Genomic DNA, 72089 nt, shown 5'->3' with positions numbered 1-72089 from the left:
TTTATTAGAGGACTACTTCAAACTTTCCATGCATTTTTTCCTGAATTTATGTAAATGTAGAAAATCTTGTATATTACCTCCCTTACACAAGCATCCCTCAACAAAATCTGATTAAGGTAGAGATGTAAAATCCCCATTCCTTGCCCCTAATCGGGATTGGAGATACGACGTACACTTTCTTCAGAGCTCACCTCCAGGTGCCAATGTTGTCCACTATGGAATTTAGTGTGATGCCGCATGCCTTCTTGACCTCCTTCTCTTCTTCATTCTGTTTTAATACTTTCTTGTCAGGTTTTCCTGTGAACACTTTTTTTTTTTTATTTTAAGATTTTATTTACTTATTTATTTGAGGGAAAGAGACAGAGAGAACACTAGCAGGGGGAGGAGCAGAAGGACAGGGACAAGCACTGAGTGCAGAGACTGATGCAGGGCTCGATCCCATAACCTGAGATCATGGCCTGAGCTGAAATCAAGAGTCAGATGCTTAACACACTGAGACACCCAGGCGCCCCTCCTGTAACACTTCTGTAGGCTCACAGAACTGGCAGCTACAGAAGATCAGTAGCTTCCCATAGACTTCCCCATGAGGTTCCCCTCTTCCACTCTGGTAGCTGAAAGAGCCTGGATTCTCTGATTGACTTGAAAAAGATCCAACAGTTATTTTTCCAGATCTTCACTTACACAGATCTTTCACAATTGTGCAAGATCTAATTTGTACACTAAGTTCTTTATCAATAACATTCATTGTGACTTACATATACAGTGACTCACACATCACGGACGTTACATAATTATTGGATGAATACGTAGATGGTGATTTCACTGGGAGAGGTAATTTACTAAGTGGCTGGGAAGTTATATCCCCCAAATATTAAGTACTTTCCTTTTCACTTATAGAATTAAGTTCAGTCATAAGCAATGAAGATATTCCACTAAACTTATACATCCTTATGATGTTTAGAATTCAGAGAAATTATTTTTTTTAATTTAGAAATGAAACAAAAGAAAGACACAGGAGTACAACATTCACATCCCCAGTTGATAATTCAAATTGATCAAGTGCTCAATGTACAAATCATTGCCTGTCTAATTGGAACATAAATAAATGTGTCCAAAGAAAACATGATCCAGTGTCTCTGCAAATGAATTGGGCCATATTGAACTTTCTTTATCCTACTAAACAAAAGAAGGACATTTATTGCTAAGCATCCAGGAAGCATGAAGTAATTTGTAGTTAAATATATGAAATTTTATAAAAAGCAACTCAAAATTAAGCCTTGAAAAACAGCAGTGTTTAGGTGCTGCATTTATGCAAAAGGACTCAAAATATCACTTGTTTTATTCAACTTTACAGTGAAGCAATCCAATAGGAGTCACTATGAATTATGTCTTGCCTCATGTAGCCATGATGTTTACCCATGGAAAAGGGAAAATAAAGAATGAGAGATGGGTCCCAAGATTTATTGTATATGTGAGAAACCTTTAAATACAATAAAAACTCATGAAAATTAATGTTTTTCCAAGCTAAATTATTACAGAAATTACTTATATGTCAATTATTAACACTGCTTTCATTCATTTTCAAGGTGCTTAATAAATCCTAGTGGAAGCGGGGTGCCTGGGTGGCTTGGTTGTTTAGGCATCTGCCTTTGGTCATGATCCCAAGGTCCTGAGATCCAGCCCCATGTTGGGCTTCCTGCTCAGTGGGGAGTCTGCTTCTCGCTCTCCCTCTGCCTTTCCCCTTGCTCATGCTCTCTCTCTCAAATAAATAAATAAAACCTTTAAAACAAACAAATAAATAAATAAATTCCAGTGGAAACATTAATATGCTATTTTCAATTCAAGATAGGCATTATTTTGCTGTTTCAATTGGATTGCCAACTTTAACTCCTACTCCGCTTTCCCTCCCAACAATGTTATTTCTAATTATTTTTTTCAGAAAGGAAAATTAACTCTGAGGTGGTCATATAGTAAGATGTTGCCTTTAACTCTTATTGCGTTAAAACAGCTTAGAACTCCTGACTGTATATGGGAAAGTTTTCAATGTGTTTATATGTTAAAGATCTACAGGTGATTCTGATATGAAGCTAGCATTTCAAACCTCTCTTTCTTTTTTTTTATTAAAGATTTTATTTATTTATTTGACAGAGAGATAGAGAGAGAGCACAAGTAGGCAGAGCGGCAGGCAGAAGGAGAGGGAGAAGCAGGCTCTCCCCTGAGCAGGGAGCCAGATGCAGCAATTGATCCCAAGACCCTGAGATCATGACCTGAGCTAAAGGCAGCCGCTTAACTGACTGAGCCACCCAGGTGCCCTCAAACCTCTCTTTCTTTACCATATAGAGCTCTAAAGATACAGATAGGCATAGATAACTATTTGCCTCACAAGTACCCTATAGGACATAGGCATTATTTAAAAGTTAAGTAATACTTAAAAACATTTTTTGCACTAAGTAAATCGTGCAAAATACCCACTCTAGTATCTATTAGCTATGTGACCTAACTTCCTTTCTCCTCTCTGAGATGTGTTTCCATATTTTTATAAATGAGGGAAGTTATCTACAAGGCCTACCTTAGAGAGTACTCCTGAAATTCAATGGAATTAATGAATGTACTAACATGCTTTGTAAACCCTAAGAGAGTACGTGTCTAAAAAAAAGAAACACCAAAAACCCCAAACACTGAATCACTCCAAGTATGTATTTTAATTAACCTTCTTTCAATCACATCTTAAAAATCCTTTCACAGCAACATCAAGACTGGTGTTTGACCAAGTAATTGGTTACAATAGCCTGGTTGACATATAAGATTAGGCCTTCAATAAATAGAAGGTATTTGCCACAAGCATGAAAATGTATGGATATCATTAACATAAAAAATTCATTTTAAACATAAAAGCATTCACAAAGAAAAAAAGAAAAATTAAAATGGACTTTACCAGCAGGGCCTGGGTGGCTCAGTCAGTTGGGCATCTGTCTTCAGCTCAGGTCATGATCCCAGGGTCCTGGGATCAAGCCCTGGTCAGGCTCCCTGCTCAACAGGGGAGTTTGCTTCTCCCTGTTCCTCTGCCTACCACTCCTCCTGTTCATGTTCTCTCTCTCTCTCTCTCTGTCAAATAAATAAATAAAATCTTTAAAAATTAAATAAAAATTAAAATGGACTTCACCATTAAGAAACATTATTCATGTTGCTAATGTTGTAGGGGAATAAAAGCAAAAGCACAAAATCTTCATTTAAAATTAATAGATATATTTGGAAGACAATTTGGTGATTTCTTGTAAAACTAAACATATTCTTGCCATATGATCCAACAATTGTGCTCCCTAACGTTCACTCAAAGGAGTTGAAAATTTATGTCTGCACAAAAACCTAACATTGATGTTTATAGCAAGTTTATGTTAAATGTCCAAATTTGGAAGCAATCAAGATATCTTTTAGTAGGTGAATGGATAAACTGGTGTACATGCAGATAATGGGATATTCAGCACTATAAAGAACTGAGTTGTCAAGCCATGAAAAGATATGGTAGAATCTTAAATGTGCATTGTTAAGTGAAAAAAAAGCCCATCTGAAAAAGCAACATAATGTAAGATTCCAAATATACGATATTCTGGAAAGGGAAAACTGTGGAGACAGTAAAAAGAACAGTATGGAGGTTCCTCAAACAGTTGAAAATAGAGCTACCATACGATCCAGCAATTGCACTACTGGGTATTTACCCCAAAGATACAAATGTAGGGATCCGAAGGGGTACGGGCACCCCGATGTTTATAGCAGCAATGTCCACAATAACCAAACTGTGGAAAGAGCCAAGATGTCCATCGACAGATGAATGGATAAAGAAGATGTGGTATATATACACAATGGACTATTACGCAGCCATCAAAAGGAATGAGATCTTGCCATTTGCAACGACGTGGATGGAACTGGAGGGTGTTATGCTGAGTGAAATAAGTCAATCAGAGAAAGACATGTATCATATGACCTCACTGATATGAGGAATTCTTAATCTCAGGAAACAAACTGAGGGTTGCTGGAGTGGTGGGGGGTGGGAGGGATGGGGTGGCTGGGTGATAGACATTGGGGAGAGTATGTGCTATGGTGAGCGCTGTGAATTGTACAAGACTGATGAATCACGGATCTGTACTTCTGAAACAAATAATGCAATATATGTTAAGAAAAAAAAAAGAAGAAGATAGCAGGAGGGGAAGAATGAAGGGGAGTAAGTCAGAGGGGGAGACGAACCATGAGAGACGATGGACTCTGAAAAACAAACTGAGGGTTCTAGAGGGGATGCGAGTGGGGGGATGGGCTAGCGCAGTGATGGGTATTAAAGAGGGCACATTCTGCGTGGAGCACTGGGTGTTATGCACAAACAATGAATCGTGGAACCCTACATCAAAAACTAATGATGTAATGTATGGTGATTAACATAACAATAAAAAATTATTAAAAAAAAAAGATCAGTGGTTGTCAGAGGTTTATGGAGGGAAGAAATGAATGGCAGAGCACCAAGAGTTTTTAAGACAAGGTAAATACCCTGTATGATACTATAATGCGATATACATGTCATTACGTATTTGCATAAACTCAGAGAATATGCAAGACTGAAAGAAACTCTGACATAAACTTTGGACTGTGGGTGCATGTAATGTGTCAATGCAGGTTCATCAATGGTAACAAATGTTCCACTCCGGTTGGGGAGGTTGATCACGGGGAGGCCATGCGTGTGGGGGCAGGGGGCTAAGCGTCCGACTTCAGCTCAGGTGATGATCTCAGGGTCCTGTGATTGAGCCCCGCATTGAACTCCATGCTCAGTGGGGAGCCTGCTTCTTCCTCTCCTTTTGTCCCTCTCCCCATTGTGCTCTCTTTCTCTTTCTCCCTTTCTCAAATAAATAAATAAAATATTTTTTAAATAAAAATAAAATGGCAATTTGGAAATATTACTAACATATAGTTGAAAAGTTGATAGTATCTGTTGAGTGAAACACAGAATCTATAAATGGCTCAGGCTGATTGTTCAGAAGAGAAAAAGAGTGAGAAGCTATTTGTTATTTTAGGACATGTCCCAAAACATGTAATATTGTCTTCTATAGAAAGGCGTCCATATTTTCTGATAATTAGCACCCAAGTAAATATAAATATAAATTACCTTTTCCTAGGAAATTAGAAAAGAACAATTTTCTAAACTACATTACTTGTATTAATCTTCATATTTTGCATTTTAAACTCAAAATGCTAAGATGTGAGAGGAAATCTCTTACAGTGCTTCTGGGACTCTCTCAAGGAAGAAAGAGAGGAAAGGAGAAAGGGAGGTTGAGGTCAAACTTGAGACCTTTCTTATTTTTCAAGGTGAAGAATATATTTGTGAAATTTGCACAATTATTCCCAAGCTCATATATATATATATATATATATACACACATACATACATACATATATATATATATAATGATACTAGTATATATACTAGTATCATTTCTTCATCAGCATATTTGGAACATATTATTTCTACTCTTAAAGGTACAGTTTAAATGAAGATTGATGTCTTAAAGCTGTGGGTACTGTTTTGGGTGTCTGTGTGCCAGTATCAGAAAGGTTAAAATGAGTGGAAAATGTGTTTCTAGCCAGGAAACTAAAACAAAGGGAGAAGAAGAAGAAAAGTCTCAGGCTCCTAGACCCTTAAATCAGCCCTGTCGGGAATGTGGCAGACCACTCTTTTTCTGCTCGTGGCTTTGGTTTACAGAGGAACTGAGTTGCATTTGTGTCATAAGGTTTCACTTATATAAGGAAATAAATGACGTTGGAGTGCAAATCAAAACATGGGGTTTGGTTAAACAACTAGAGCATGAATGAATGAGAAGGGTTCTGGCCTATGTTTCACTAGATTCATCACTTAGTTATAATTTCTCTTTATTTGAGAATTCATGTTTAACCCTCTGAAAGTTTTCAAACTATATTCTTTAAAACATAACTAGAAAAAATCCTGTTCCGATCAAGATGAAAAAATGGATTTTTCCAGAATCTGTTTAATATGAATGAATACAATCTCTTGATAAAAGTTTCAAAATCAGTGGAATTGACACATTCTAGTGCTATCTTCCAAATTAGCTCTCCTTACCCTATCAGAAAGACATAAAAACATGTGTGTGTGTGTGTGTGTGTGTGTGTGTGTGTGTGTGTGTGTTTGGGGGAGATTCAAAATTCTTAGAACTAAGACAGCCACAAGACCTTGCCAGAAACTCAAAAAAATTCCTCTGTTTTATGACAACAGTGAAAAAAGACCACTGTTCACATAAAATGGAAGGAATTCCAGTGTCCTTCCACAGAGGGAACAGAATTCAATGCACACAAAACCACACCCCAATTATCTCACATTTAATAACTAGAAGTCAGTTTTCAAATGTTTCTCATGTAGCAGTTTAGATCTCTTGACCACAGGTTTCTCCACTCATTTATTCCAGACTTACTTCTCCTTCACTATTGCTTTTTTTTTTTTTTAAGATTTTATTTATTTATTTGACAGAGAGAGACACAGCGAGAGAGGGAACACAAGCAGGGGGAGTGGGAGAGGGAGAAGCAGGCTTCCCGCGGAGCAGGGAGCCCGATGCAGGGCTCCATCCCAGGACCCTGGGACCATGACCTGAGCCGAAGGCAGACGCTTAATGACTGATCCAGCCAGGCGCCCTCCTTCACTATTTCTAAGCCAGTTGTCCTTTTTGTTCAATTGCATTCACCGTGACATTTTTCCCTATACTCCTGACATATGTCTTGTTTTGAAGGTCTTAATTTGGTTTCTTATTTATTTTCTCCTGGGCTACACATTCTGTATTTGAAAAAAAATCAAAATGCAGTGAAATAAGGAGCAAATGCTTTTTCTTAATCCTATTTATACAGGAATCTTTTGATTTTCCTATTTTGTCATTTTTCTTTAATTTTAATGGGTCACACATTAAAGTGACATAAAGTGAAACCAAGATACTTGTTGGCTATATTTACATTAAAAATATTTATTTTTTATTTATTTGTTTGTTTGTTTCCACAAACCCCTTGAGAGGGAAAAGAACTTGAGAGGGGAAATTTAAGCAGACATAGTAAATCTTTCTCTTTGAGTTTCCCACCTAATTTAAAAAATTATCTACTTCTGGATTAGACTGTCATAAATCCTATGCTCAATTTTTTAGAAATGCAAAGCTTCATATATTTAAAAACTGCCAGCAATTTTAGCCTATGAAAATAATAAAAGATTCTATCTCTTTAGCTAGAGAAGTACTTATTCAACACTCCCCCATTTGAGAAGACCTCTGGGAAAGCTTTGTGTAAAACACAGAGGAAATATCTACATGTGTGGTGAGTGTTTCAAAAAATCAGTCTTTGCCTAGTGGCAAATTGTGTTGTGCGTTCGGGCTGCTGTAATAAATACCATAGACTGAGTGACGTACAAACAGCAGAAATCTATTGCTCACAGTTCTGGGGTTGGAAGTCCAAAACCAAGGCGCTGGTATGGCCAAGTTCTGGTGGAAGACCCTCTTCCCAGTTGCCAAGTGCCAACCTCCCTGAGACTTCTTGCTGTGTCCTCCACGGAAGAAGGATCTATGGGACACTGTGGGGCTTCTTTTATCAGAGTACTAATCCCATTCATGAAGGCTCCACCCTCACAACTCAAGCACCTGACAAAGTCCCCATCTTCTAATACTGTCACCCTGGGCATTAGGAATTTAACATGAATTTTGGGAAGACATTAATACCATAGCATTCTGCCTCTGGTCTCCCAAAATTCATGTCCTTCTCACATGTCATTCAAAAGTCTACATCCAAAATCTCATCTGAATATCATCTGAACCAGATATGGGTGAGAATCTCACTGTGAACCTGAGAAATCAAATATCTAATGTGCTTCTAAAATACAACTGTAGGGCAGGTATGGGATAGGCACCCCATTCCAAAAGGGAGGAATAACAGGCCCCGAACAATTCCAAAACCTTAAGGCCCACTAAAGTGGGGAGTCCTGTCGTCTGGACATACCAGAGCTATAATTTTACTTTCTGGATACACTGAGGAGAGGATCCTTCCTCAGAACACACGAGGGTAGCTCCTGGCTTCAAGGTTTTTCTGAACACAACCTGCTTGTGGTTCTCATGGTTTGGAGTCCATGCCTGTGGCTCTCCTGGGCTGTAATCTAACAACTGGTTGCTCTCTAGGATTGAACTTTTGAGGGCAACCTGCCCTTTTGGTTCCACCAGGCATTGCCCTAGTGAGACCTCTCTGTGATCCCCCACTTAGATCCAATACCCTAGAGCTCCAGTCAGCTGTCAGCTCCATCCTTGAAATTCTAAGTAGAGATGTAGAAGAAATATCTACACCTGTGATGAATATCTGTTTGAGCAAATCACAGTCTTCCCCTAATGGGAAATATACAAGGAATAGTCCTTCACTTCAAGACCTTTAAAATACAGTTTGAGAAACAAGATGTCAAAGTAAAAAAATTTAAATTATAACGTATATGTCACATCACTGTAACGATGGAGTAATTGTTTTAATGTCACACATAGTCAATTCAAAAGAACTGCCCAGAAAATTATTGTTGTAGAAATTCAAAAGAGAGCAAGCACCTTGGTCTGAGAACATTAGAGAACTTTTGTAGAGCAGGTAGGATCTGAGCAGAGTGACAAAGATTAGGTCAGATTAGAACAGGGTTTAAATATTCAGAGAGAACAAAGATTAGCCATAAATTTTTTCACCAGCAACTCAATTGCCTGAGATAGAATTAACAGATTTGATTTGAGGACAAAGAAGATTATCATTTTAAAAATAAATACAGGGCGCCTGGGTGGCTCAGTTGGTTAAGCGACTGCCTTCGGCTCAGGTCATGATCCTGGAGTCCCGGGATCGAGTCCCGCATCGGGCTCCCCGCTCAGTGGGGAGTCTGCTTCTCCCTCTGACCCTCTTCCCTCTCGTGCTCTCTATCTCTCATTCTCTCTCTCTCAAATAAATAAACAAAATTTAAAAAAAAAAATAAAAAAAAAAATAAAAAATAAATACAAACTAAAGTTAAATATTGCTTGCAGCATACTCATAGCATGTAAAATATTTTGCATTTTTCTGTGACTTCTGTACATCCATTTGGGTAGGATTAATTAATGGCTAATGTTTTTCTTTTATTAAGACTTAATGAAGAAAGGTTGAAAAATAATTTAAAAAAACATGTGGATAGAAGAGAATAACTTTATTTAGTGGCAGATATTGTGACCATATAAAAATGCTAGACAGTCTAATGTCAAGTTTTAATAATTCAAATAAAATTTTTTCAAACATTCTTATCTCATGATTCACATGGAAATAGTGGGTATTACTAACTAGAAAAAGTAAATTTAAAAAAAATCTTATTTCCAATAGGGCATAATGTTACTAGAAAAACACATAACAAAACTGTGCAAATTCTTTACAAAAAATTTTATAAAACGTTACTGAAGGACACAAAAAGAGATGTGAAAAAATGAAAATATATACCATGTTGATGAGTTATAAAGCTGTCATTTCTATCCAAATTAACCTATAAATTTCATACAATTACAATAAAAATAACACATTATTTTTCTTAGAACTCGCCAAGACATTCCTCAAATTCATATGAAAGAACAAAGTGCCAAAAATACTCAAGATAATGCTGAGAAAGGATAAGCAAAGATATGGGGTGTGTACTCAAAGATCTCAAGGCAGACTATATCAACAATCTAATGAAGGCAGTGTAGTTTGGCATTTAGGAGACAAGTGGAGTAATGGTGTCTGGATGAGAGTTGGAACCAGATTCTTACAGACATGCAACTTGATAAATGATAGAGGTACCATTACAAATGCATGTGAAGTTAATAAATTATTCAATACAAAGATGTTTCCCTTTCATAACAAAAATAAGTTCCAGAGTAAGACTTTTCCAGGTGGAAGATTCCAATGTGAAGCAGTTATTTTCTTTAATGCTCTAGAAAAGCATTCCATGCAAGGAGAAAAAGAAGAGAAATGCATGCACACGCACACACACACACACACACACACACACACACACACACACCTTGCATCTTTGAGAAATTTAAAAGATTAAAAAAATGTAGAAAGAGTGCCAGAAGCAATGGCTATCAGGCAAGGTCATGGAACAAAGTTAGTAGAGAACACACACAACTACAGAATTTAGAAAGGGCTAGCAAAGCATACTTCTCTAATGGTCCTGAAGGTATAGCCTGATGGACAAAAGCAAAATCCCTGTGTTTGACCTTTATAATAAAAGCATGATGCATGGGCTGGCATCTGGAGTTTTTCCAATGACTGCGATCTCCAGAAGCAACTGGAACAGTGGATTGTAGAGAGTTGCTCCAAGATATCATGCTCTATCTCAGCAATTCTTGCCCAGGTGTCACATCCCACAGATATGTCAGGCAATGTTGGAGTAAGTGACATGTCATTTATTACTAAGAATGAAAACATAAAGAATTGCAAATTATTTATCTTTTCTTAAACAAGGATGGATTTGAGATTATTTCTAGTCCTATTAATCTCTCACTGGATATCAAGTATGACTTTGCCTGATATACTGCCTATGAGTCTTGACAGTCTGGTGTATCAGAGCAGAACCAGTGGATTCAAAATCACTGCCCCCGGTTAGTGCTCCTTTTACGTTAAACTTCTTAAGGTCGGATGCCTTTCTAGTCAGCGACATGGATTTTGACAAAATTCTGCATCTGTATATACCAGAATATATAAGTGAACTTTAATCATTTTTCCTCTACAACCCCGCCGTGGAGGAGGGAACTTCTGAGAAGCTTCCCTCACAACAGTGCCTTTTAGCTCGGATGTCTGCTAGGCAGAGGCTCAGCAAGGAAGCTGGTTCTCTATGTCCCTAGTTACATTTCAACAACACCCACAAATCAAAAATTAAAGTTACTAAGGAAAGATTTTTTTTCTCCTCACCTTCCATTTCCACATTCATGGCCTCATGGCATTTCTCCTTGGGAGGAAAGAGGCAGCTGAAGAAAATCTACAAGCCAAAGAATCAGTTCTACAAAATATCTCTCTGTCATCACCTTAATTCCAGCAGAGACTGTTCCTGCCCCTCAAATCAGAACCAGAGTTTGTAAGACAAACTGAATAGTGGGACACCCAGGACTACACACCTGAAAGGAAATCTTTGTCTTCCCCTAAAAAAAAAAAAAAAAAAAAATCAGGAATTCAAGAATGTTTTTATTACATCTCACACAGTCCCTTTGATTGGTTTATTGCTCTCTTTTTCCATTGCTCCATAAAGGATGGGAGAAAATACTGAATGGTGAAGGATGGTAGAAGCATTAATCTTTCTTTTTCTTTAAAGATTTTTTTTTATTTATTCATTTGACAGAGAGACACAGTGAGAGAGCGAACACAAGCAGGGGGAGTGGGAGAGGGAGAAGCAGACTTCCTGCCAAGCAGGGAGCCCGATGCGGGGCTCGATCCCAGGACCCTGGGATCATGACCTGAGCCGAAGGCAGACACTTAACGACTGAGCCACCCAGGTGCCCAAGCATTAATCTTTCATATCCATTCTAAGTGGTTGCTTTATTTAACAAAAATGTTTCCTTCTGGGGGAGAGGATGTTTGCATTATTCCCAATCTCCCTTTTGTCCTTAATCAGAAAGGTACTACTGGATTGCAAGACGTTCTTTATCCACATGTAACTTTGTTTGCTTTTTTCCTTTCTCAGCATTTGATCTTGTTTTATGATTTGATACTGGATGGAGAGCTTTTGATTTTATGAAGTGATACCATTAGGATTCCACAGTGATGCCATACTCTTTTCTAAAAAATAGAATATACACATCTTTTTTTTAAAAAGAAGACTTCTATTAAGATTATAGATAAAGCATACTTTTTTCTAGTCTTTTCCATTTATTTATTCATCCCATTCATTATATTGATCCCTTACTATGTAATAGGTCATAAACTGCATATGTGAGAAGATATTTTTGCTACTTAAAGTGACTAATATTTGGGAATTGAGAGAAATGTAAAAATGTATATCCTTGTAATGTCAAGATGGTATGCAGAGAGTAGGTGGCAAAAATAATCAGCCCAAACAGTGGTGGAGATTTCGATTTCAGAGATTTAGATTTAGATTTCATCCGGGTGAATGTGATCAGCGGATATCATCCGGATGAGGATATACACAGACATAAGAATGATTTTTCATAAAAGAAAGGGATTAAAATCAAAATAAAGTTGATAAAAATTGGGAAACCAACTCCAAATAAAATCATAACAGAATAAGAACATTGTAAATTAAAAATACATTGTATTCGTATCTCATCTCAAAGCTTATAAAGGCACAACTGCCCTGTGCCTCACTTCCTTTTTTTCTCAGATGCGGAGAAAAATGCGATGCGGAGAAAAAATCGGAGAAAAAATCATGCGATGCCTGATGCTAAGGTAGTCATCCTAATGAGTGAGAGAAAACGCAGAAGAGTCTTAGAGCCCGACAGAAGGAAGCTGCTGAACCAATGTGAGCAGCAGGTTCCTCTTAGGTGAGCAAAATAAATCCTAATCATTTCAACGACTGTACGTTATGTTTTACTATGTTAGAGCGGTGATTCTCAACTGGTGTTTGCGTGAGAGAGGAGGATTTTGCCTGCAAAAGGGCATTTGGCCATGTCTGGAGACATTTTGGATTGTCGTGACGGAGTACAACTGGCATCTGGTGAGTAGAGCCCAGCAATGCTGCTAAACATCCTACAGCAATGAACAGGTCAACCCCCCAAAACGAAGGAATATCTGACTGCAAATTTCAATAGTGGCAAGGTTGAGAAACTTTGACTTAAAAAGTTATCCTGAAACCAGTGATGTGGTCTGTACGTTCGTGTCCCCTGCAAAAGTCACGTGGTAAAATCCTAATCTCCAAACATGATGGCATTAGGAGATGAGGCCTATGGGAAGTTTTGAAGCCCTTGGAATGGGGTTAGTGCCTCATAAGAGACCCCGCAGAGATCCCTTGCCTCTTCCACTACATGAGAACACAGCAAGAAATCCTTATCTACTAAAGAGGCAGAAGACCCTCACCCACCCCTACATGGAATCTTCCAATGCCTTCGTCTTGGATGTACCAGCCTCCAGAACTGTGAGAAATGTGTTATTATTTTTTATAACCTGCCCAGTCTGTGGTATTTTGTTACAGCAGCCTGAATGGACTAAGACAACTAGTTAGCAAAACATCCCTAATTGATAATCATACCAATTCTCCATTTTACCCACAGAGAATGACCAGTGTGTTTTCATGTTGCACCGTACTTACCACACCATGATACAATCAGTTCTTTCTATTACACTTGTTCATTGCTGTACTATTTCTAACATCTGCTGCTTGTACCACTTCAGTGTTTTAAGGTTTGTAATCCTGTGTTTGTGTTGGCTCACTGGAAGGCATGAACACCAGCAAGCTGCCCTGGGCTGTGAGCATCCTGTGTTGTGTCCAACTTGCACTGAGCAGTACTCAAAAGAAACTTACTGAATGAGGCCTTGATTCTGAATTCTTAGGAAATGAAAAATATACATATTCTGAATGTGCCTTAGTCATAAACATATATTTATTAGACTTTAATAAGAGAAATAATTGCCCTCGGTTGCATAGTTCATAGAGTGATGAGTGAATTTTTTGTTCCTTCCAAGCTTACACAAAACTGAACTTTTTCCATGGGGCACCTGGGTGGCTCAGTCAGTTAAGCATCTGCCTTCAGCTCAGGTCATGATCCCAGGATCCTGGGACTGAGTCCCGTATCTGGCTCCCTGCTCAGCAGTGATCTGCTTCTCCCTCTGATTGCAGCTCCCCCTGCTTGTGCTTTCTCTCTTTCTCTCTCTCAAATAAACAAGTAAAATCTTAAAAAAAAAAAAGAAACTAAACTTTCCCTAATTTCCCTTATTCTTCTATTGTTGAAAGTAAATAAATTGAATAAAAGAACTAGTTCTGGCCAGACTTGATACTGTTTTAAAGTGGCATAATAACTCTAAAAAAATTAATATTTTATATATGCACCACCTTTAATACACTAGGTATTTTCTTAGAATATTTTTACAAAACTGAGCGATCAGGAAATGGGTAAAGGTAGGAATTTTACATTTTAATTAATCAGGATGAAAATTAGTTAAGGGCGCCTGGGTGGCTCAGTTGGTTAAGCGACTGCCTTCAGCTCAGGTCATGATCCTGGAGTCCCGGGATCAAGTCCCACATTGGGCTCCCTGCTCAGCGGCGGTCTGCTTCTCCCTCTGACCCTCTTCCCTCTCGTACTCTCTGTCTCTCATTCTCTCTCTCTCAAATAAAATAAATAAAATCTTTAAAAAAAAAGAAAATTAGTTGAAACATGAAGATTGATATTTCACCATTTTATAATAAAAGTATAAATATATTATCTAAATACAATTCTATAAATTTAGTGACTATTTTGCTGGAGTGTAATGTAATAGTAAATATAAACAATAATAATATATATTATAATTATAAAAATTATTTGCTTTTTGGAGCACTTTGTGGCAGGCACTTTCTAAACATTCTGCATGTGTTATATTAATTATAGTATTTAATCCTCACAACACCCTTAAGATCAACATTATCAACGTCACGCTTATGCCCAATTTTCAGATAAAGAAATATACATGCAACTCACCTGACATAATACAAATAGTGATAAAGCCATTATGCATACCTTTTTTTACAACTGAAATATTATATGACATCAAAATAGATGAAACAGATAAAGCAGAAATAACTTGCTGGTGATCAGATGAAAAGAGGGGCCCCCAGAAGCATGTGGCTCCCAGCTCACTGCCTCAAGCCAAAACCATCTGCAATCTGGGTGCCATTTTTCCTGATAAAATGTGTCATTATTGTATTTCTATGTATAATAGACAACTGTTATAGTTTATGTATTACTATGTATGCAATAAATACAAGCACTTTTGCATTTACTCATGTTAGTAATCTGATGTTTTATCTTTGTCTGAAAAAAATATAAAAATGCTAAGAATTTTGAATTTGGATTCGCCATTTCTGGATGATAATTTTGACTCCATCTTTCACTGGCCAAGTGAGGCTATGACAATACTTCACCCTCCTGAGACAGCTAATCTGTAAAATATGAAATTGACTTCTTCCTCAATTATTTGTAGTATTTGTAGGTGAAGATTCTAGTTCATTTCCAGGGATATATTTGCTGATCAATAAATTGCAGCTAATTTTTATTGTCCTTTCAGTATGTTAACAAAAATTAATAAATATTATTGTTCAGTTTCAAGATGCCATTAATGCTACCATTACCATATTCTACTTATTTCACATTTTTACTATGTAATAGCTCCCACTCATCAAATTATGTGTTTAATCACATGACCCATCATTTAACCCAGCACACATGTCAGAAATATCAGTGCACTTACAAAGTATTTACCAAATTCATAGCTCATCTGCAGTTGAACATATTGACTTTAAAAGAGAAAAGGTAACCTTCTTGGGATGTTCATATTGTTAATATTTGCTATTATAGTTCTTAAGTTCACTAAGATTTTTCTTTCTCAAAAGAAATTTAGATATTTCAAGTTGTATTCTATGTAATGCAGGTTTTCTATATGTTTTGGATGAGAAAATTGCATAAAAACAAAATGCATAATAATCTTAAAAATTAATTATTTTGAGGTAGGAATATATTGCATGAAATAATCTTATAAAGTTGTTAGTACCTTATTTACCCTAAAATGTAGACTACAGGGTAATTATGTTAAATATACTAGCTTATCTAATTTAAATATGTGACTAATGAGGCAAACTCAGGTTTAATTTCCTTTAAAGGTCAATGAGCTTTGCTCTGCTCCATGGGAACAGGCTACACTCCAACCACTAGCTAGCTTCCTCGCAAATGAATGAAAATAATCATAAGGAATTGTAAGACACTGAAGCATTTAGTCAAAGTTCATTATTCAATGAATTTCATTATTCAATTATTCACTCTAATTCAAGTTCAATTAGATAGTCTTCTGAATTGTAAACTGATAATGTCATCAAAATAATACACAAAACATTTTTAAGCAAATAAATATAAATAAAAAATGTTTCAATTGGTTTTTATGAGAGTGCCCATAAAAGATTTACTTCTGAAACTAATGATGTTGACCAATTGAATTTAAATAAAAGAAAAAATTTATTTTTATGAATGATTCCATTAATATAGAGCTCCTTATTACACATGTTATAAAATGTGAACAACTCTACTTAGCATTCAAAGTCCACTCTGAACTGATGTTCTACATTTCAAAATCTTCTCTCTCATTATTTCTATTGTGTTTCATTCATGACCAGTCCTGAACGTGTCATATTGTTTGTGCTTTTATTCTTTGACCTTGTCTTATTACTCTCCTTACCCATTGCAGCTCATGGCCTTTATTTTTTTTAATGCATAGCCAATAAAAACCATTGTCAGTAAAAAATATGTATATAAATGCAATGACACTATACTTTAAAAAATACTGTTATGTAAATAAATGTAACTAGCTCCTCAGAATAACCCAATGCATTAAGAAGCATGATTAGAGCAAACCAATTTTAAGGATGAATAAATTTAAATGCAATGATACTAATTGATTTTGTCACATTCAAAGTTGATAATAGGAGGCCCAAGGTCACCATGATTCTATTTCTGTGCTTTCAAAATATCACACTTGACTACTAAATGGTCTTTACAACAGCTGGGGCTTGTTAAGTCTTTTACATGGTATAAAAACTCTGCATCTTGTCTGTCATGTTATCTGGGACCTATGTGTGATTGCTCTTGGAAATAGGAGTGAAGAGCATCCTCTTGAGGACCTTCTATTAGATTCTCTTAAATGGTACAGAACATCCAGCCAAGAAAAGATTCTTGACTTATCACTGGCTGGTTTTCTGTACTTTCAAAAATTTCCTTGTATGTCAAGTAGTTGTTCTTTCACCCATAGACCAACTCTTCTCATGCAATTGAATCTTTTTAAGTTCAGTAAGATTTTATCCTGCTATAGACACTTCACTGAATTGTGAACCTTCTCAACCAAATTATTCATGTGACAGGAGACAGCGCATCATACTTAGAGGGTGTTTTCACTGATCCTTTTCTATGAACCCTTTATTGTATGTTTCAATATAGCCTTAGAAAGAGAAAATAAGTTAGATAAATCTGGAAAGTAGCAATTCTTCCTAAGGGGGCAAAAAAATGAAGGACAGAAATGTAAAAATTAAAGTTATAACAAAATTTAAGAATGTGATGATTTTTATACTTGTTCTAAATTTAGCATGTAAGCAAAATGTTATAAAATTAAAGATGAGAACCTGAGGTTCACAAACATCAATTTTAAGAAAGACAATCTACTCCAGTTTCAGGGGAAAATATAAATACTGTTTTTGAATAGAGGATATGTGTGTGTGTATGTGTAGAGAGAGAGAGAGATAATGACTGAAGAGCCATATTACAAAACAAATAGGCATAATGTATTCTTGGGAAATAAACATTTAGAGAAAAATAAAGGAATTTTTTCTGAGTATGGTATTCAATTACTTTCATATTAAAAAAAAATTACTTTGAGGTGCCTGGGTGGCTCAGTCGTTAAGTGTCTGCCTTCAGCTAAGGTCATGATCCAGGGGTCCTGGGATCAAGCCCCCCCATCACATCGGGCTCCCTGCTCTGCAGGAAGCCTGCTTCTCCCTGTCCCACTCCCCCTGCTTGTGTTCCCTTTCTCACTGTCTCTCTCTCTGTCAAAAAAAAAATTAAAAAATTTTTAAAAATTACTTCTATTAGTAGTCACAGTGCTTTTCCTTGAAACAAAAGTCAAGGGTGTTAAGTTCCCAAGTGGGGAGTGGAAAGTAAGCACAAATATCACCTTTCCTACCAGAAATTGAAGGAAATGCTCAAGACAGATAAGAGCAAAAAATTCAAGTTTAAAATCAATTCTACTGTATCAAAAATATACTTTCATTAAAAATTATATATTAATTCTAATAAATGTAAACTTTAATCTTTTTATTTAATTGTAAATCATTTGAAAAGTCATCATCAGGCTTTGATCAATCTATAGGTATGGACAAAACAAGGCGGTGTTTCCCAGATTACAAACAGATGTGCTACAGGATAAATTAAAACATGTGTATGTGCTATGATTTTGTCTATTAGTCAACAGCACAAAAAACGACATAGATGTGAAAACTCAATACACTTAAATTGATGGTTGTTTCAATAGGATTAGGTTTTTAAATCCTAAATCATTTCACTCTACTCTCACTTTAATTAAAACTTCAAATAGCTTCTTTGAAGGTAAAGTCCAAAAAGAAGTTGCTATAGCCAATGTCAAAGAGGTTACTGCCTGTGTTCTCTAGGATTTTGAGATTCCTGTCTCACATTGAGGTCTTTCATCCATTTTGAGTTTATCTTTGTGCATGGTGTAAGAGAATGTGGTTGTCCAGTTTTCCCAGCACCATTTTTTGAAGAGACTGTCTTTTTTCCACTGGATGTTCTTTCTTGCTCTGTTGAAGAGTAGTTGATCATAGAGTTGACCCCATTTCTGGTGTCTCTATTCTGTTCCATTGATCTATGTGTCTGTTTTTGTTCTGATACCACACTCTCTTGATGACTATGGCTTTGTAATATAGTTTGCAGTCAGGCATTATGATGTCCCCAGCTTTGGTTTTCTTTTTCAACATTCCCCTGGCAATTCAGGGTCTTTTCTGGTCCCATACAAATTTTAGGATTGTTTGTTTCAGCTCTGTGAGAAATGTCAGTGGTATTTGGATAAGGATTGCATTGAAAGTGTAAATTGCTCTGGGCAGCATAGACATTTTAACAATATTTTTTCTTCCAATCCATGAGCATAGAATGTTTTTCCATCTCTTTCCTTATATGGCCAACAGGATCCATCTCCACTCTTCACAATAATTTTTCTGACTTCATCTTCTATTACATACTGTCTGCTTTATTACCCCCCAGACCCACATATACAAGATTCTTTATCATTATTATTATTATTTCAATGCACCAAGTCCTTTCCCATTTATAAACTTCACACATCTTTTTTCATACATGTGAAGTTCTCTTATCCCAGCTCCACAAAATGCTAGTTCAATCATACAGGACTTTGTTACATTATGCTAGGTGGACTCATTTTGGAAATTATATGAATGGAAAGAAAATTGTGTTTGATTGGGCGGCCAAAAATCTATGCTGTAGGCATTTATAAAATTGTTCCCATAATTAAACATTGGGTAGTCAGTTATGCAAATAGAAATATGCCCCTGTGGTTAAGGAATTTTCAATTAGACGGATATTAATGTTAGCTAAGTGATGGTCTATATCATAAACTTCTCATGAGCATACAGAACCAATATTCATATATATATCCCAATGTTGGGTACACATATATATTAGACACCGCTGGAGTAGTATTAAACTCCAGTCTGGTTTATGTTTCTACAAAGTGCCAGAGAGTTTGGTAGTACTTATTTGTTTGACATATTAACCATGGAATAATTATCTGATCGAATTTTCTGAGAAAGTAATCAGTGTCTTCCCACATCAGTCTCTGTGCTGAAGGGTATTTTTTTCGTTATCATGGCTCATGAAATTAACTTTACCTTAAGATGACACTAAATGGTTTGAGATATATATATATATATATAATCTTTTCTAAATGTGCCTAATAACTTTTGTTTATTTGACTTCTACCATAAGACAACTGCTACATGCCCTTGTAATTTAAATCTTGACAACAAGTACAGAATTACTTGAACTATCACTCACTGCATAGAATGGATAAATAAAACAGTAATTTACATGATTATGTAAAACATAGCATAGTTGATTTACAAAATAACTCTGTTGATGAACCTCTTAGTTCAGGTTAGATAATATAAACAACACAATTTTCCTCAGTGAACTCATTACAACAGATTGAATTTATAAACTACCCAGTGATGCTTATTAAGAAATCAGAAAATCTGACTGTTCAAGCCTGATCATATTCAAGCACAAGAGTGTGTTTGCTTCCTAACTGGTGAAACATAATGCGATTGCTTGAGCTCAGAAGGGAATTAGAAATAAATGTTGGTTCTTTAAAAGAAAGGCAGTATTTTATCATTCATGAAAACCAAAGAAGGAAACAATGTTACGTTTAACTCTCTGAAAATGGATTCCAAGAAGTTAAAATATTTACTATCATTCTTACTTTATTTTATATATCACTCTGTGCATCTTACATTTATTTTTTGGAGAGCAAATTAATTTAGAAAGAAAGAAAGAAAGAAAGAAAGAAAGAAAGAAAGAAAGAAAGAAAGAAAGAAAGAGAAAAAGAAAAAGAAAAGAAAAAAGAAAATTTACAGAAAACTTTTGAACAGAAGAAAGGTGCCAAGACGCAGAGGAAGAGAAACACTGGACGTGAGGAACAAAGGCCTGGTGGGAGGGGCCGGGAAGAACCGGTGGAGAGCCTGGAGTCCGGGCTGCCTTCACGACAAGGATGAAGAAGGGAAAGGTGGTAGGGGAGGCAGTGGAATCCAGGAGCAGAGCCGAGCTGCAAGCTGGGGGTAGGCACTACCCTGGGTCTGGCACCCCTCCTCCACTGTCCCCAAATCCCAGGGAACCCCCAGCTACCAGTCAAGGTTCTGATGGTCGGTAGAAGAGGTTAGAGGGGTGACCCACCAAGTCATAAGAAGGAGGTGCTTAAGTGCTTTTTGAAAAATTCAGGTTTTTACAACTCCCCCTCCTCTCTAGCACCCCTCTCCATGTCTTCTAGGAGCCCAGGGACAGGGAGGAGGGAGAGGGCCCTTTTTTCCTCTATTACCTACCACAGGAATCCCCAAAATACGTTTCCCCACCAAATACACATACGCTGACATCAACTACACAGGTGACTTTTAAAAACACAAAACTGACATTCAGGGGGAAAGGGGTCATTGGCTGAGCTGGGGTGGCCTAAAACAGCAACACTGAGGAGGCAGCAGGAGAGATTAGTAGGAATAAACGGGTTGGGGTGACTGAGGGTGTTTGGGAGTTGATTCGGTCACTAACGAGGGACTGGAGGAGACAGATTTTGCACCCTATTCTATCCCCGGAGCTCTCCCAGAACCTTAATTCCCCTCTCCTGTCACCTCTCCTCCAAAAAATGTAAAAGTTGGATTTATTTATTTATTTTTTTTAGTGGATGGAGGGAGCTCCAATGTGGCCTTCTTATATCTCTCTGCTTCCTTTAAAGGGCTTTGTTGTTTTTATTCCATCCATAAAAAATGCAGTAGTTTTGAGGGGGTGCACCTTTAAAAGTGGTTAATTAGAAGCTTGTATAAACACCTTTCCCCAGCCCTTTCTTTGAGGGCAGCATCCCCATCCTATCCTCTCTCCCAGACATTAGAAACATCTTTTAAACGGAAGTCCTTGAATAATCTGATATAAAAATGCATGCCTCTGACAGGCATGGTGGGGACTTTGGAGGGGCAGGAGGAGCTTTCTTTACGTAGTAATGAACTCTCCAGGCTGCAGAAGGGTCCCAGTGGTGGGGAAAGGGCTGTTCCTTGAACCTTGATCTCCATAGGGGGTGAGGGAGAGAGATGTCTGGCTGGCTCCTCATTGTGGAGGTGGCACAGGGGTGACTGTGCCTGGGCTAGGGGCTGTGGGGTCTGGAGGCAGGGGGGTACCTGGGTCTGGCAATGGGCTGGCACTGGGCAGGAAGTTGTCCTGAACAGCTGCCACAATGGCAGGGCTCTGGGCTGCGGCGGATCCGAGCCCTGGCCCGAGAGGCAAGGAAGATGGCATGGTGGTGGTCACCGGCAGATTAAGATGTAGAGGGTTCGCCATGGACACAGGCAGGTTAGGTGGGGGGAGAGTGCCCGGGGCAAAAGGGAGATGGTGCTGATGCCCATGCAGGTTAGGAAGAGGAGGCAGGTTAATACTGATGGAGTCGGCTAGACTACCAAATGGGATGATGGATGGAGTGGAGGAGGAGGAGGTGGCATGTGAAAAGGCAAACCCAAAGGAGCATTACCCGCCACGCCTGGGTGGCCGCTGCCTGGCACTGCCCCTGGCATCATTGCGGGAGGAGTTGGTTGGTTGGGGAACAGTGAGGGGCCATGGGGTCCGGGGGGTACCCCTGGTGGGATAAAAATTTTAGACAGGCTATGGGCATAGACTTTGTAGAAACACTATATAGGGCTTAAAACCATGGCACTGCTATATGATTTCACAAATTCTCTGGACCTCAGATTTCCTGACTGTAATATGTAGAAAACAATAATACAAATGTTGATTTTGCATTAAGTAATATATGCAAGAGCAATATTAGATCCAAAAAACACTCAACAATGTTAGATGTTCTAGTTTATTACCCTAGTCTTAGCTAATATAATCTCATGATGCCACTAAGATTTTGGTAGAATTTTTTACTTCATTTTATAAATGAATTAACTAAGCTGTAAACAGTTAACTTGCCCATGATCCTTTGACTAGTAATTTTTAGATTCAATAATTCAAACGTAGGAATTTCAGTTGTAGAATGTCCTCTTCCAATTTGGTGTGATAGTGAATAGTCTAATGGCGTAGTGTAGTAGTCCAAACAAATAATAGAACTAAATTTTAAAAAGGTTAAAATGAGGTTAATAGTGAAGGTGACACTTAAATTTGAACTCAAAGGACAGTTAAGAATTTTCAAGGAAGACCAGGTAACAACAGTTTCCTAGAAGAAAGAACTTAAGAAGATACCTATCATTCATTGAGGTAATATTGAATAATTCACAAGGACAGTGACAGAGCAAAGTCAGTGGAGTCTATGCACTGAGGATGTTGGTCCAGATAGAGGCCAAGTTATAGAAAGTCTTATAAACCATATATATTTAAATGTAGGGACTCCCCACACACACTGTTATTCATAATTAATTATCAATTTTGGCTTGTAGATTTATTTCAGATTGCTTAGATCTCATGGCTCAACTAGAATGGAAGATCTTTGAAGGTTAGACCATACGCCTTTCTATAGCTTTCATAGCACTTAGCACTGTGTCAAACTGTGATATTATTTTTTTCACTTACTGATTTTTGATTGTTTACTCTGTCAAAAAAACAAGCCAGCAGGCTCAAAATGTAATTACTTACCCTAAACCTTATGTCACCAAATTGAGACTTACTTAGAGTTTCGGCTGTCCCAAAAATGGAATCTTAAATCAATCAAGAATCACCTGATCAGCACTAGTTATGTAATCTGCCTGATAGATGCCTGCCATCCCCCTAAATGAAAGTAACCTTGTAATAACCAACCTGTTTTTTGTCTAGTGTAACTTCCTTGTTTCTGGTCTCTTCTGTCCATAAAAGTCTTTCATTTCATACAGCTCTTTGGAGCTCCTTTCTATCTCCTAGATTAGGTGCTACCGAATTTAAATCAATTCTTGTTCAAACTCTTAAAATTTGTAATATCTCTCAGTTTATCTTTAAACAATTCTGGTGTCAGAAAGGGAGACCAAAGAAGACCCAAATAGCCACCAGCCAGGAGCAATAAACAACCAGCCCGCTTGAGCTCATTGCTTTCCCCCTGCCTCTGGAGGTGGTAGGTAAGTAACCTCTCAGATCCTAGCTCCATAATTTTTGAATTAGGAGCTTTCAGACTTTATTTGAGCATTTCTTTTTCAAGATGAGATTTGGAAACACTGGAGTTAGACTGGGTCCTACTTAAAAACCAGACTTGGTCTAGGTCAGGTTTGGACCAACTTGGAAACCAGACTGATCCAACTTAAACTGGACTGGGTCTAGTGCAAGGCATCAGGTTAATAAAATTTTGTTTTGAGCCTAAACAAGCAAGTTAATTTTATTAGAGATAAGCTTGAATTACAGTGGCCATAGTGGAGAATTAACCTAGATAAGTTTATTCATTTATGAGATGCCCTAGAGAAAAAGGGATCTCAGCCAAGCCCTCACCATAAACCATAAAGGGAAAATTATTTTTCCACCTCTACAATTTCTGGTGACCAGAATGAGACCCAATAGCACAAACCCACTCACTTCAGAGCCTACAGATGGACTCCTAGGAAAGTGACAGAAGCTGGCAGTGGGTAAAAATTCTTAACAAAATCAGTGCCCTTAGATCTCTATCTGTGGTACCTGGTTGAGAAAGGAAGGTAAAATATTACATTGTCCCTTCTTTTCCTTTCCTGTCCCTGTTCCAAATTCAGATTGGCAGACAAAAAACATTTGTAACAATTAGATCTTTTAACTGTCTCATGAATTTGTGTTTTCATACCCAATGGTTGTTGAGACTTCTCTCAGGGACAGCTATTGCCTTCATATTTGTCTCATTTTGTGTCCTGAGAACTTGGCTTGGCAACTGTAGATTGGAAGCCCCCAAATTTGGCCAGAAAAAATGTGGGTTTCACACCACTTGCAGCTAGGTATGCCTGGACAGAAATGTGGGTTGCATTCCCTTTGTAGTTAGGGTCTTTCTGACTATTCTTGCAGGGGACTCGTCTTAAGTCATTCTTTCTTTTGGTTATCTTTGGGAATGGCTCTGGATCTTGGGAAAGTAGTATCTTTTTGCACTCTCTTTGGGGATGCTTCTTACATCCATGGAGTTATTCTATATTGCCAGGAATATTCTACTGTTTGTCTCAGTTGAAACCTAAAAAGATATTAACAAAAATAATAAGTATCTGTATGGTCAGAATTTAGCCAAATTGGAAGCTGATATTCAGAGCCTTATAGGAAGTTTTTTTAAGGCCTTCTCCCTAAGCTAAAATGAAACTAGAGGCAAAGGCAAAGAAAAATATTCTAAAGATTTTATGGAAGAATTTACTAAATTATTCCAAAGATACACAGCTTTAACTCTAGAACATAGAAATCTTTTGATTTCTATCTTAGTTGAAGATCTTCTTCCCAATATAAAATAAATTTAAGTTAATGTAGTTAGACGGGTTGGTCAGTCTCCAGAGATTTGTAAAACCAAAATCTTTGACGAATTGAAAACAACTTTACTTGTCTTACGAACTGAATTTTTACAAGAACAGAAATACAGGTCTAGAAATAGTTCAAAGTCTACCTAACCTTTTTACCAATCCCAAAAACTCCCCTGTCCAAAAGGCTTGTAGATACTATGAAAGATCTGGACTTGGGGGGTTTGGGGAGGGGAGTCCTTCTTGAGAGAATTTGCATTCTTTCTCTGTGCCTTTTGAGATGTCAGTATTCTCCCTGGTCTTCTCTAGGAACCAAGGTAATTCTTATCAGAAGGAGAGGGGGGTGGAAAGGAAAGATTAGTTTGAAAACTAGGCCCATGAATAATCTTAAAAGTACCTTTCACAATTATTAGTAAAAAGTTATCTGAGCAGGTAATCTTAACTCACTCCATCTGCCAGAAATATAATTTGAATCTAATTATTCTTTTACAAACTAGTGAATTTTGCATTTTTGGATATGTCTCGTGGCTAAAATTTTTTAAACAAAAGCCATAAAATCTCTTCACAACTATCTATATGTTTATACCTATGTAGGTATGTCACAGATGAGTGATTTTTTTTCCACTTCTGGGTGGTATTGCCAAAATTAATTAGTAAAGAGCTCTATCTAATTAGCTTAAAGACAAACAAGTCTACTCCCAGAAATATAGGGAAAAAAAAGGTTTTTCAATTTACATGATCTAGGAGAATCTTCAGTAAATAAAGGTAACTAAAGCTTGTTGGCTTAATTAAATCAAGCATGTCTTCAGAGTTATAAGCATTAAATATAAGACTTATATTTTACTTTGGTTTACTAAAATTCAAATACTGTTACAGTATTTGTCAGCAAGAAAAAAAACCTTATGATGATGCTTAGCTCTTTGATGGCTCATGAAATTGTCATAATTATTAAGAACAAGTAAAAAAAATAGATGTAGGTAAGATAAGTTCTCTGCAGAAGACCTAAAGATACTTGGGTCTATTAATAAACATGTTTTGCTTTTGGAAAATTGACTTTGAGGAAGTATATGCTTCTAAAAATTATGAACCATATTTGTAAATTTGCCAATCCACAGAAGACTAGTGTAACAGAGTCCACAGTTGCTTCCTTCTTAGCTTTCACAAGGAATTAGGATTCTAAGAGTTAAGGATTCTAACCAATGTCTGTAATTAACACTACTTAGAAATAATAAGGGTGAAAGGAAATAATTGTGCATGAAAAGGAAGTAATGAAAGTAAAATAAATGGTTTCAGAATGCGAAAGAGGAGAAACTTAAAAGTTTTTCATTTGGTACAGCTCCTCCGAGCTCTTCTCTGTCTGCTAGATTGGATGCTCCCCAATTCAAATTCATTCTTGCTCAAATAAACTTAAAATGTTTAATAGGCTTCAGTGTTTCTTCTAACAACTCTCTCCCTTTGATTTTTTTTCTCTTTCAAGCACGGTATGAAGACTTTTATGTGTTTTATCTGTGTTATCTTTCAATACTTCCCTCCAGAACAGGGATTATGATATTAACTCTACATATGGGGAAACCAGAGTTAAGAGAATGTTGTGTAACTTGCAAGATCTCATATGACTGGGAAGTCAATGAACAGATATTTGAATGCAGGCCTCCCTCAGGTCCAGGACCCATGGAGGTTAGTGTAAGCCTTGACAGGAATGCATGAATGCTTGTTCTGATCTTCCCTAAAGTGGCATACAGAAGGCCCCACTTTAGACAACTAGTAAAGCAGACCCATGCACAGCAGGGTCCACTTTAGGTAACTAGTAGAGATGACCAGCACACAGAATGTACCACCTCAAACATCTCAAAGAAAGTTGCATACAATGCACTTCCACCCTAAATATATTTATATATTTTTTTCTAAAATTTAATACGTTGCATTGCCTTTATATTTTTATCTATTAATTTGTAAAAAATTATTTCTAAGATTACTTCTTGTGATATGTATTGGATGTGTATATATATAAATATAGATGTAGATATAAGAATAAAAGATCTTCGAGCGCCTGGGTGGCTCAGTCATTAAGCGTCTGCCTTCGGCTCAGGTCATGATCCCAGGGCCCTGGGATCTAGCCCCACGTCGGACTCCCTGCTCCACGGGAAGCCTGCTTCTCCCTCTCCCACTCACCTTGCTTGTGTTCCCTCTCTTGCTGTGTCTCTCTCTGTCAAGTAAATAAATAAAATCTTAAAAAAAAAAGAATAAAAGATCTTATTTCTTTTGAGTTATTATTTTCTTTTAATTTACCCCCCACATTTTATCATTAATATTTTAAACATAGATAAAATTTGAAATAACTGCACCGTACATAGACATATTCCAACAACTTAAATTCCATAATTATTAGAATTTTTTCATATTTGTTTCATTTCACTCAAACCCTTCTAAGTAGCCACTATTAATATGACTTATTATGTTTCAGAAAACTGGATGCCTCACTTCAAAATGCCTCAGCATTCATATTATTAACTAGAATTTAATATTTGTTTACAGTTTTTTAAGTAATATACAGTGAAATGCATAAATTTAAAATATACAAAATTAATTTTTATACCACAATTTATTTATCCATATTTGTGTTGGTGGATACTTGGGCTATTTCTAGGTTAGAGTTATTCTAAGTAAACTATTATAAAGATTACTGTATGTATCACTTTGTGGATATCTTTATTAATTTCTCTTGCATAAGTTCCTACAAACTCATATATTTAGATCTATCTCTCTCTTTCTCCTGCAGAAGCACATGCATAAACGTATACCACACATGCACAAACAAACATACAGATACAGATTTTAAAATGAACAGCTATTAGCAGGACTCTCAAATAGAATGCTGTAATCCATCACAATTTTCCTTCTTTCCTGGAACTCGGCACCATTTCCACTCTCTGCAAAGCACTAAATTTTAGTTTAGGTCCCTTATTGCCATGTTTTATACCCTAATCCTGTCTTCCCCCACAGTAGAATAACACTGCTTTTTGAAAATAAAACTTCTTGGGCGCCTGGGTGGCTCAGTTGGTTAAGCGACTGCCTTCGGTTCAGGTCATGATCCTGGAGTCCTGGGATCGAGTCCCGCATCTGGCTCCCTGCTCAGCGGGGAGTCTGCTTCTCCCTCTGACCCTCTTCCCTCTCGTGCTCTCTATCTCTCATTCTCTCTCTCTCAAATAAATAAAATAAAATCTTTAAAAAAAAAAGAAAAGAAAACTTCTCTATTTGATATTTGTATATTTCTTAGAAATATGATGCTTTGATCTTTCATCACTTAAACATATTGATTTTTCTAATGATCTCCTGTCATCTCCCATCTTGGTTTCTAAACTACTCCTTCCTCCCCTATGACTTTCATTCTTATAGTGATTAATCTATCCATTTTCAAAGATATGGAGAAAAGAGCTCTTCTCAGTAGGTTTATTCTCCTTCAACATTGAGTGTATTATTACCGCACATTGATTGTTTCAGAGAGAGTACCACACGTGCATATGTGTGCGTGTATATATATAAATATATATAAATCTACTCCCAAAAGATTTGAGAGACCTTAGATAAATAAAGATAAAAACAGAACTTAAACAATAAAAAAAGTACATAAGTATTAAGTGTTATCAGCAGTCTGGCTCTTATTTTGCTAATAAGGGTCTGCTGGAAATTAAAGCAAAACTGGGAAATAAACAGAGAAACATAACTAGCTAACAACAACAAAGAAAGTTACTATTCATTTACCTACAAAGAGAGCCATTTGTGGTACAAATGTTTACTGTGCAGATATTTATTATTGTTGGATGGAGTGCCAGAGATCCCACTTGAGATCCTGAAGATAAGAGGATGATATTCTTATTCAGTTATCAATGGCTTTCAATCAGACTTGACTTTGCTCTAAGGAGAGTTAACTCATGTGTGGGCAACAGAGAAGTTTATATGTAGAGTTGATAGTTTTCTTATAAAATACATCAATTGTATTGTCAATTACCTGGATAAGCCCTAAATTCTCTGATATTCACCAAAGAAGAAGAATTTTAACATGAAAATATCCATGAGACATAAGCAACTGAAACCCTCCTTACCTTACAGATGTCAGTATATGTCCTCTTTTTAGTCTTAGGGCACCTTGATGGACCTGATGGGAAGTTTTAGCAGTCACAATGACTCCCACACAAGTGACTGTTTTGACATTGGGAGGGAGTACGTGAGAATGTTAAAGTAATAATAATTCTTGAAGATAAAGTTTGACATGCTCATATTGTTATGAAGTGCTGATGCTGAGAAAAACAATCAATGGATTCATCTGTGTCTTAAGATTACTCCAGGTCATAGGTAGTACATATGTTCACAAAAATAGAAAACATTTCAAATATTTCAAAATTTGAAAACTTCCACGGCCAAGAATATTGAAATAAAACATACTAAATGCTCTCTGAATTTCAGGCACAATTATTACCAGTAGAACAAGCAAAATTTTAGCTACTTTTGTTAACAGAACTTCTATGGGGGCAAAGGTGCTTCTGTAATCCTTTAGTAACATATATGTAGCTAAAGAACTTTAAATAAATCAACATTTGAAAGAAAAAAATCCACAATTCTAATGAAAACCCACCAAAGAAAAAGGGACACAATGTAGCACCTTCTTTTTCCCATTATTGGGTTCATGGAAGAATCTAATATTAGCTCCTTCTCTCCCCTCATTTATTTTCAATTCATCACAGAAAGTTTGGGTATAGACTATCTTTTTTCCCAAAATGTTGCAAAGATAAAATTCCTCTACATATTCTCTATATGTAGCATCTTTAATAGACCTATTCCAAATCTATACTGTTAAATGAGGCCTACTCTTCACTGCCCATTTCCTGCATCCCTTTAGGTAATGAATTCAGTAAATGTCTAAACAAAGACAGCATCCAGTATACGTTCAGTATTCTGCCTTAAGGTGATCTGATTTAAAACTCAGTTTGTAGGAAACCCTATCACTGCTAAAAGGGAGCACATATAGAATAAAGAAAACAATTCTTCTATTCATGTCTAGTTTTGTACTAATGGGATACTTCAACAGAAAAATAAGAGAAGTGGGGGTAATTTAGATGAGAACAGATCTTCTAAATAGTCTAAACTGATTTTCTGATGGCAATGTAATATGAATTTCTAAAATCAAGACATTTCAAAGTTATGTTCCTAAAGGTTGAATCCGAGTTCTGGTAAAATTCTAAAATAACCTAATTATTCCTTGAGAAAGTTCTGAATTGTAAATGTCAGTTTTGTAGAAGTGGGTGGAAAAATGCGCATCTATGGTTTACATGCTTGAATATTAATTTTAATGTATTCTCAAATTAATAGTATGTCTCAGAAGAGTTTATTTAAAGCTAATCTTCTTAAAAATATTCATTCATAATTGTATAAATATCAACTTAAAAATGTATTTTGATAAAATCAGAAGTAAGAAATAACAGGGGATTAATAACTAAAATGGTTGCTGTTACATATCTTTTAACAAGATAGTTTAAAATTGGAAACACCACTGTAATTGCAGGAATAAAATATCAGCTTTCTCAGCCTATCTTTGTACATAAACTTCATTGCCTATGGCTGCTAATTATTGAGTCATGAAAAAAAGAAATCAAACTGGGAAGTCAGTGATTCTGAACACATCAATTTTCCTATGTCTCTCTCTTCCTTAATTAGGTAAGAACTTTTCATGTTATTGCTTGAATTATCTAAGTATTTTCTTAAGGTTCCACTTTACTTTGTTTGAGGATATCATACTGACAACTCAACTATATAGCAGTTTAGCAGAGGAAAAAAATGCAAGAAAAAATACAATACAATAGAGCTAGGTGATAGATACAGAGATAGATATCATTATATACATCTTTGAAAAATACAGTTTAATTTTATCATTGCAAAATACAGTATATATTGAAGGAATCTTATAATTTACTATGTTCTTTCATTTGATATTGTCATTTCTATCTAATCAACCAAAACTGATTTTACTGAATCTGTAATCACTCTGAGAGCTGAAAAGTAATTTTCAGAAACTAAATGGACCTTGGATATACGTCTTCATTATTTGTGACTAAAAAGCATATTGATATTCCCGCATCTTCTATAGATTTGTTCTTGTTAGCAATTGTTGCAGACACCTTGTAATCAATGAAAATAAAACCATCATTATTTCAAATAAAACTTTGGTTTTATAATTGTGAATCTGTGTTATTTCCACAATGTCACACACACATACAAATATACATGTATTTACATTAAAATGTGAATAAAGGAACAATTATATATACATATACATATATTAACTTACACTTTTAATATACATGTGTACTGAAAAAAATAACTGATTAAACATAAGGGTACATGTGTCTTTTCAAATTAATATTTTCTTTTTCTTTGATCATATGAAATTTCTATTTTTACTTTTTTTAATTTCCTTCTAATGTCTCTTGTACATAAAGATTTTTTGTTGTTGTTGTGTTCATTAGCCACTGTATAGTATTTTTAATTTTTAAGGAACCTCCACACTGTTTTCCACTGTGCCATTAAAAAGAAAAGAACAGGATCTTGCCATTGTGACATGGTTGGACCCAGAAGGTATCATGTTATGTGAACTGTCAGACAGAGAAAGACAAATACCATATAATTTCATTAGTAGTATGTGAAATCTAAAAAACAAAAAAAATGAACGAACATAAAACAGAAACAGACTCATAAATACAGAGAACAAATTGGTGGTTGCCAAAGGGAAGGTGTTTGGGAGGATAGATAAAATAGATGAAGGGAATTAAGAGGTACAAACTTCCAGTTATAACATAAATGTCCCGGGGATGAAAAATAGAGAATAGGGAACACAGTCAATAATATTGTAATTACATTGTGTGGTGACAGATGGTTATTACGGTTAGGGTGAGAATTGTGTAGTGTATAGAATTGTTGATTCATTATGTCATACACCTGAAACGAATATAACACAGTATGTCAACTATAAATCATCAAAAATAAATAAACAAATAACTAGACAATAACTGGCTATACAAACACTTATATGACCTTATATACAAGAGTTAAACATTTTAAACCAAGTCAAATGAGGTGGCAAGAAAAAAAAGTGAGAACTACTGCTATATATAGTGATAAAGCATTTTCAACTAATGATAATTTATCAAGAAAATATTTAATCAATAAATAGTATCAACACAATATATAATGTATTTTCAATGACCTCATTATGTGGTTAGTCATGCATTCCATCAGTTTTCTAAGAATCAATCCTTTATATGTTAAAAATGTATCTATTTAGCTGAAAAATAATTGGCCATATTGAGACATATTTAATACACTCAAATATTCTCTTTGCATACAGGAATAAATGAACAGATTAGTGGACAAAGAACTGCCTTCCATAAAGATGACAAACTTCTTGAAGCAAAATTAATTTCTTTTTAAAAATTCAGGAAACTAAAAATATAATTTTTATTAACATATATTTAGAGCATGATTTACTAACATCAACATAAATCTGATTTGTTATTACTCTTGATGTGTCATAAGAGCCATCAATGCATGGCTTGGGATTTATGTTAACGCCATACTTTGAGTGAATCACCTATTGTAGTTTCAAATTTAATATGCATAATTTAATATGTATTTTTTAAGATTTTATTTATTTATTTGAGAGAGAGAGAGAGGCAGAGAACGTGTGGGGTAGAGGGGCAGAGGCAGAGGGAGAAGCAGACTTCCCAAAGACCAGAAAGCCCTACACGGTACTCCATCCCAGGACCCCAAGATCATGACCTGACCCAAGGCAACCATTTAACTGACTGAATCACCCAAGCAGACCTAATATGTATTTTCTTTTATAAATATATATATATATATATATTTTTTATTTATTTATTTGACAGAGAGATACACAGCAAGAGAGGGAACACAGCAGGGTGAATGGGAGAGGGAGTAACAGGCTTCCCGCAAGCAGGAAACCTGATGTGGGGCTCAATCCCAGGACCCTGGGATCATAACCTGAGCCAAAGGCAGATGCTTAATGACTGAGCCACCTCGGCACCCCATTTTTTTTTGGAATATGTATTTTCTGTATTACTTTTCGCAGTGAAGTGACAAACAGAATCTTTTTAAAGATTTTTTTAAATTTTATTTTATTATGTTAGTCACCCATACATCATTAGGTTTTCATGTAGTGTTTCGTGATTCACTGTTTGCATATAACACCCAGTGCTCCATGCAATACGTGCCCTGTTTAATACCCATCACCAGGCTAAACCATCGCCTGACCCCATTCCCCTCTAAAACCTTCTGTTTGTTTCTCAGAGTCCATAGTCTATCATGGTATGTCTCCCCCTCCGATTTCCCCCCTTCATTTTTCCCTTCCTACTATCTTCACTTTTTTTTTAACATATAATTATTATTTATTAGTAGTAGTAGTAGTATTTATTTCAGAGATACAGGTCAGTGATTCATCAGTCTTACAAAATTCACAGTGCTCACAATAGCACCTACCCTACCGAATGTCCATGACCCAGCCACCTCATCCTTCCCACCCCCACCACTCCAGCAACCCTTAGCTTGATCTCTGAGTTTAAGAGTCTTTTACAGTTTGTCTCCCTCTCTGGTTTCATATTGTTTCATTTTTCCCTCCCTTCCCCTAAGATCTTCTGTCTTGTTTCTCTATTTGCTCATATAAATGAGATCACATGATACTTGTCTTTCTCTGATTGATTTATTTTCCTTGGCATAATACCCTCTAGTTCTATCCACGACATTGCAAATGGCAAGATTTCGTGTTTTTTGATGGCTGCATAATATTCCACTCTCTCTATATATACCACATCTTTTTAACCATTCATCTGTTGATGGACATCTACAGTTTGGTGATTGTGGACATTGCTGCTATAAACATTGGGGCGCATATTCCCCTTCAGATCACTACATTTGTATCTTTGGGGTAAATAACCAGTAGTGCAATTACTGGGTCGTAGGGTAGCTCTATTTTCAACTTTTTGAGGAACCTCCATACTGTTTTCCAGAGTGGCTGCACCAGCTTGCATTCCCAAAAACAGTGTAGAAGGGTTCCCCTTTCTCCACATCCTTGCCAACGTCTGTCATTTCCTGACTTGTTAATTTTAGCCATTCTGACTGGCGTGAGGTGGTATATCATTGAAGTTTTGATTTTTATTTACTGGGTGCCGAGTGATGTTGAGCAATTTTTCTTGTGTCTGTTGGCCATTTGGATGTTTCTTTGCAGAAATATCTCTTCATGTCTTCTGCCCATTTCTTGATTGGATTATTTGTTCTTTGGGTGTTGAGAATGATGAGTTCTTTATAGATTTTGGATACTAGTCCTTTATCTTACAGGTCATTTGCAAATATCTTCTCCCATTCTTTCGGTTGTCTTTTGGGTTTGTTGACTGTTTCCTTTGCTGTGCAAAAGCTTTTTGTCTTGATGAAGTCCCAATAGTTCATTTTTGCCCTTGCCTCTCTTACCTTTGGCAATGTGTCTAGGAATAAGTTGCTGTGGCAGAGGTCGAAGAGATTGCTGCCTGTGTTCTCCACAAGGATTTTGATGGATTCCTTTCTCACATTGAGGACTTTCATCCAATTTGAGTCTATTTTTGTGTGTGGTGTAAGGAAATGCTCCAGTTTTATTCTTCTGCATGTGGCTGTCCAATTTTCCCAACACCATTTGTTGAAGAGACTTTCCTGCTTTGTCAAAGATTAGTTGGCCCTAGAGTTGAGGGTCCATTTCTGGGCTCTCTATTCTGTTCCATTGGTCTATGTGTCTGTTTTTGTGCCAGTACCATACTGTCTTGATGATGACACCTTTGTAATAGAGCTTGAAGTCAGAATTATGATGCCACTGGCTTTGCTTTTTTTTTTTTTTCCAACATTCCTCTGGCTATTCAGGGTCTTTTCTGGTTCCATACAAATTTTAGGATTATTTGTTCCATTTCTTTGAAAAAAGTAGATGGTATTTTGATAGGCATTGAATTAAATGTGTAGATTGCTCTAGGTAGCATAGACAATTTCACAATATTTGTTCTTCCAATCCATGAGCATGGAATGTTTTTCCATTTCTTTGTGTCTTCCTCAGTTTCTTTCATGACTATTCTATAGTTTTCTGACTACAGATTCTTTACCCCTCCGGTTAGATTTATTGCTAGGTATCTTATGGTTTTGGGTGCAATTGTAAGTGGGATCGATTCTTTAATTTCTCTTGCTTCTCTCTTGTTATTAGTGTATAGAAATGCTACTGATTTCTGTGCACTGATTTTATATCCTGCCATTTTACTGAATTCCTGTATGAGTTCTAGGAGTTTTGGGGTGGAGTCTTTTGGGTTTTCCACATAAAATATCATATCATCTGCAAAGAGTGAGAGTTTGACTTCTTCTTTTATGATTCAGATGCCTTTTATTTTTTTTGTTGTTGTTGTTGTCTGATTGCTGAGGCTAGGACTTCTAGTATTTATGTTGAATAGCAGTGGTGATAATGGACACCCTGGCCGTGTTCCTGACCCTAGGGGGAGAAAAGCTCTCAGTTTTTCCCCATTGAGAAAAATATTTGCTGTGGGTTTTTCAAAGATGGCTTTTATGATATTGAGGTGTGTACCCTCTATCCTTACACTCTGAAGAGTTTTAATCAAGAAAGGATGCTGTACTTTGTCAAATGCTTTTTCTGCATCTATTGAGAGGATCATATGGTTCTTGTTCTTTCTTTTATTAATGTATTATATCACATTGATTGATTTGGGATGTTGAACCACCCTTGCTGCCCAAGAATAAATCCCACTTGGTCGTGGTGAATAATCCTTTTAATGTACTGTAAGATCCTATTGGCTAGTATTTTGGTGAGAGTTTTTTATTCCATGTTCAACAAGAATATTGGTCTGTAATTCTCCTTTTAGATGGGGTCTTTGTCTGGTTTTGGGATCAAGGTAATGGTGGTCTCATAAAATGACTTTGGAAGTTTTCCTTCCATTTCTATTTGTTTGGTAGAATTCCCCTGGGAAGACATCTGGCCCTGGGCTCTTGATTGTTGGGAAATTTGTGATTACTGCTTCAATTTCCTTACTCGTTATGGGGGTGTTCAGGTTTTCTATTTCTTCCTGGTTCAGCTTTGGTAGTTTATAGGTCTCTAGGAATGCATGCATTTCTTCCAGATTGTCTAAGTTGCTGGCATATAGTTGCTCATAATATGTTCTTATAATTGTTTGTATTTCTTTGGTGTTGGTTGTGATCTCTCCTCTTCCATTCATGATTTTATTTATTTGGGTCCTTTCTCTTCTCTTTTTGATAAGTGTGGCCAGGGGTTTATCAATCTTATTAATTCTTTCAAAAAATCAGCTCCTCATTTTGATCTGTTCTACTGTTCTTTTGGTTTTTATTTCATTGATTTCTGATCTGATCTTTATTATTTCTCTTCTCCTGCTGGGTTTAGGCTTTATTTGCTGTTCCTTCTCCAGTTTCTTTAGGTGTAGGGTTAGGTTGTGTATTTGAGACCTTTCTTGTTTCTTGAGAAAGGCTTGTATTGCTATATACTTTCCTCTTAGGACTGCCTTTGCTGCATCCCAAAGATTTTGAACAGTTTTGTTGTGGTTTTCATTTGTTTCCATGACTTTTTTTAATTCTTCTTTAATTTGATGGTTGACCCATTCATTCCTTAGTAGGATGGTCTTTAGCCTCCATGTTTTTGAATTCTTTCTGACTTTCCTCTTGTGATTGAGTTCTAGTTTCAAAGCACTGTGGTCCAAAAATATTCAGGGAATGATCCCAAACTTTTGGTACCAGTTGTGACTTGATTTGCGACCTAGAATGTGATCTAGTCTGGAGAATGTTCCATGGGCACTAGAGAAGAATGTGTATTCTGTTGCTTTGGGATGGAATGTTCTGAATATACCTATGAAGTTTATTTGGTCCAGTGTATCATTTCAAGACTTTATTTCCTTGTTGATCTTTTGCTTAGACGATCTGTCCATTTCAGTGAGGGTAGTGTTAAATCCCCCTACTATTATTGTATTGTTGTCAATGTGTTTCTTTGATTTTGTTATTAATTGGATTATAAATTGGCTGCTCCCAAGTTAGGGGCATAGATATTTACAATTGTTAGATATTCTTGTTGGATAGACCCTTTAAGTAGGATATAGTGTCCTTCCTCATCTTTTATTATAGTCTTTGGTTTAAATCTAATTTGTCTGATATAAGGATTGCCACCCCAGCTTTCTTTTGATGTCCATTAGCATGGTAAATTGTTTTCTAGCCCCTCACTTTAAATCTGGAGATGTCTTTGTGTCTAAAATGAGTCTCTTGCAGGAAGCATATAGATGGGTCTTGTTTTTTTATCCAATCTGATACCCTGTGCCTTTTGATTGGGGCATTTAGCCCATTTATGTTCAGGGTAACTATTGAAAGATATAAATTTGATGCCATTGTATTGCCTGTAAGGTGACTGTTAGTCTATATTGTCTGTGTTCCTCTCTGGTCTATGTTATTTTTCGGCTCTTTCTTTGATTAGATGACCCCTTTCAATATTTCTTGTAGGGCTGGTTTGGTGTTTGCCAATTCTTTTAGTTTTAGTTTGTCCTGGAAGCTTTTTATCCCTTCTTCTATTTTCAATGACAGTCTAGTTGGATATAGTACTCTCGGCTGCATATTTTTCTCATTTAGTGCTCTGAATATATCATGCCGGTCCTTTCTGGCCTGCCAAATCTGTGGATAAGTCTGTTGCTATTCTGATGTTTATGCTATTGTAGGTTACAGACCTCTCGTCTAGAGCTTCTTTCAGGATTTTCTCTTTGTCTCAGAGACTTGTAAGTTTTACTACTAGGTGTTGGGGTGTTGACCTATTTTTATTGATTTTGAGGGGGATTCTCTGTGTCTCCTTGATTTTGATGCCTGTTTCCTTCCCCAAATTAGGGAAGTTCTCTGCTATAATTTGCTCCAATATACCTTCTGGCCCTCTCTCCCATTCTTCTTCTTCTGGGATCCCAATTATTCTAATATTGTTTTGTCTTATGGTATCACTTACCTCTCAAATTCTGCCCTCGTGATCCAGTAGTTGTCTATCTCTCTTTTTCTCAGCTTCTTTATTCTCCATCATTTAGTCTTCTATATCAATAATTCTCTCTTCTGCCTCATTTATCCTAACAGAGCCTCCATTTTTTATTGCACCTCATTAATAGCCTTTTTGATTCTACTTGGTTAGATTTTAGTTCTTTTATTTCTCCAGAAAGGGATTCTCTATTATCTTCTATACTTTTTTCAAGCCCAACCAGTATCTTTATAATCATCATTCTGAACTCTAGTTCCAACATCTTACTAATGTCTGTATTAATTAGGTCCCTGGCAGCCGGTACTGCCTCTTGTTCTTTTTTTTTTTTTTTGAGGTGTTTTTCCATCTTGTCCTTTTGTCTAGAGAAGAATAGATGAATGAGAGAACAAAATGCTAAAAGGGTAGCAACAACCCCAGAAAAATATAAACTAAACAAATCAGAGGAGACTCGAAACCGGGTGGGATAGAAAGGGACAGAAAAAAAAAAGGAATATGATCAGGCTGATGAATAGATCAGAGCCACACAATAGATTTTTGGTGTATTTTGTCTGTTAGAATTAATTGCCTCCTAAAATTTTAAAGAAAGAAAACCTTACATATATACAAAAATAAGGGTAAATATGATGAAGGGATGGAATAGGACTATAAAGATGAAAATTATAAAAGGAATTGATAAGATAAAAAGTTGGTTGAAAAAAGAAAGAAGAAAATTAAAAAAAAAAAAAGGAAAGGAGAGAATGTGGTCAGGCAGGAGACTAGAACAAAGCCATACACTAGAGATTTAGGTTAGATTTTGGTCTGTTAGAAGAAACTGTATCCCAAAATTTTAAAGAAAGAATAACTTATATTATACAAAATAAGGTTAACTACAATGAAAGGATAGAATATGACTCTAAAAATGAAAATTAAAAAAAGATTTTTTTAAAAAGGGTTAGAGGGGCGCCTGGGTGGCTCAGTCGTTAAGCATCTGCCTTCGGCTCAGGTCATGATCCCAGGGTCCTGGGTTGAGCCCCGCACCGGGATCCCTGCTTTGCGGGAAGCCTGCTTCTCCCTTTCCCATTCCTCCTACCTGTGTTCCCTCTCTTGCTGTGTCTCTCTCTTTGTCAAATAAATACAAATCTTTAAAAATAATAATAATGCAAATAAAGAAAGCAATAGATAAGATGTTGCTTGAAAAAAGGAAAAAGAAAAATAAAAAAATACAAAAAAATTTAAAAAATTGACTTTGAAATACTAAAACATCATGGGAAAAAAGCCATGAATTCTATGTGCAGTACTCCACTAGTGCTGGAGTTCTGCAGTTCTCATTGATGGGTAAACTTGGTCTTGGCTGGCTGTGCTTGCTGATCTTCTGGGGGAAGGGCCTGTTCCAGTGATTTGCAAATGTCTTTGCCAGAGGCGGAATTGCCCCACCCTTGCCGTGAGTGGGCTACGTAATCTACTTGGATTTGCTCTCGAGAGCTTTTGTTCCCTGCAAGCTTTCTGTACAGTTTTGGGGGACCAAAGTGAAAATTGGCCTCCCAATCTCCGCCCCAGAGGAGCCGAGAACTCAGGGCCCCACTCCTCAGTGAGCCCCCAGAGAAAAGCAGTCAATCACTCCTGTCTCCCTGGTCTCTGGCAGCACTCCATGTTCACCCAGCTTGTGACCGAGCACTTCTATCTCTGACACATGACCCCATTTGGAGTCTCCAAACCCAGCAGATCCCTGCAGTGTGTTTCCGTGCCACTCCTCCCAGGGGAGAAGGAGAGTCTCCTTGGATCTGCCACTTTTCAGGTCCCTGCTGGAGGAGCAGTGGCCCGACTGTGCCACAGATCATGGTTTATGGCAACCCCGAGCTGGGAGCCCACTCTTCAGCTCTGTCTCTGCAGACAGCTTCCCCACTCCGATACTTGGGAGCTCTGCCACACTCAGGCACCCCTGGTTTTTCTGTGACCCCAAAGGTCCTGAGACCACACTGTCCCAGTGAGGGTTCCACCCCCCACTTAGCCACTGGAGTGACGTCCCTCAGTGGAGCAGACTTCTAAAAGTTCCGATTTCATGTTCCTCTGCTCTATCACTTGCCGGTAGTCTGCTGACAGAAGCTCCCACTCCTGCAGTCTATCTTCCCAAATATCACCTTGGATTAACTTCTCTACAGGTCCTACCTTCCAGAAAGTGGTCCCTTTTCTGTTCAGAGAGTTGCTGCTATTCTTTTCTTGGATCTCCTATTGAGTTTGTAGGTGTTCTGAATGGTTTGATACCTATCTAGCTGACTTCCTGGGACCAGAATAAATTTAGGTCTCCTACTCCTCTGCCATCTTGTTCCTCCTCCCAACTTGTGTATTTCTAAGGGGAAAGATTGGGGCCAGGAACCCCCAAATGAAGCACAATGCCTGAACAGAAGCTGCAGAGCAGGAGAAATTGTTTTCTTTCCCTCACACAGAGTCCCCCCTCTCTCCCTTTCTCTCTCTCACACATACACATGCACGTGCACACACTCTAGCACACACACGATGTCACCCGCGCACACTCACATGCACACTCTCACAGGCAGAGCCTCTCAGCTGCTCTCTGCAGTTCTCAGGAAATGAATGGGGGGCCTTTTTTAAAAATATTTTATTTTTTAAGTAATCTCTGCACCCAACGTCGGGCTGGAACTTACAACCCCAAGATCAAGAGTCACATGCTCTACCAACCAAGCCAACCAGGCACCCTGACAATCAAATTTTCATGGTAAATGCAGCAAAACATATAGATTGCACACTGCCTTCTACCTTCTGTTCATAGAAACAGATGAGCAACAGCCTTATACTGTCTTCTGTAGTTACTGTTCCCATTCATGTTGTTGAAGTACCCTTTTAACTGTGCATAAAATGCCATAAATGCACTCCAGAAAATAAATATATTCAAGAATAATGAAAAATATTAATACCATAAAAACATATACATAACCATATATATATATATAAAACCATATATAACCATATACATGCATATATATATAACCATATTGCACACAATTCCTATTTCAAATGTGGTTTTGTAATGAGTGTCCATATTGAAATATTTTAAAGCAATTTAAGATATATCAGCATTAAAAGTCCCTCTCCTTCAGTTATTAACAAACATTTGTTAAATGAATACATGTTTAGAAAGTCACAAGAATATTCCCTATTAGATTTTAAGCTCAATGGTACAGGAAATATTTCTCTTGTTCACTCACTGAATAAACACAATGTCAGCACTTGGTAGGATTTTGGGAATAAATAAATTAATGAATGAATTATGTTTAATGTTTTTAATCTCCCTATTATTGAATATGTTTGCAAATTAATAAGACTATTAAAAAAACAAGTAAGAAGTTATGCACCTAAATATACAAGTAGCAAAATCTTCAATATGTATATAATTTCTTGAAAGAAATACTGACATAAAAATGGATGCTCAATAAATGTTGATTCTAATCACTCCCTTTACAGGTTATGCATTTGTCCCACTGGTAAAGCTAATTTTTCTTTCAAAATATTCTGTCTCTTCCCTTTGGAATTATTTTTGGATTTGGTTTCTTTAATTATGCAACTATTTACAAAATACAAGAATAGTTTACTACCACTAGACATCTATCTGTCAGTCTGTATCTATCCAACATCTATCTATCTCTCTATCTCTATAATGTCATTGTAAATGCTTATCTGGAAAATACTTTATTGCATCTTCATCGTGTATATTACAATATGGCAAAATCATTAAGTTGAGTAGACTAGAGTTGATATAATCCATTAAAATTTGCCATAATTTTTTAAAAAATGTTGTCTCGTGAAATATTAGAATTCTAATATCCATATAGTTCAAAAAGTAGAATTGCTTATAATTCACATTGGAATAATAACATCAATTGAGATAAAACTTAGGGCAGGATAAATATAAACACAGAAAAGAGAAATATGAACAGCAACCTTTTAAAAATAGGTACACATGCATGTACACATATTGTGCCCATTACTCTGTATTTCAGAAAATTGTTTCTAAGGTCTTACATAGATAATTAAGCCAATTACATATGCCTTGTTTTATATATAGGCAGATTTAACATTTAAAATGAAATCTCGTTATACAATTAAAAAATAAATGTAATGATACATGTCTTTCTCTGATTGACTTATTTTGGTCAGCATAACACCCTCCAGTTCCATCTACGTTGTTGCAAATGGCAGATTTGTATCTCTGAAACAAATAATACATTATATGTTAAAAAAAAAAAGAAGAAGTAGAAGATAGCAGGAGGGGAAGAATGGAGGGGGGGAGATCGGAGGGAGAGACAAACCATGAGATACAATGGACTCTGGAAAACAAACTGAGGGTTCTAGAGGGGAAGGGGGTGGGAGGATGGGTTAGCCTGGTGATGGGTATTAAAGAGGGCACATTCTCCATGGAGCACTGGGTGTTATACGTAAACAATGAATCATGGAACACTACATCACAAACTAATGATGTAATGTATGGTGATTAACATAACAATATTTTTTTTAAAATAAATGTAATGTTATTACATTTGGAAGGATTTAACTGGTAGCATATAAAATTATTGGAAAGTGTTTGTTATTCAAGGGGAAAAACCACTGGGACTCTAAATACTGACTAGTTGATTCAACATTTGAACAATATTTATACTTCATCTTTCCAAATTAGAGAGGAGTGACAGAGAAAAATAGAGTGATATTTGCAAATCCTTAAAAAAGGTCATCCTACTGAGATTTGTTAGTTACATTTTTATGATTTATTATAACAGTATAAAGTAAGTTTAAAAATTTCAAAATTTGAAACTTCTTTAAAATTAAGGTAGGGCGCCTGGGTGGCTCAGTTGGTTAAGCGACTGCCTTCGGCTCAGGTCATGATCCTGGAGTCCCGGGATCGAGTCCCGCATCGGGCTCCCTGCTAGACAGGGAGTCTGCTTCTCCCTCTGACCCTCTTCCCTCTCGTGCTCTCCATCTCTCATTCTCTCTCTCTCAAATAAATAAATAAAATCTTTAAAAAAATAAAATTAAGGTAAATACCCCCTTCCTGCTCATCATCTTTGTATCTTGGTAATAATGTCAAATAGATTGAAGTTTGCCTTATTTTTCACCAGATGTATACTTCTGAAGTTGATTTTTTTATAACTGTTTAGTCGTCATATTAAAACATTAGGGCTATCTCCTCACTCAAAAGAAAAAGAAAATTTGACTCAGAGGATCCTGATTTTTCAATCAATTTGTCTACTGAATATAATCATTTAACACGTAATTAAATCAAATGTAGTCATTGAAAAAGTGGCTAATCATAATATCTACTTAAATCAAGGACACCGCCAAATTCATAGCCTCATTTGGGGGGCAAGGACCTGGAGTAAAATGTTCATGCCTGAAAGAGAAATCTAAGGAAAATTAACCATAGACTAATCCATTGAACAACATGATTTCAGGGATAAATTGCCTTAGTTGACTGAGAAACCAATAAAATATATTTGCCAGAATCAGATTATATATGGGACAGATGTATTTACAGACTATTTATTCAAAGTGTATGTAAAAACTAGAAATGCAAAATGTCAGTAAATTTAGTTTGTACCAGTGATATGACATCATAAAGAAATAGATAGTAATTCTCCAGCTAGGAACAGGTGAGGATGGTCTCTTGTCCTACTTTTGGGACATATATGCCTAGATGAGCTACTCTTTGTCATTCTTCCCTTAATGCGTTTTTTTTACTTTAGCTTTAAAGAACCCCCTTTAAAGTTTACTATTGGCATAATTACTCCTTTCCTAATCTTTGTCCTGTTTGCATATCCTTATCATGTAAAGTTTCCTTCTTTTACAGCTTTTTTTTTTTGACCAAAACTTTTACCTACAGGTAACGAATTTTCTCTAAAAGTGAAGTCTGTATGATATCTCTTTCTCTGACTTCTGATATCTGCAGCAAATTATCTGTCATGAATCTGCGATAAGCTTCAACGCTCTTTTTCCTTTTTCACTGAATTTGCTTTCTTTCAATGGTGGACATCTACAAATTTTCATTATTCCACAGCTTTTTCTATTCCTGACATTAATTCTAGGTATAATGGGTACAGCTATTTATTTCCCTTTAGAATATCAATTATTTTGGCAGAAATAACACGCTTTGCAGGAAAATTGTACTAGAAACACCAAAATCTTTATTTGAGTACTTTAACAAAGACAAAGGACATGATTTTTGCTCATTCTATGTTCATAGTGAGCCTGTGACATGTATACAATTATCCAGTTTTCAGATGAGACAACTGAGGCTCAGACAGTTTGCATGGGTTGCTTACAATAACACAGCTAGAAAGTACAAGAGGCGGGATTTTTTTTTAAGATTTTATTTATTTGTTTTTGAGAGAGAGAGAGAGCATGAGAGTGGTGGGGGGAGGGGCAGGGGGAGAGGGAGAAGCAAGGTCCCCACTGGGCAAGCCCCATGCAGGACTTAATCCCGGGACTCTGGGATCATGACCTGGGACCCCCAGATCATGACCTGAGATGAAGGTTGATGCTTAGCTGCCTGAGCCACCCAGGTGTCCACGAGGTGGGATTTGATCCCAGGAAGGCAGAGCTCATGTTCTTAAGCACTGTGCAATGCCTGCCCTCTCAGTTAAAAAAGTAACTCATTTCATTTTTTTTTAAAGTAACTTATTTCAAAAGGAACTTTCATAAAGCAAATTTACCATTTATAAATACTTGCTTGTAATGCTGAAACATTATTCTATAAGAAATATTTGCTATCAACCATATATGTGGAAATTATTCCTTTAAATCATATAAATTTTCAGGCCATGTAAAAAAAATTGCCACAAGCTTAGAGATTTAAACCAACACACAGTTATTTTTCACATTTTTCCATAGGTCAGGAATTCAGGCACAATTTACCTGAAAATCTTGTACTCAGGGTCTCACAAAGCTTCCGTCAAGGTGTTAACTGGGCTACATACTCACCTAGATGCTCAAATTGGGAAGGCCTGCTTCCCAGTTCCCTCAAGTTGTTAGCAAAATTTATCCTCTTGCAATTATGGGATTGGGGTCTCCTCATTTTTGCTAACTGCCAGCTCTTCTGCACTAATCGTGTTCCTTGCCGTGGGGCCCTCTCTGCCTCTCTATAGGCAATTCACAACATGGCTGCTTGCTCTCTTGAGATCAGCAAAAGAGAGTATGTATGCTAAGAGAGTCTTATAGAATACAAAATAATCATGGGGGTGACATTCCATCACCTTTGTCGTATTCTATTGGTTAGAAGCAACTCACTGGTCATGTCCCCAATTATAGAGATTAAACAAGTTCCTGGATACCAGGAAGTGAAAAGTCATTGTGGGAGTCTTGTTAGGGTCTGTATACCACATCATTATAGTCATTTTAAATATTAATACTAAATAATTCTATGCCTTGGTTTAAATTAAGGTGAAGAATTTTAGGGATAGTAATCTCATGTCATGAAACCTTTTGAATTTGAGCGACTAGCTGCAAATTTTGTGGCCTTTTTCAGAGAAGTTAACATTAACACTTTTGAATATTGGTGTATATCAAGTACAGAATTGATCACATTTCCTAAATCTTGTTCCTCTAAGTCTCAAGCACCCACTAAATCATCCAATGAGGAGGACATTTCCTCCCAAAGCTCTGTTCCTTTGACAGTCTTCCAAGTGGCAGAGCTGAAGGGAAAAACAACTACAATTACTTCTTAGGGTGTTGGAAACAAAAAGCTGTAAGTGGAATCTATTTCAGCTTTGATTACTTTATTGATGGTTACTCAGTGATAGACCTACACATAATTGATCTGGAGAGCCCCACAGTCCTCAGCTTTTGCATCTCATTTAGATTTTAGTGAACAACATCTAGTGTATTGATCATGACCTGAAGGAAAAAAGAAAAGATCCTTCTTGAAATTACCCCTATTAAATTTGAACCAGTTCATGATGCTACTTAAGTTACTTCTCATGCCATCCACTTTTAACTATGTCACTATCCACAGGCCTGTGATTGCCTCAGATTTAACTTCCAGATATACATTTTTTTTTCTATTTATAAAAGTTTAAGAAGCTCCTACAAATTGAGGATGAAGAGAGTATAAAAGTATTAGCTATTGAGATACTACCAATTAAAAATAAGGTAACAAAACAGATTTCATGTGGAAGTGTACACACAACAAAGAGAATAAGAAATTCTGTATTTAAATTATATTTCTTTGACAAGGAAAAGAGTGCAGGTACATAAGAATATGGAACTCAGGGCAGTTGAAAAAATACTAATGTGCTTGTGCTATGTTCATACATTTAGTGCTTACTTTATTATTAAAGACAGCTCCAGGCAAATGTTCTGCTCCAAAGATTGGAAAGGCTATTTTGTGGACCAAACTACCCAGTGAATGAGCTGGCTTGTGCACGCATATGCTCAATCACAAGTTGGCATAACATTTTTAAAAATATGATACTGCTTCAGGTGTGTGATAAAGACTACTTGATAATAATTCATGTAGAGATTGACTTTATTTTACAGCATGTTTAGGACCTAAAATTGGCCTTCAGTGTGGTTGGTCTTCAGTCTGTGGCCTCAGTGGTATTTTTGATGGTAAAGGAGAAACAAAAAAGATATATGTACTTTATGTTTCACAAAGGTTCACTTATCTCATTAGATCTGCAAAATAAGTCTAGAGAGCCATTTGTTTACTTTCTATTTCAAAAATAGGGAAAAAATGGAGGCACTCAAAAGTTGAGAATACAACCCGGTTCCATGATTCCTGACACAGTATATATTTTTAGAGAAAATACAAATTACAATGGTTATCACCCAATATCATCTCTCAATAGTATGTCAGAATGTGTGGCACAATAAGGTTACTCGACGTTTTAGAAAACTACATAGTTGAGTTAAAATCATGGTTTCACAATTTATTAGATTTGGCAAATCAGTATTGTTACTTGACATCTCTGTATCTCAAATGCCTCCTCTGCCAAATGAATAACAGAATATCCATAACACAACATTGATGCATTTAATGAGATAGACTGTATTTATATAATTCATATGGTTGGCTCAACTGTAATTGAAAGATACATTTCTATAATGTTGTGCTTGTATTATAGCATCATTAAAGTCAGATTTATATTAGTTCAATATCTAGAAGGTTTCCCTTACAAACTGTGTTGCCCCTTATCTGGAGGGCAATACTTAGACTTTTTGATTGATTTATTCCCACTAAGATCTATCATGATGTTTCACTCATGGTGATTTAGAGAATGACACCTGTTTATGTGGTGCATGTCTTCTTTATTCTGAAAACAGCAGCCCCTTATTTGAGGAGCAAGTGGCCCAAGTTTTAGTAAATTGAGTCCTTCCTTTAGATGGAACTAAAGAAAAAACATCTTTTCTATGATATAAAGAAAAGGAATTTTTGAGTATTGGTACTCTTGGTAACTACTGGCTTAGTCTCTTGAAGAAAATGGCTATATAAGTGGGTAGTGCAGAAGGGAATAATAGCTCCTCACAATGTCCTGTGAATGTCCCACACCTGTGAATATATTACCTTGTATAACAAAGAATTGTTGCAAATATAACTACTAAGGACCTTGATATAGTGAGATTATCCTGGATTGTTCTGTAGACCCATCACAAAGGTCCTTATGAGAAAGAAGTAGGAGAATCAGAGTCAGAAAGAGAGAGAGAGACTTAAATATGCTACCTGGCTGGCTTTGAATATGGAGAAAGAGTGCCTAAATCAAGGAATAGAGATGGCTCATATAACCTATAAAAGGCAAGGAATGGATTCTCCTTTAAAGCCTCCAGAAAATTCTCTTGTCCTTTTGAAGTTTAGTTATGTGGGACCTCAGATAGGCTCTATTCAAGAAAGTAGTTCTGTCACCTCAATCAAAAAGTAGAACCATGAGAGACTATGGACTCTGAGAAAGAAACTGAGGGTTCTAGAGGGGAGGGGGCTGGGAGGATGGGTCAGCCTGGTGATGGGTATTAAAGAGGGCACGTTCTGCATGGAGCACTGGGTGTTATACGCAAACAATGAATCATGGAACACTACATCAAAAACTAATGATGTAATGTATGGTGATTAACATAACATAATAAAGATAAATAAAAAAAGTAGACATTCAGTAAGTATTTATGAAAATTAAGAGTAGACATTATAAAAATATAGTTTAAACACTGAATGTTCTTAGAAGTATCAAGAAACAATTATCATCACTTATCCTGAGGCTCATAAAGGGGAGGCCTATAAATCTCCCAACACTTACTGCTGTCCAGAATTACTGCCCTGGACTTGAGAGGTAAGAGAAATTATCAAAAGAAACAAAAGATGAAAAAAGAATCCTGTTCTTGTCTCTCAGGACCACTTTGCATATTAATTGGATGGTACAAAAGAAAATTCACTATTTTATCCTACTTCCAGATCTAAAGTATGTAATCTAACTTGAGTCACATAAAACAAAGAGCATATATGTAAATATATAAACTTACAAGAACACAACCCATGCATGTGTGTGCTCCTGTGTGTATATATATATATTTTACAGATATGTATAAACATATATATTCTGATATTTTATTAAAAGAGCAACCTACTATTATTTTGAGTAGTGTTTAACCTTATACATCTATATAAATGTTAGAAAAACCATTGAAATGTAATAAACACTATATTTTAATATAGTAAAATATAGAAGATTTGAATCAATCTCAATTTTACATACTAACCTTGTGACTTTGGGCAACAATAAACTCTCATAAAATATTATTTTAAAAAATGTATTCAAGGGTGCCTGGGTGGCTCAGTCGGTTAAACATTTGCCTTTGGCTCAGGTCATGATCCCATTAGGCTTCCTGCTTAGCAGGGAACCTGCTTCTCCCTGTACCTCTGCTCTCTCCCCTGCTTGTGGTTGCTCTCTCTCTCTCAAATAAATAAATAAAATATTTTTAAAAAAAGAGCAAGAGGGAGAAAGATTTCTATATGTCTCTCTGCTTTGTGAAGACACAATAAGAAGGTAGCCATCTGTAGGCCAGGAAGAGAGTTCTCACCAGAGACCAACCATGCCAACACCCAGATCTCAGTCTTCAAGCCTCTTGAACTGTAAGAAATAAATTTCTGTTGTTTAAGGCACCCAGTCTTATGGCAACATCCTATTCTTCAGCTCTTCCTTTTATGCTTTTGAGCAGTTGGGCCAACTTCTTTCCTTCGTCTACAGCATTTGCAACATTAAAACACTTGCCTGTGAATATTTTCAACAAATGCAGCCCAGGAGAAGATTTTAGTACTGAATGTGTTTGAGTCAAATCTAATAAAAACGAGCTTTTCAAGTGGGGCATTTCCAGGGAATTATCACACAGGTCAAATAATATCATTTTTTTTTTCCTAGAACTAGAATTTTTGAAAAATTCGGAGCTCCATTCTGTTCTTTTTGGTACCAGGAATGTTGATTACTACTTTGCAAGTCCATTCTTGGGCTGGAGAGCAGGGAACCAAACTAGAGCAAGTTAAAAATACCATAAAACTCACTGTTAATATAAATATCCAGAATTTTTTTAAATAAATACTGCTGCAATCCTTTGGTTAATTTTCATAGTTCTGAAAAAGTTAATTCTGAGAATTTTGGACAACTTTTTCATTATTTTTATATGGGGTCAAATTCTTAGAGGTCCTTACACCATCATTTTGCTTATAAAATTCTATTATTTAATTTTTAATGTGCTCTCAATATTTTAAAATCTAGAGTTCTAACTTCTTCATACTATTTAGAAATCTAACAATACTATGCCTATAAAATCAAAAGTTCAAGGAAAACATGGCAATAGCTGGATCGTGACTTTCCCGACTATTTTATTGCCTCTGTTTTCTGCTAAACATGTCTCTCCAGGCTTCCTTTTTATTCAGATGGTCCCTGTAGGATTTGAACAATGGTAAATAACATGGTAAATTATTACTGAAATATATGATATTATAATAAATTCAATTTTCTAGGAAAAAATTAAATTTCTCAATGCATGACTATTTTGAGGGACCCATAGCTGGTGTTGTAAATTTAAAACATGCAGATTATGGCCTACTGAATAAGGAGGCACAAGTCACCTAAGTGGATTCAGCAGGCAGCTCCTTCATCATACAAGAGCCCACTCTGGGGAAGTGAAAGCCCTGGGGTCATTTTGATTGAAAGTTCAGTCTCAGTACACTCACATAAAAGAAGTAAAGCCACAAGATGTATTACTTACAGATCCTAGAAATAGGCTGGTATGGAGAGGGGGTACAATGAGATGGAGGAAGGACAATCCTCTGTCCCAAATCACAGGGAGCAGGAGAGAGACCCGGTTAACAAGGACCTATTACTTACAAGGTGGGTGAGGCGGAGGTCACTAACTTTTTGTAGGCTCAACCCTAAGTAGTTATTTTAAAAGGTGCCATGGGAAAAGCAAAGTGGGAATTTATGGCAGGAATCCTAAACTCCGGGCCTTATCTAAATGTCCAGACTCTGGGTGTGAGCAGGATTCTCAGGCTATAAAATGCCTAAGCAGCAGCTCAAACTAGTGGTTTTCTTATCAGAATGGAATTCTCCCTTTCAAATATTTTTAGGGAATGTGAAAACATTTAGCTGTGTATGTAAATTTCCCTAAAGGTAAAGGATAGTCTCCTAAAATCTCTTTTCTCTTTTCTAACAATCTGGCTCTCATGCAGGTTATAACCTAAACTTGAACAATCCATGTCATTTGAAAAATTTTAACCAAATAATTTAATTTAAAATGATTCTAGATTTGTAGTGGCTTTAAATAGTCAAATGATAGCAAAAAATCTTGTCTAGAGTAACTCAGCTTTAACATATGTGCACCATCTCTCCATTCTGTAAAAAATATGACCTCATAGTCAAAGATCACAAATAAGCTAAGGAAATAAGGCAACATGATTTACAGCTAACAAAAAAAAATTGGTATCAGAATTTGTTTAAAATGTTTATGATATTTTAATTATGAGAAAGAGATATAAAGTAATAAGGTGAATATATTTACAGAAATGAGAAAGGTGTGAATATCTAAGAAATAAAAATATGTAGATTTTAAAATAGAAAATAAATTTGATTATAAATTCTTAAATAAAATAGAAATAGAAATATATGTACACACATGCACTCTCACATACATATACATGTCTGTGTAATCATTTAAATTATTAAAAAATAAAAAATACACAGCAGATAGGAAACAGAAGTATTGATTACATTAAAAGGGTTAATGAAATGGGATTTAAATTTTAAAAATGTAACAGATTTCAGTAAGAAAGAAAGTAAGATGGAAAATATGATAGGAGCTTAAAAGGTATGAAAGTTCAAGAGCATTAAGATAAATGTACATTAAGTCAGAGTTTCAAAAAATACAAGCAATGAAGAAGTAATACTTAAAGAACTATGAACTGAGAAATTTCCAGAATTGTTGAGAAACACTAATTCCCAGACCTAGCAACCTAAGCAAATCAATAAATAATATTCCTAATTGTAACTCCAGGAAGGATAAATAAAATAAATCCACATCTAGGCATAACATAATTAAACCACAGAACACTAGTGACAAAAAAATTACCTATGAAGCTCTAGAAAACTCTCTCTCACACACACACACATAAATGGTATACAAATCTGACTGACAGCTGTCTTCTTAATAGCAACAACCCAGCCAAAAGTCAATAGAGAGAAATTACTTGTCTAGCTACTCCTATGAATTTGTTTATGTAAAGAACAAAAGCAGAAACAAAAGGTGGTGAAATAAAATTTTGCAAGATTATCACATAATATTTTTTATCCATATACACCAATATACAATTGGTGACAGTTGTTTAGGATGATAAATTTGGAGGAACATCATATATATAAATAAAAATAATCAAATCAATTTCTTTGGACAAAAGACTACAACCCATGGGAATTTATTTTAAGGGAAGTGAGGGCATTTACTATTTTCTAAAAAATGAAAACAGTGTAAACCCTAACAACACATAAATTAGAGCAAAGGATAATGGAATATTACTGCCAGTAAAAATAAAGGCAATGAAGATAATACGGTAACATATAAAATGCTTAAGTAAAAGATGAAAATAGAAACCGTATAATGGCTACATTAGGATTATTTAATAGTAGGCATACATCTAAATAAGGCCACAGAGGAAATTGATTGCAATTAATTTTACATTGTTCCATTTTTATTTCTAGTAAAATATCCATAAGACATGTTCCTTGTGAATTCTTTTTTGTAAATTTGTTTCAATGAATTCAGTTAATCATGATCATCATACATTGACTGGATAACAAAGAATTCATAAGATTGTGTTAGTTTCTATTTACATATGGACTAGATCAAGATGTCTTATGTGAAGAATTTATAATTTAATAAGGATAAAAGACCAAAACACATGAATAAACCTCTTAAATTATGTTTGTTTACAAAACTTCAGTAAAGAACTCTACAGAAATCTAACAAATACAGAATTAAAATGTTTAGGAGGAATTATGCAATGTAAGGGAAGGTTGAAGAACCATTTAGGAATGGACAGACACATGTTAATTTCAGAGATCAAATTGGAAATCACCCTGTTGGCAGTACAAGAAAAATATGAAAATTAATATTGCACATTTAAAGGAAAACATCCACTTCAAGATATTTCAACTGATGTAAGTACAGTGTCACATGGAGGGATAGAATAGCTTCACTGAAGATATGGCCTATAAACAAAAAAGATTATGTTATTTTATTGAGTATTGTTTTTAAAGGTTTTTGTTTTTGTTTTGTTTTGTTTTTTCATAACTACATAAGAGTAACTGTTACTCTATTTCATTGATGTTGAACATGTCTTCTAAAAGCATTTCCTTAGTTTTGAATGCTCAGTGGTATATGCGTAAGGGTCATCAAGGTTCTCTTATCTTCATCCTAGACATAAAATGTATATATTTTAACTGTGAAATATAGTTGTACTGTGGTCCTTTGACTTAACATTACATTAACATTAACAGCAGGTCCTTTCCTTAACATTGATTCAATTTGCATTTGTTGAATGTGTGATTTATTTAGCCTCTGGAAATAAATGCACAATGGGAGGGAGTCAGAGAGCAAATCCAAGTGGCATGGAATGGTAATTTCAGTTCATTTCATTAATCTATATTGCTTCCTAATGTTTAGTAATATGAAGACAATATGAGGTTTTCATTTCTTCCTTTGACATTAGTTTAGCAAGTATGTATGATGTACAGGTTATATATAAGATATTATGTATGTTACAGATACAATAATTAATAAGATTAGGCAATGAAGTAGTCTAGAGCCTTGAGAGACAGAAGAGTGAACAGACAATTTTAAAACAAAATGTAAAAGAGATGAAAAGTGTTACAAAGTTTCAATAGCAAAAGGATTTTTTTGTTGGGTTGCATGGTTTTAAATAACAGTTTTTTGAATAAAGCAATGTTGAATGAGTTGGATTTTGACCAGTAAAGAAGCTGAGGATGTAAGAAAATTAAAAAAAGAAAAAAGTTTGGATTATTGGTGGATAAAGAGCAAAAAGCAAAGGAAAATAATATTGATATTCTTGAGGGAAAGGGTTGTAGTCCAGATAACAAAAATATGTGATGTATGAGAGGAAAGTTTGAAAGAAAAGGTTCTAAATGCTGACTGAGTCCATGGAAAGTTGGCCCTTAAATGCTCAACTGACAAGTTGTTAAAGAATAGGAAAGTATTGAAGATCATTGAGGAGAGAGGTGAACATAATCACTAGTAATCTTTTGGATGACTACTCCAGGACTTTGGTGGGAGGGCAGTTGAATAATGGGGTAAGATCTAATAGCAGAAAGTCAAGCTAGAACTTACCTAGTCAAGAGATCCCATGACCTAGAATGTTATGATGATGGGGAAACAAAAAGTAATGGGAGTTGAGAGAGGTACAGTTGAAAATATTTGAATAAATAGAATAAACAAGAGACTGGATCTGATAAAGCATGATAGGAAAGATAATGGGGATGGCTAGGAGTGACTTCAAAGTTTTGAGACAAAAAAAATTGGGAAATTGCCATTTATTTCATTAAAAATAGGGAAGTTTGAAAATTTGGATGCTTTGTTTATTGAGGAAGCAGATGACATTGTTTTTGATATGTTTTAGTATTGATAGATGGGCATTTATCAAGAGAATATTGTTAATTCCCACCATGTTTCAAATACTATGCTAGCTAATAGAGGTTAATAAATGAACACTATACTAAGGCTGTGCCCTCATAAATGTTAGTCCAGTGGATAAGAAACACAAATATATGTGGTTGATTTCAAAAATGGTCACAAATTTATCCCTTCCCATCTAAAGGTAGATTATAGTTTGACATCCTTTGGGTTGGCTGTGTGACTCACCTTGGCCAATGGATCATTAGCAAACATAACACAAGTAGAGACTTATAAAATGTCTGCGTGTTGTGCACTCTTTGAAACCCTAATACTGACGTATGAAAAAGTCTGGACTAGTCTGCTACAGAATGAGAGACATGTAGCCGAGTCACTCTTAACCCTGACAACCTGCTAATTGCCAGAACAGTAAGCGAGGTCATCCTAGATCACCTATTTGCTAGCTGATGCTTCAGCTGACGGGAGACACATCAGAAAGCCCAGAAAGGTTCAGCCAAGTAAGCCCACAGCAGAAGATTCATCCAGCCAACCCACAGAATCAGGAGCTAAGTAAATTTTTGCTTTATAATCTACTAAGTTTTGAGATACTTACACAGTAAAAGTTAAATGATGCAATGGATACATACATACAAACATACATACAAATATTACTGATACTGTTCTTCAGTGATCCAGTTTTGTACTCTGTAAATTACCCACCCCCTTGATGCTGCAATCTCAGTCTCTTGCAAACCACCCTCTGACAAACCACTTCTTATTTTTCTATCCCAAGCCCTCTAATGTCTTGTCTCCAAAAGTCCTATAACTCACCATGATCTATTATCCAATGATGTAATCTTTTTACTGTACCTCACCACATTAATGTTCACTTTTGCATTCTTATCTAACTGAAATTCTATGACTGCTGGTTAAAATCTGTCTTATATTCTTGTCTCCTTTGTCCCCTCATATTTTGCCACTTTCCATTAACAAAACTGCAACTAGTGAAATCTTGTTGCCCAAACCTTGTACTACCCATATAACTGAACATGGTTGAAAAAAATACACAAGCATGATTACTGGTCTCTATGTTCATTACCACCGACCTCAACTTCCAGTGCTTTCAAACACCACCAGTCACTCAAAGTATATCCTTAGAGGCATTTTGCTCTCCTAACTGTCCTAGAAAAGTTTTTTCTCAGACTGCAGTAAGCATACAAATCACCTGGATTTCTTAGTACTAAGTCCAGATTTTGATCCAGTAAGCTGGAGGAAGGACTTGAAATTCTGCATTTCTAACAAACTCCCAATGATGTTGACACTGCTTTTTCTTAGATCATACCCTTAGGAAGAGGTTCTAGATGGTTATTCCATGTTCTTCTCTCTCCTAACCCCCATATCTCCTCCCCATCCTTGCTTCCATTTAATGATCCTGCTCCTGACTTAACTGAAGCAGTCAAAAGAGAAAGTTGATGGTCTCAGCGTCATACTTTCCTATGTAACAAGCTCTGTACCTTTACAATCTGACTCACCATCAGTCAGCTCTGTGTGATCCTAATGAAAGCCAATGCCTTCTTCTGTACAGATCCCATCACCTTTTATCTACTTTGGTATATTTTTCCTAAAACTTTCCTCCTCTTTGTCTTATATTGCAGAGTTTTCATATTCTTCTGCTTTGCTAAGTGTGGGTACAGATAAGAAGTATGTAGCAATTCTCATTTAAGCTCACTCCAAACTTTTGCTACCATTGCACCCCTGAAACCTCTCCTGTCAAATCACCAATAAACTCCATGTAGTAAAATCCAACGATCAATTATTAGTCAATACATTACTTGAACTGCTTTGCATTTGACACATTTTATCAGTCTCTTCACAGTTCCCAGCATCTCTCTGGGGTTTTTTCTTGTGTTATAAGGCACTCAATCTCTTTTCCAAGTCCTTCGACCATGTAATATTACCTCATAGACTCAAACCTTACTTCTCCCCTATTTCCCTCCCCTGCTTTTTCCTCCTCTCTTTCTTCTCCTCTCCCTTTACCTTTATTTTCCATGTATGCTGTGTTCAGAACCATTTCATCTTGTCTTGTGTCATGACTTCAAATTCCATCTTTATTTCTAATTGTGTTTGTTCCGCCCCACAACTTGCTCCTGGAATGCAGATATTTATGAGTACCGATTGTCTCCAAACAAAAAACTAATAGATATCTCAACACAACATTTCCAAAAGAAAACTCCCAAATACCCCATCCTGGCAAATTTGCTTGGTCTTCAGTTATATTCATCTTAGTCAATGGCAATCCCATCCTCATGGATACCTCTGGTCAATGTTAGTTGCTCACAGTTGAATCCAATCAGTCAAGAATTCTGTTGCATTGACTTCCAAGATTTGTCCAGAAGCTGAGCACTTTTTACCACCTCCACTGCTACCCTTTGGTCTAAATCACCATCTTTTCTCAAATGAACTACTGAAAAAGCCTCCTACATGGTCTATCTCTGCCTCCAACAGCAGCCGGAATTACCTTTTAAACATACAAGTCAGATTCTCTGCTCCAACCCTGTAATAGCTTTCAACTTCATTCAGAGCGAAAGCCAGAGATTTTACATGACCTCTCTACCCCTATATATCACCCCTCTGATCTCATCTCCTACAGTTCACTTAGCTACCCTTAACGCTCCACCCCCAGCCAGGGATTCAGCAACACTTCCTTGCTGTTGCTCCAAACGCATCAGACACATTCCTGGGTGCATTCAGAAGAATACATTTGTATTCATTTTCCTTTACCCGGTAAACACTTCCCCAGATTAAACCATTATTTAATCCCATCACATTCTTTAAGTCTTTTCAGAGAAACCTGATCTCCTTATTCAAAAATGAACAAGTTTCCTCCCATCCCTCCACCCACCACTCCCTTTCTCCTCATATTGCTAGGTTTCTTTGGGCCATGCCAATTATCATCTTCTGTTCTTCTGTATTGTAAAATATGCTTCTTTATTATTTATTGTCAAACTAAAACTTAATTTCAATATTTCTAAGAGCCTTTGTATATTTCCCCTGATATAGCCCAAGTGCCTATAACAGTGTCTAGAAGATAACAGAACTCAACAAATTGATGGAAAGGGAATAATAAGATACTATGTCAGATACTAAGAGGGAGAGAGTTACTAGACACTTGACCTGTCAATGCTCATTGTGTTACCTGAAATGTCAGGGCACTTTTTCCTGAGCTACACGTGGAAAACATTTTGAAAATTGGCATCTCTATTGTTTGCATAAGAACTGTAGTTCCAGCATTCCACAAATCTTTCTGAATCTTGTTTTAGAGCTCCAACTGGCATAGCTGTTAATTCCTTAGTATTTACTTGTTCATTTACAAATCAAAGTATTAATTTAACTTGAAACACTGGAGAGTAATCTCTTCAGGCACTTTATAATGCCATTGGCAGGTTAGTCCTTCTAACACCATCATCACATACACTAGGAATGGAATTACAGGAGCTCACTTACCGTTCAATTACCAGTGCACCTATTGCTTGCTTTTGAAGCCTCACTGTGCATTTTAAAAGATCTATTTAGTTTAGCAACATAATTTATTTAAGAAGGTTTTAAAAATACACATGACATCTATCTTTTCAGTAGGTAGCATATTGCATCTAAGAGCAATTATAAACAAAACAAAAAATTAAATCCCTGCAACTGAAACAGAAGCATCTTGCTTGTAAGAGTTCATCAGCAAATCTATTTACATAGGCTTCACTGAAGAGAGAGAAGCATCTTACTCAAAATAAAGTGCACTATCTGCTTTCAAGCCTTGAACACACTAATATGTCCAACAAATGTACAAATTTGTGTTCCAAGTTTCAAGCAGACATGCAAGCAGTTCACAGTTGAGGGTGTCCAGGCATATAGGTGTTTTGAGACTGTTTCTGAGGCAGCATGTCAAGTTTGGGAAGATCACATTGGCCTTTGTAGCACACTGTGTGTGCAAATGGGTTTCTTGTTCAAGCTTCTGCAACAAATGGTGGCAAAGCCGTTTGCAAAGTTGTCTCTAATAAGACAGCTTAAATGTATTGCCACATGGGTATTTCTGATCTAGCTTTACGAGCTCTCTGAAGGAGGCTGCATAAAGAATCAAAGAATCTGCCAGCAGTTGAGATGCAACCCCAGGAAACGTCAAAGGCAGAGTTCAGCCAAATGTTCTGGTGAAACGGAAATAACCAGAGAAGTAAAATCCATGTGTGTTGTTTCAAAGGACCCTCTGATACACTTGTTATGTGCTTAGGAGAGAGACAAGTCACCAGGATCCCCAGGGCTTCCTTTGAGTGTGAACGGCTGCCTCTGCAGTATTCTCCCAGGCATGCTGACTGCTTCGTGAGCAGAGCTTGCATCATAAAATTCACCCAGGGTTCTTAACCACAGGAAATCCCCTGAGGAAAACAGAGCCAGCGGCAAATACTCATCTAGTCCTTCCCTGTCTAACAACACTCACATTTTTTCCAGGGGATACAAAATTCATACATTAAGTAGGGGAAAAAAAATCACAGAATTGCCTTCCCCTCAGGCCATGTTCCAAAATAGGGCAGGAGAGAACCATTTGGGTTTTTTTAGTAATAGTGGAAATTGGAGAGTAGGGATGGGTGAGAAGCTATGGGCTGATGATATGTTGGCCGTCTTCCGATATTTTTTCCATGTCATCATGCAAGCTATTCCGCCACATGATTGGGAAGCTCGTGAAGACACTCCAGTAAGTCATGGCGGATAAGATCTAGAGTGATGTTAAATTCAACAAGTCCCGCCCAAAGAAGTGCTTGTGGCTCTGGTCTTAGCGATTACCTAATACTCCTGGCAGTAAGAGTATGGAGGAAGGCTTGGAGTAACCTGCAAGATGTTATTTTCTTAAAATTTAATTAAATAAGGTAAGATGAAGTTACCCTTAACTGACAGAAGTGATACATATATTCCTACCTTCAGCAAGCAGCTATTAAATGCAAAGTGAAGGAGAGAATTTCATAAGGAAAAAAAGCAATTTTCTAATGAACTTAAAGGAAAACACATCACCTTTGAAACAACTTTCAAACGTGAATTCTCGTGCGAAATTGCATCTCTGTTTTACTACTGTAATGGCCTACTTGGAAATGTTAAACACCCTCATTTCATGGATGATCATTTCTTCTCTGGCTTGAGACTCATTCTGTCTTTCTGCCAAGTTCATCTTGACATTATCTGACTTTAGACTATGTGTTTATCATTATATATAATATGATATATATCCATATACTAGATATAATATGTAGATATCTAGTATCTATATATTATCAATTAGTATCAATTTTTTTCCCTAAATATTGACCAGAGCTTGCCAGGGATGTAGATGGACATCCCAGATAAGGAGTTTGACAGTTCATTTGCTTTAGGAAAGTCATTTAAATTCCCAGAACATCAGACTTTGCCTGTATAATAAAGGGGCTGCGAAAGATGAGCTCTCACATTGGTTCCTAACAGATTATCTTATTATTTTGTGACCATGCCTAGTCCAAATACCCTTATGAGCATAGGGTGGGTATCTAAAGATGAACATTTGAAGATCTACACATATCTGAGTCATCACGTCATTGTTTTACACTTAGCACTAAACTTTTTAAACTATTTCCACATATGCTTTCTTATAACAACCCTGAATGGGACATAAGAGAGACATTACTGTTTTTTTTTTTTTTTTGAATGAGGAAAAGGAAATGCAGAGTTAAGAATTTTCTATCTCCCATCTAGTGTTCTGTGCATACCTGATTTACGCCCACTTTGTTTCGGATATGAAAGCAACAACTCATTGTCCTCAGAAATAAATACAAATAGCCTCTAGGTTCCTCATTTATCATTTTTAAGGATGTACAGGATATTTCAGTATCCTGGATAAACCATCAAGTGCAATTCACTGACGATATAGAGGCAATGTCGTTGTTGTTGTTGTTGTTAATGGACAACAAAACCTCTATGAGCCATAACAGAGGATATACAGTCTGGTTATAAGACAAATGCCAGGAATTTGTTTAACATATGTATGTATTATGTCAGGTTACTATATCAGTTTGAATAAGTTATATTATGCAGCAGTAGCAAACCTCAAAATCTCAATGGCTTATTCTATGAGTCCATCAATGGGAAGCTATGGATTGTTCCCTAACATCTTTACTCAGAGACCCACCATGTTGATGTAGCTTCTATATGGATTATACCTAGGATCATGGCAGAGGGGGCAATATGGGGGCATGGAAAAGTATACACTGGCCCTTAACATATCTTCCCACGTGTGATAAGCATTTCTCAGCTCCTATCTCACTCATCTAAACAAGCCATATGACCATGCTTGAGTTCAAACTGCAGGGAAGGATACAAAAATGTGGTAAAGATTAAAACGGACTACCATACCTATTTTCAAAATAAGTTTATATACTTAAAAAATGGTACAGATTACTAAGGTAACTAGTTATTTAATGTGACTTAAACAGTAGCAGTAGAAGTGTCAAAATACAACAACCAGATGTCAAAAAATAGGTTAAAGACCTCCAAAAACCTGCTCCTCCATAAAAGTATTGAGAACATTGGCCCAAGATAGTTCAAAATCAACATTGTTTAAACTCTGGAAATCAAGCAAAAGCTTGTAACAATCCAAGAATAATTTATTCAAGAAAAATGGCTAAATCTCAGTGAAAACAAAGTTTTAACTTGTCACAATTCTCTCCATTTCCCTCCTGACATATTTTTGGTATCTTTGAAAACCAACAGCCTTGCAAATCCAGTAGCTATAAAAACCAGCAGACTGGCTGGCAGTTTAGCACCCACTGCAAGGGACAGATCAAGGTTGGAGCTCCCCAAAAGTCGCATGCCCAGGGACGAATCATTATTTGACATGTGTGGAAGGTCCCTAAAAAATTGCTATTCTTAGGACTTGTCTGTACTGACATGACTCAGTGTATGCTCTCAGCAAAAAGATTCATACCAAGGGCATTTGTCAAAAACAATCACTGGCAATTGTTTAACATCACAGAAGCTTGAAGCAGCAACACCAGTTGTGAATAATAAAAGACTCACCAAAAATCGTTAAGATGACAAATTGGGGAAAGAATGCCCATAGTGGACTTTGAAAAATTAATGTATTTATGGAAGTTTAGAAGGGCATGCAAGTATAAAGGACTGTGTACATGCCCAGAAAATATATATGAAGGTCCTAATCTCTCATCTCTATCTGACCTTGAGGGTCTGCATGAACAGAAAGTGAAGTCTAGGGCAGTCGCCTGGTCTGCTCTCAGCAAGGTTCAAAACTTTTAAGGAAATCTCCATCCAACCAAAAGCTAACCACTAAGATAACTGGGAAAAGATTTCAGTGGTTCCACCAGAGAAATTATACAGACTTTATAAAAAATAGTACAAACAAACAAAAAACAATACATGCCCACCAAAATAATCCATGAGGATTGTTCACTTTTTTGATAAACTAGTATCAGAAATAATGAATTCTATATAAATAATTTAAATACAATTCACCCTGGGTGGAAAAAATTTCTGTCTTTATGATTTAATTTTCCTGATGCAAAAATATTCATTGAGCAACCACGATGAACCAGAACCTTGTTCAGGAGACGCTACATTACTGAAACAGAATGCACAGTGTCCTGGAGCAGATTGCTGAACCTCCCAGGTATTTATGATCCCCAAGTTCCTTCAGAGCCTCTCATGGTCTCTCCACATCCCTGCCACTTTGGTTTCACTTGGGCATATGGTGACCTAATTTAGAGAATGCAATCCTTGGCCTCCATTGAAACTGTGTGTAGCAGCATGACAGTGGGCTCCAAGCACTGAAAGGTGAGCAGAAGCGAGTTGTGTCTGTTCCAGGTCAAATCTTTCTAAAGGAAGTTTTTTTTTTACTGTAAGGGATTTGAAGGAACTGATTCTGTTTCCCTTCTCGCTAACTGTAAAGAGACATCGTGGAGGCAAGAGGGCATTGATCCCTTGTTCCATACAACACTTTAGCAAAGCCACGTTCCCCAAGAAAGGAACCCAGGTGGTTATGTAGTTGGATCAACTGATTAATCTATATTGCACCCACCTACCTCTGGTTTCATGTGAAAGAAAAAGATCAGATTGAGTTGATCCACTTTATTTTTTACTCATCTTTATTACCTATACCCCTAAGTAGTAAAATTATTCCTCCTTATGCTCTAATAACGACTTTGAACAGTTTGTTCAAAATTAAATCAATAAAAAAGTTGGCTTATTTTCCTCACCAAGGAATCTCATGCTTTATTTCCCCAGGGACCTCCTTTTTAATTCTCTTAAAATCTTTTAAAAATTAAGTATTTAATTTTACTGTGAAATAGGGTCTCTAAACATAACCTATTTCTTGCAAATGTACCTTGATAACTATTGTTTTATATTTTCAAGTTTAGTTAGTTTTGTTTGGGAAATTCTGATTAGCATTTCTTTCTAGTGAGTTTTCTCTCAGATTTAAATACATTTTCAAGTCATCATGGTATTAATTCTTCAGGGAAATCCAGTGAACTTTCCCTACCGACGTTTCTGGCCTACTTTCAAAATTTAATTTTCTCTGCTTCAAGATCTAGCTTAACTAAAAAAGATATAGATATTTTCAGAAAGATCAGAGAATAAATGTATATCATGGGTCTACAATGTAGGAAATATCACTTTAGTACAATCTCAAATCCCTTTATTATATCCAAAGTCAAGCAAATATGCTATGCATAGCATATACAAGTGTTTATATAATATTGTGTTATATAATATGATACATGAATATTATAAGTACAAATATGTTATATATTAATGTATATTTTTATTTTAATATTCAACAAGCTAATTTTATTTTAAGTACATTTTCAGCCAATAGAAGGGGCAAATAAAACTGCAGATTACAGGGGATGGCCTGATAGAAGTTAAACATAGCCATTGAAGACCCATAGAATAATCAATCCTATTGCAAATATAAAAGCATTGGCAAAATTTTACCTATGTGCATTTTGTTCACGCTTCTTTTCATTTTTCTAATCCAAGTACTCTTGCAATAATTTCATGGCATCAATTTTATAAACACTAACTTGAAACTATGCATAGAAACTACCTAAATTACTTCAAAATGTTGATGGTTTTTATACCTCTGTCCATGGTGCCACTTCTGAGTTCTCATTCACACTATTGGGGTTATTGTATAAGAAAGACTTTTTAAGACATTGCAGTCTTCACACAACTTGCTATTTAGATAATATATTAAGAAACCTTGTCAATGCTAAATGTCTTTCTAGACTGTGAAATGTAAGTTGTCTACTGTTAATATAAAAATATGAAGTTCAAATTAAAATTTCACATTATAAACAAAAGTGTACCGTTTCACTCAAAACCAATTTCATGAGTAATTTTGTCTCAAACCACGTCTCTAAGATTAAAGTGATCCACAATGTGATTAGAAGTTGGTCATTAGCATGGACATTTAATGATAGCTTTATGATTGACTGCAGCATGATTCTGCCAACTCTTCCCCTGAGCAAAGTCATAGGAATAACATGAATCAAGGACAAAGAAAAAATTCCACTCTGCGGTTACCTTATGGAACTTTTTAAAAATGCTGATTAATTAAAAATAAACCTTATTAAATGATCCATTCTTTATTTTCCAGGCATCCAATATTGTCAGAAGATGATTGTGTATTGTGGAAAGTCATGAACTTTCCTTACCCTTCATGTTAAAAAGAGAATGTAGCTTTTAAACACAGGGAAATAAGAAATGTAGGAGAAAAATTACACCAGATTTTTCAGCCTATGGACACATTACCTCCTTTGTTCTTGGAGATGGTACCCAGGGAGAAAAAAAATAGGAAGAATTATAGAGAGAAATAATTTAACAGAATTATTCATGCTATTTTTATTTTCCTTTCTTATCGAATCAAAATAAATATTGGAATATTATATTCTCTCAGCATTTTTTAATTAAATGTTGTCTAAACCTTGTTTAACACTGCATTTCATAAACACAACTGAGTGTGGAATCCCCATCCTCTTTTACCCCTAAGATCATTATTAATATTCTCAAAACAGTTTTCTCATCTGTCATTTAGAAAAACATCTGTTCCTAGCTATATGGATTTATAGAATACTGAGAGTGCAATAGATTCCATTTCGTGTTACTCATTGTCTCTGTATACATAGAACATACTTTCCTCTTACCTAGATTTTTGTGGTGATCATTTCACAGTATATACAAATTATCTAATCATGATGATGCACATCTGAAACTAGTATATTATATGTCAAGCATACCTCAATTTAAAAAAATCAGTTTCAAGACAGAAAAAGAAAAGTCAAAATGGTCAAAATATTTGCTTCACTGTTGAGCACTATGCAGAAGTATACTTTAAAAAAAAGATTTTATTTATTTGAGAGAGAGATGGAGCAGGGAGCCAGACACGGGGCTTCATCCCAGGACCTGAGATCATGACCTGAGCTGAAGGCAGATTTCCAAATGAGTGAGCCACCCAGGGTTATATACTTTTATCAGCTTGGTTACACTAGGAACTAAATTTCCCAGGACCCCCTTTCCTGTGTGGTTCCAGGTAAGAGTTTGTCAAAGTGCAACTGAACTAGATTTGGAAGGCAAAAATGAAGGAGTTGCCAGGACCCTCTGAACGATAATGATTGTTTAGAGGTGATGAGAAATACCGCCACCTGGAATCTGGCAGGTTGCAATTTGTCCTCTTTCATCCCCGCTTTCATCTCCATTCTTTAAAGTAGCAAACGGATGATCAGTAGCAACACCAGGGCCACCAGAGAGCACAGAAGTTTTGCTCAAAACTCAGAGAGACCATACCAGTAAGAACTGACATCCTTCCACAGATCCCTCCAGTCACCAACAATCTGCCGTACAGTGACAGTGGTTGGACGTCCCTAGATTCCAGGTGTCCTGGCAAGTTTCCTTTCACTTGTGCCAGGTATGATGATTGATTTTTCTTTGCTTATTTAACTCCCCCTCTGGGACCTTTTCTTCTCCAGCTACTCACACAGTTTTCTTTTTTTTTTTTTTAAAGATCTAATTCAGGTAACAAATTTCTTACTCCAAAATAGTCCGCATGGTTTTGTTTCACTCATTAAACCACCATTGAGGTAAGCATATTTGTGTCCTCATCATGTGGTCTTTTGAATCAGATTTACACTCTGGTGTTCATTTTCCCCTAAAAAATATTTACACAATAGGAAATACAGGAGAGTAGACTTGTCATAATGTGTGTTGACCTGAACATGGGGCAAATTCTGTGCAAAGATACCTGATTATATCATAACCAATGCAATTTTGAACTTTCCAAAGTTTAGAATTTTATCTTGACAAGTTATATACTTTGCCTTTATTAGCTTGCATTTTTTCAGTTCAGAAGAGTAAATGAACTTAAAGTCCCCTACAACTGCAATAAAACATATTTTAAATATGTCTTTAAAAGTAGGTATATAACTTTTTTCTTTTTCCATAGAAATATTATATCTCATTATATTACAGATGACCTTTTTGTTCAGAACAAAAAGTCCCACCGTATCTCATGCTCTGATAGAAGGAATCCAGACTTACTTACTCACTGTTAAAATGAATTATCACATTAAAAATGGAGATTTACAGTCTTCATAGACTTTATGAAACTAGCAAGATATTTTTAACTAAGTTTTCCTATAACAGTATGCAGTGCAGAGAACACAATCTCAAATGAAATTGGAAATTTCAAAGTAATGTTTAGAGCAAAATTGTCTTCGCCTGTGACACACTAGAGTTTGATTTTATATCAGTTTAATTTGTTTAAGCACCAAGGGCCATTGTAATAATTTCTCATATAGTACCTCCAAAATATATTTTTCTTATCTAATTTATATAGAATAATTTCTATAGGTAAATGAAAAAAAATCTAAATATGGGAAGACAAGAAGAATAATTTGATCCAGTTTTCTTGACTAAAAAAAGCTAAAAATTATTTACTTTTTTTTAGAGGGTGGGGAGATGCAGAGGGAGAGGAAGAGAGAAAATCTTAAGCAATTTCCATGCCCTGCGCCAGCCCCACACAGGGCTCGATCTTAGGATACTAAGATCATGACCTGAGCCAAAATCAAGAGTCAGATGCTTAACTGACTGAGCCACCCAGGTGCCCCCAAAATTATTTTACTTTTTAAGAAATTCTTTTACTCTGTTGGATATAAATTTAGGAGGGGATTCAATGAAAAGAGATTAATTCAGAGTTAGATTGAATGTCCTCGTAAAGAAATTGCATGTTTGTGTTCAGTGTTTGTCTTTATAAATAATAATGTTTTGAGTCAAATATAACTTAAAAATTCATTTATCAAAGGATGAATATTCAGCAAGTGGGGAAGCAATGGCATATTAGAATGTATAATCTTCTTTGGTCAGAAGACAGAGATTTTTGTCAAAGTCTGCCACTCATTAATTAGCTGGGGCATCCGAATAAAAAATCATTCGACCTCTCCAGGGACTTTGTTTCCATCTGAAAAAATCAGAGGATTGGAATTTCTTGCAGTTAAAGGAACATCAATGTTTAAAGACTCATAGGAGCTCTAAAATCCAATATTTTATAAAAATTTGAAGCTTACTCCTTTGATAAGAAAATCTTATATACCAACTAAGATTCTTGATGGAAAAAAATGTAACCTGATTATGCATTTTCTGTCTCATTAGAAGATCATAATGAATATAATATAAAATCATCTTCATGAACAAGGGACACCGTTTCAGACTTTGATCATTGTATCAGATTATACACAGTAACCAACTTAAGGAAGACTGATATGTTAAAGGAATATTTGCTTCTACAATTAATGATCCAGAGCAGATGCAATTTTTCTGTCTTCTTTCCCAGTCTTTGTTGCCTCTCTTTTCACTTCTTTGTGCAACTGTCTGTGGCAGCATCTTTCCTACCCCATTTTAATAGATTCCACTCTCAAACTATATGAGCTAAGATGGAAAGAAAGTGATTTATAAAAGGAAAACCAATGAACCATTACTGGAGGGGAGAAAGAGTATGCTGAGAAGAAAAACAAACAAGTAAATTACAGCAAAAACAACAAAATCAAAGATCCACTACACTCTAAAATGAACTGCATCTTACAAAAAAAAGTCACCTCTTATTTAATTCTAACAGTGTTGTAGAAATATCGAAATGATAATGTTTTCCTTGGGACTTGTTTGTCCTTGCACAAATTTTTTTTTTCTTAGTGTATGGTACTTGGGCTCTTATTATAATTTCTTTTTTCCTCTGTACATTTATGAAATACTATAGAGCATTAGGAGGAGTAAGTTTATTGTAAGGATAATCATATTGGATCTAAATTAATGTTCTGGACTTGCATTTACATAGTGGTGTGACATCAGTCATGAATATATGTAAGTATTAGTCTCTGTCAAGCTGAAAATGGCATTAATAAAGCCTCATTCTCCTCAATTTTTGCTAGCAATAAATAACCTAATTTATATTTCTAAATTGCTAGTAGCGTGATTTTAAATACCTAAGTGCATTCTAATTACATGAGATAAAGGTAATTTCTCCAATCATAATTTGTTCCTAAGAGAAGAATGGAATGTGAAAGGCCAACAACGCTAATCTTCACCTTCCATGATTATATGCTTATTTCTGGGGGAAGAAAAAAAAAAACAAGCCTCATTTCTAAGTTATCCAGCTCAAAGTAGAGCCTCTAAATGGATAGATTAACCTCAGCATTAAATTATTTCAATCTTCATTTGCTTAGTTTCCAGTTTTCAACACCAACCATGTTTGATTTTCATTTTCCTGTTAATGAAAATTGAAAGATTATATCTTAATATATATTAATATGTACTGTATTTATATGTAATACAAATATAATTATATTAATATATAATTTATATAATATATAATCACATAAAATTCAAGTAATTTTTAAAATAAATTATTGCTTTTATAATCTTTTATATGGTCTAGAAAACTTCCCAGAATTGTTTCAGTTCATGGGCAATAGCTTATTCTGGTATAGATGGTTGGTTACATATGTCATTTTTTATTAAGTTTAGGATTAGATTAAATCAGGCAATTCCTGATTGTTTCATGAAAAGATTTTAGACAACAAAATGGAGTCTATTAACCTTGATTCATTTGTTTAATGTAAGATTCTGGAAAATATGAAAAAGAAGAGGAACACATCTATGTCATTTACCTCCTAATGATGCAAAGGACTATTTCTACAGATAATTAATAAAGTCATCATGATTTATCTTTTTTTCAGTTGGAATAGAAATAATCTTCTAGAGTAACAAACTTTCTGATAGAAATCCAAGAATCACATTCCTTTTTCCAGAAGTATTTTAACCAGTTGAAATGTTTAAACATTCTAAACACAGATAATTTATATCTTCCTAATTTTGTAATGAGAATATTAGATGTTTTTTAGGGACACTTTTGGTTTCAATTATCATAAATCTACTCAAGACATTAAGAATAAAAGTTGGAGTCGTTAAAAAACAAAAACAAACAAGCAAACAAACAAAACCCATACAGGGGTGTCTCCTAAAACAATTAAATGAATTAAACCTGACCTTCATAAGGAGACAAAACCAGAATTTATAAAGTCTTCATGGACCAAAGCCATTATATTCAATCTCCCTCTTAAAGACATTTTAAGAATAACATAATGCCATAAGCAACAAAGTCATATTTTAGAAATGGAGGTAAAAGGAAAAAATAATTACTTGAATGGAAGGAAAGGGGGTAAATGAAAGTCAATGAAGAGAAGACATTCTAAAAGAACTTTAATATTTTCATCTCAGGATCTGATGTTTTATTTCCATCCAAGACTGGAAATGGTGCCTTGAATTTGTATGACTTGTTTATAGTACTTAAAATATTTATAGGTGCATGTAATGATTCTGATTAAAAAATGAAAGGACATACTTTGAGTAGAGAAAAATTTAACTATTGCTAGAGTAGAGGAAATATTCTGACCTAAGAGAGATTTCCACCAAGTCTTACTGCTTCAACCTGAGTTACTCATCTTCTTGTCAGAGATGATACTAACATATAAAAAGATCTGTGCAAATTTTTGAAACTGCATCTAAATCTATTTCAAAATATGTGATAGAGGAGTATATTCCTTAGCTTGATTATAATTAGAGCAGCCACATGAAATTTTATTTATCCTTTCTGAAATCCATGTTTGAGGATTTGATGGAACTCTCCACACTTCAATTTTTTTATCATGACTGATAGAGGTTATATGACATAATATGATCCTGTATCCCCCTTAAAAAAAAAAAGACCCTTGATCAAACCTAGAGCAGTTCCGTTCAAATAAGTGAAAATTAGTAGGGCCTCATCTGTCTCTGGGAAATACTGACACCACACGTTTTATAGGCCAATTCATTCTTACCCTCAGACTTTTTTAAAGAGCTCTTATCATTGGGCCTTTAAAATCAAATCACTTGTTATATATGATTTCTTTCCCACCCATTTACAAATGTCATTTTTAATTCATTTCTATATTGTACTTAATTGAGAATGAAATCCAGACCATGACTATTACAGGGGGCACATTAATTTTAAAGTTCCCTTATAGAAGATTTGTTTTTAATCACAGTGATTCTTCTTTTTTAACTCCATTTTCATTAGGGCTGGACAAAAGGGTAAGAAGAAATATTGAGTCCATCTAACATTTATTAAGATGATGTGAACAACTTACTGACTTTCATTAATTTCTAAACAGCCTACTCAGTACCCAGAAATATAGACATTTAAGTATGGTATTTCATTGCATAAAACATCATAATCATCTCTGGTGCTTACATTATTACAGATACATAATGGGGTGATATCCTAAAATTACCATGACCCATGTCATATATTTCTTGTAGATGCTTTTAATGTTGGGGTGAAGAAAATCATTGAAATAAATATTTGAATGGATGGGAGTGGGGGAAATGCCATAAAATGGAATAGTTTAATTGAAACACAAGTACAAGCTGTCCCAACCCTGGGCAGTAAAACCCATTGAGGTCTTCCAAATGTTCCCAAAATAAAGGCAGCAATTCTTGATTGCCCAAATGAATTTTGAAGATTCCAGCCATATAAGAGGTCTTTCAGTTCTCAATTTCTCTAAGCTCTTAACTAAAATAATTGTTCACAAATACTTTTTCCTTTGCTGGAAGTACTTTCCTCCTGCTCATTCCTCCACAACATCCTTTAATATGGGTAACTCTTATGTCTTCTGCCATATCAATTATCTTAACTCTCAGTCATACTGCCTCAGAATAGACTAGAGGGCTTCCTTAAATGCTTCTCTGTCATCAGCAAATGATACTATGGCAGACTTACTATTTCATAGTTCTGGAAGTCATAAGTGTGAAATTAGTCTTACAAGGCTAAAGTCAAGGTGTCAGTAAAACTGCTTTCTTATTGGAGACTCTAAGGGAGAATCTATTCCTTGTCTTTTCCAGCATCTAGAGGCTGCCTGAATCATTTGGCTTGTGGCTGTAGCACTCCAACCTCTGCTTCTGTAGTTACATCCCTTTCCCTGACTCTGGCCCTCTCTGCTAAGGATCTTTGTGATTACATTGGGCTCACCTGATAATACAAGATAGATAATCTTCCAATCGAGATCCTTAACTTCATCACATCTGCAAAGCCCATTTTGCCATGTAAGAGGACATATTCACATGTCACAGGGATTAGAACCTCATGGACATCTTTGGAGAAGATGATGCATTCTCCTACTTAATACAATGAGGATATTTTAAAATTTTAAAAGTAGTGATCACTTTTCACTGAAGCCTACATGCAAGTGCAGACTACATGCAAGGAATTCATAGTAAAAGCAAAGATGTATCAACAATGAAGCAACAATAGGATCTCAAGACAACTACATAGTAACTTGATAGCTTTCTAATGGGTACAGTATTCCTGAGAATTATATGTGCAAATAATATAGAGCTTAATTTTCACATCAATGCAATTTAATTGTATATCTTAGCCTTTTTCTAAATAATGGGAGAAGTAATAAGCGCAGTCAATTATGAGTCAGCTGAACTCAATCAATTCCATATTATTCTCTTTACTCTGTGGAGGATTTAATATCAAGGAACATACTTAACATCATAGATTTGTATCTTTCCACTTTACCTTGCTGGTTTCTAAAACACCATCATCTGTTTATGTCAATGACTGAAATTTCCTCATCTTGTCCTAGTTCTTGGGTTTTGTGGCCCAGGATACTTTGCGTCTAACGGACATTCAGTGTTACATTCATACCTACTTGGGAAACACATGGAAACAGAATAAGTAAACAAACAATTGAAACTACTAAAAATAGGAAAGCTGTGGCTGAGGCAAAAGTAAGAAAAATGACAGCTTCTCTACAACTGTGTATTATTTTAAATATTTATATGTGTGTTATAGTGAAGGCTTTCTCATTTATTTTTACCAAATATTTTCTTGAGACCCAATCCTACATGAAAGCCAAAGGCATGAAATAGATAGAAATGAAACTATTTTGCTGCTACCCCCCTAGAATTTCTAGGCTTAAGAGAAGCACAAGTACCCACCAAACTCCACTGCTTCCCCATAATACACGCACTGGATAAACTAATTTCAGAATGAAACAAACACCTATTTGGACTCCAGCTTTATAATATGATAGCCATTGACTCTGAGCAATATTACTTAATTCCACCCAGCTTCAAGTTTATCATCTAAAAATGGTGTGATCCATCTAAGTTTATAGATTATTTTTAGGATTAAGTGAGATGATGTAGGTAGTGCACCAAGCATGTGCTTGGCATGCAAGAGTTCAAAAGAAAGAAAGGAAGGAAGGAAGGAAGGAAGGAAGGAAGGAAGGAAGGAAG

This window comes from Callorhinus ursinus, unplaced genomic scaffold (genome assembly GCF_003265705.2).
Source record: "Callorhinus ursinus isolate GAN/ISIS: 27379988/994484 unplaced genomic scaffold, GSC_fseal_2.0 scaffold8, whole genome shotgun sequence".
In the NCBI taxonomy this organism is placed as follows: Eukaryota; Metazoa; Chordata; class Mammalia; order Carnivora; family Otariidae; genus Callorhinus; species Callorhinus ursinus.
The sequence above is the reverse complement of the archived record's forward strand: the minus strand, read 5'-3'. Positions refer to the sequence as shown.